This window comes from Armigeres subalbatus, unplaced genomic scaffold (assembly GCF_024139115.2).
Source record: "Armigeres subalbatus isolate Guangzhou_Male unplaced genomic scaffold, GZ_Asu_2 Contig274, whole genome shotgun sequence".
NCBI classification, from domain to species: domain Eukaryota; kingdom Metazoa; phylum Arthropoda; class Insecta; order Diptera; family Culicidae; genus Armigeres; species Armigeres subalbatus.
The window spans coordinates 893,534-965,622 of record NW_026943013.1 but is presented as its reverse complement, the minus strand read 5'-3'; positions in this window follow the sequence as shown (position 1 = coordinate 965,622).

The window sequence follows — 72,089 nt, the reverse complement described above, 5'->3', positions numbered from 1 at the left end:
TACAATTGTGATTGTCACCTATATGGATTCGCATTATGCGTTTTTCACAGTGCACTCTGTGTTTCGTCTTTGACGTTCGTCCATTGTTACGTCCTCTGTGTTTTTGTGACACCTCTCTTTAGTCCCTAGCTGAATGCGTCTACATAATTGGCTTTCCTATAAATGGTTCCATTCTCCTTTTCAACTTCACTTCCTCTTCCTTTCCCCTTTTCACTTCCTTTTCCGTCAGGTAAATGATGAGAAAGGCCAGTGAAGGCGATGGCACAAATCTCCCAAATTGAGGGGAACGTGCCTCCTGAGCCGACGTTCTGATACCTGATAATATTCGTAGTACATGATGGGCAAATTGTGAGTCGACTAAAGTGACGATCATCAACAAGTTTGCTTCAGCGTTGAGTATACCTCTCCTATGGAACCGTGAGGTTTAGTTGATTTAGGGTCGAGGACCTTGCATTACGTGGACTATTCGTAGAGGCCATACGCTGGACAAAGCGACGGAGAGTTGTCTGCTATTCAACACCTTGGTCTATGTAAAGCCTAGATCATTTAGAAATGGGGTACTTCATTGTAGAGATAGTGGCGTTTCTAGTGGTTGGATATGCAAGTTTTTCACAGCGGTTCATAATTAGTAAACCAGTCTATTCGGAATATTTTTTTTTTTTCACAGATTGTTACTAACGTAGTTTCAAAATATTCACCATGCAAGAAGAGAAACGATAAATAATTCTGCACAGTCCTCCAAAATCCATCTTCGTCAAAAGTCGGATTTTACCCTTCATTCAGTCCCATGATGGCCCATTTACGTTTTGGCTAGATTTAACCAGCTGCCATTGTAGCAAGGAAGTGCTACAATGGTACTACAATAGTGGAGTCCAGTTCATCCCAAAAAATCTGAATTCATCAAATTGTCCTCAGTTCCATACAATAGAGTTATTTTGGGTAATTATTTACCAGAAACTGAAGATGAAGGGAGCAGTCAGCACTGACATTGGCCGTATGAAGAAGTGGTGAAATCAACGAGCCAGAATCATGACTGTATAAAGTGTGCGCCGACTGACAAGCGGCATCAACAGGAAACTGCGAGAATTTCTTCGAAATAACGATGCATGATTCGTTTCAGTCATTCATATTAAATAAAATAATACAACTTTTTTTAGAAAGTTTTTCGATCAAACTAAAAGTTAAAAAATTACACGCATTTGAAAGTGTCCCATTTCTAAGTGATCTGGTCTTTAGTAGACTCTAGAGCTGTTTCTCAACAGGTGAAAAGGTTTGCAGTGACTATTTGTCTTTGCATTCTTTCCAATAACGTGACTAGGATTTAATTCATTATTGAAGGTAGCCTCACACCTCGGGTCCACGGATTTTTTCCCCATGTATTTTTACATGTGCAATGTTTTCGGCATTTGAGCACAGAAAATCGAAATCCCGGCCCCATTTAAAATGCACGGGGACCAAAATCCGCGTTACAATTTTCCCTAGGTGTAAGGTAGCCTTAACCATAACGCCAAATAAGAAAGGAATTATTACTCGCTGTGAAAGCCATATATTTTTGAGAATTTATGCATATTTATGCAAATTTAAAAGAAGAATGTAAGCCTAATTCACTTTCATTAGGCAATGGGGCGACACAAATAATAAAAAAAAATGCGACCCACCTCTCATATTTTTTGTGTACCGTCAACTGGGGGGAAGATGATCATTTTTAAGACAAAACATACATTAACAATGTGTGTTTACATTTTAAATCGAAACAAATATTTTCAAAACATGTACTGCTATACGTTGCAATAATCAACAACTTTAGTTTTCTGAAATGCATTCGCATTTATTAAAATAAATTAAATTATCACACATTTTTTGAGTAATCTGGTTTGGGGTGAAGTTGATCAAGACAGCTCTACTAAAATCATTATGACCTAGTAGTCAAAATGCACTAGGTTATTTGTATGGATGTTGAATTTACTACGTAAAGAAGTCTACGAAGTCAATATTCAAAACGAAAATAGCGTCATTTATGACTATCTCTCTCTTTCGTCCACAAAATACATTTTCATGATTATCATCGAAAAACTCGGATTTCTAGCTAGCGGTAACACTACTTGAACGGAGAATATTGTTGACTACCGTTTAATAAAAAAATTTGGCACTTTTGACTGACACATCAAATGATCATCTTCACCTCAATGATCATCTTCCCCCCAGTTGACGGTACCTAAAAATTACAATCTAAGGAGGCAAAAATATAATCTTTAGAAAATTTTAAAGATTTTTAAATCATTTTTACAAATCTGAAGAATTTTTGGTGGAATGTAGGAAACCAGTTTCCACTCTCAGTTCAGTAAGCCGCTGTAAGCATACACAAAGCTCACAATGCACCAAAGCATATTTCCATATTTCTCTGTGTTTAAATAAATGTACGAGCTTTTCGATGTTAGGAAGTGAGCTTAGTTCATTCAACATTGGGTCTTTTACCCTAATTAAAATAAATACAGTGGTTCACGACAATCGCCGGATATTTATGCTAAACTGATACATATGTTCACAGTGGTACTCAGTTAACACTTGAGTCGATTCAACTTACAAAAGTAAAAACAGGATAAGCCAAAAATGGATAATATAACTGTTAACTTGCTAATGCTAATATTTTAATAAAACAACAGTTCAAAGCAAATTAGGAATTAATGTTGACTCAAATGTTGAATAAGATCAAAAACGAGTCCGAAATCCCATGGAAACAACTATGCGAATAAGATTGAAATGTCCATTTAAATGCGTAGCGTTTTTGGTAGTCAAGCTTTGCTTGAAAAGCGGGTGACATCCATGTTTCAAAAAATCCTTTCTTTTATTGTATTGTGTCGTGCACTTTATATCTGAATGTCCAACTTTTAATCAAAACGATTGGAATCGTAATCAGTTTTGAGTAGTTGTGACTCATTCATGCGAAAAATGAGACAACATTTACCTATTTCTGAGATATAACAATAAGCGTGTGAAATGCCTATGTTGCTCCTACGGGTATGCAATACGTACAACGTACAGCTAAAGCATATTTCGATGCTAGTCATCATCGTTCAAAGCTAAAAGAAGAGAATGAGAGAATCCATAACATAGTGTAGGAACTCCCAAACGGGTAAATGATGGTAACAAATATGTGTACGTTAAGCATATGCGGTATTTCGAAAAATTTCGTTTCAGGTGGTTCGAAACGAAATTCCGCGGAATTGCGCGGAATTTGAGCATGGCGAAATCTGAATTCTTGATTTCGTTTCGTTTCGTAAAATTACTACAATTTCGCTAGAAAAAACTAGCTTCTAACGAAATTTAACGGAATTCCGCGGAATTTCGAAACAAATTTAAACTAATCCATACTTAACAATATAAAAAATTTTGGCTGCGCCGTTGAACAAAATCGTTGAGTTGTTTTCAAAACTTTAGTTAATACAATTTTTTCTATTAACGCTTTTACATAACCCCATGGGGTTCTTATTCGACAAATACGTAATTAGTTTCCTTCTATAAAACGTCTCCAAGTTTTCCATGATTTAAATTTTGTGATATTTTTTACTATTTGCACAATATAAATGCGGAATCGATCGTGTTGCTGCTGGTCATGGGACGGCAGCTAGTCCGGGAGAACGCGAAGTGAAAAAAATCAACCTCGCGTAGCAGAAATTTGTTTAACCAGTGTGCAATCGATCGTGTTGATGCTGATTACGCTAGCTAGTGTGGGAGAATGCGAAGTAATAAAACTAATGTCTGCATCGAATTATTTAGTGCGGAATCGATCGTGTTGTAGAAGATTATTAAACGAATCACATCTTGCGTTGGATTGATTTGAAACACAGTTTTCGTGTTCATGTTTTCAAAATAACTTCGTTTACAACAAATATTTGGTCGCTTACCAAGGGGTTTCACATGAATTACCTTCTCAACTAACCAACGATTTCTTTTCCGTAGCGCTCACGGAGATGCAGAGCATTCCTCGGTCTCTTAAAACAATGAGTGTTAAACTAATTTTCCTCTCCTAATCCTAAATTGAATATAAGCACGTGACCAGCATCGTTATTGGTCATGAATTGGAAACTCCGAAGCAGGTACAATAAGAATAACTTTTTTGCAATTCCTGATCATAAATACCTGGTTTACAGTTCGTCTTTGAGTGATAAAACGGCCTACTTTTCCATACCAACAAAGCGGGTGCTTTAATGAACATTATGCAACTCAAATGGGTTGCATAATATCCATTATAGCACTCATTTGGGTGCTATAATGAAAAACCAACATCGGAACAGTAGTTACATGACTACATTTTGCTGAATTAGCTTGGGATAGTGTTCAGATAATGTATTCTCTGCGTCGCGTAATAAATGAAATAGTTTGATGGACATAACATAAGAATTTTCCAAAGGTGAGTTCATCTATTGCTTCAAGGCTTGTAGAGCTATGCGATGTGGCACGATAACATAGAATCTGGTTGTTCTCTGCAGCAACATTATTTATTGGCAAGAATTATCATGTAGAGTAAATCAGACTTTACAATTTTGGTACAGATTTATCATCAAGGTCATTTTTCGTCATTGCAAAAAATAGCGTGTGCAACTCGTTGCAAAACTCGATTTTTCCAGCACTCGTAGTATTTATCCAACTCGGCAAGCCTCGTTGGATAAACGTACAACTCGTGCTGAAAAAATCATCTTTTTGCAACTAGTTGCACAAACTACTATTTTGTATCCCAAGAATATTATTTAATCGGTGAGCTGTGCATATTTGCTGTTTCTCGGCCAATCATGATTAGCAACTATGATGTGTACAGTTAATTAAGCTAATAAGCTCTTCTTTGACTATTTGCACAATATGTGAGGAACATTGCAGATTTGTGGGGATTTCTAGATCTTCGCATGAAATTTGCAATAAACCAAATCCAGAGCGGGTTGAAAGATCATTAAAATTGCTGAGAATTTTTTACTTATGATTGCTTTCAGCACATACTGACCATAACAGCTGTTCTCATATGCCAAGGACACACACAATAGCTCAGTTTGTCGAGCTGATTGTATATAAGACTATGCTGCCACTAACCGCAAGTCGAGCACATCTGTATATGGCCGCCCATATACAGATGTGCTCGACTTGCGATTAGCGGCAGTATGGGTCTGTGAAATTTAATCTGAAATACATATCTTTGTACATTTTAGAAAGGTGCAAAGGATTCTTCTAGTGAGCAAATGTATGCTATATATGTAGACGAAGAATAAAAAAAATATACGCCCATTTCAAATGTTGATCTATTAATATCAATTCACTACTAAATAAAAAAAAATCTAAGCATTCTTTTTTAAATTTTGACAAAGTCAATACCGTAAAACCACGCTGACAAGACAATATGAAGTATGCTTCAGCATACTTACATAATTCTTAGGTGTACTAAGGTTTTAAACAAAATTTGAATCCGTATATGAAAAATCCCACAATTTCTTTATTTTTATATGCTTACTGATATAAAACTGATATAAAATTGATCAGATTCGGGAGCACACGCTCCACGATGAATTCCTTTGAAAGCGGCACAAATGCTGGGGTATTGCCTTATCGCCAATGGTATATGCGGCGAGAATGTGACGATTTATCATAGATTGCCTCTTCAGTTATTATAACTCTTTTGGTCGCAAAACAGCAAAACAAAAACATTCGACTTCGAAAAAGTGAAATCAGAATTGCGTACATAATGTAAAACCAATTCAATGAAATTCCGCGGAAAAAAATCAAAATTTCGTTTCGTTTCGAAAAATTTCGAATTAAATGAACCTTGATTTCGTATCGTTTCGAAGTCTCGAAAGAAATCTATATTTCGTTTCGTTTCGATCCGAATCAACATAGACATTTTAAATTTCGTTTCGTTTCGTTTCGTTAGGAAAAAGTGTGTTATCGCATACCCTTAGTGTACGTCCATCACACCACAATAATAATAAAGCTTTTTTCAGGTTTTTTGGAACATATCTAAAGACAATAGCTTTGTCTAGCGTGCTAAAGTAAAAATGTACCAAAAAATGCAAAATTTGCCCATCTTCATATATTAGCAAAATAGAGCGTGAACAAAGAGAGCCTCGCGTTCGCACATACGACCCATTCTAAAAGCAATCTAGATTTTCGCACTTCTCAATTCAAGACAAAATTCTCAAAACGACTCATCTGCTTTTGTAAACAAAGATTCAAACGTCAATTTGACAAATCGGGACCAGTTTGCGATTTGGGCGTAACTTATTTTGTAAACAAACATTGTTTCCAAGATTCCGAAGAAGGCATTTGCTTTTCTCCAAAACTAATTCCCTTACCTTATAGAGGAAAGCTCATTCTGTCGGATACATATCGTGGTTTTCCCGGGAAATGTTTGTTTTAGCAGGAATTTATCTTCCAATGTTTGTTTAAAAAATAAGTTACGCTCATATCGCAAATCAGTCCCGAAATCTGATATCACTCCCAAGCATACCAACGCTATCAATAGGTAGGTGAAGGTTTCGGCAGATAAGTCGTTTTGAAAATTTTGTCTTGAATTAACTTTATGACCACGTACAGGCTTAAAAAGAACTGCTCAAAATTGAGTCGAATCCAACTCACTTTTATTAAAAATTCACCCTTATCTTTAGTAAAAAATGTTACTTCAATAACATGATGATTAAACTAAAATTAGAGATCTGTTTACTGTAACATATACTCAGATTGGAAGATAATCTTGTTTTCCACAAAATGATGAAGAATCATTAATTTTTTTTATTTTCTATTTTATGGAAGTAGTATCTTTTACTGAAAAATGGTGGGTTGACATCAAGGAAGGAGCGCCCAACAGAGCCCTGGTCCCCACAAGTCCCTATCTCACGCTTCCACGGGTCGTCCAATGACAAAAGACCGCCAGCTAAGGATTGTGTACTTAGCTGGTAGTGCAGCCTGGGCACTGTTGTCCTGCTGACATCAGCTAGAGTGAGAAGGTACGCCTCGAGCGTCTGTTCACCGGCTGCGGCTCAAACAGCGTCTGCCTGGTACCCAGCGGCTGATTAGCGAAATGCTGTATCGCGTCAGCTATACCTAAGGTGGCAGCCCCATCATCGCGATGTAGGTAACACGACCCCGGTAAGGTAGCTTACTGAAGCCTCTCAAATACCACGAAAAATGGAGATAGAAGAAAAAGAGAACGTTATTTTTGGCAACCGACCCGGCAACGAAATAAGGACTATGATTGGAAACTCGGTACCTGGAATGTCAGGACCCTAAATGAACCTGGACGAGTGAGCCTTCTGGCTCGTGAACTGCAGAAGGTTGGAGTGAACGTGGCTGCTATTCAAAAAGTCCGATGGCCTAGATCCGGAGAATGTGAATTCCGAGCCGTGGACCCCACAACCAACACTGCATTCAAGTATAACATCTATCACAGCGACGGCGGAAAAGCAGAGCATGGAGTTGGTTTCGTAGTGATGGGCAAGCAGATGAAGCGAGTGATGCGGTGGAAACCCATTAGCGAACGAATCTGTATTGAGGATACGGGGAAAATTCTTCAATTACAGTCTAATCAACGTTTACGCACCGACAAACGATAAATCCGACGACGTGAAGGACACGTTTTATGAATGTCTTGATAAAGCCTATGGAGAGTGCCCAAAGCATGACGTGAAAATTGTTATCGGAGACGCTAACGCTCAGGTCGGTAGAGAGGACTTTTTCCGTCCCATAATCGGTAGAGAGAGCCTTCACTCCGCTACCAATGACAACGGCCTACGGCTAGTAAATTTTGCTGCTGCCAGAGGGAGGGCCATCAGTAGCACCTACTTTGTACGAATACTTTGCACGAAAGAACATCCGAAAGCATACCTGGAGACACCCAAATGGTGAAACTTGCAACCAGATAGACCATGTTCTGGTGGATGGGCACCATTTCTCGGATGTTATCGATGTGCGGACATTCAGAGGTCCGAACATTGACTCTGATCACTACCTCGTTGTCAGTAGAATTCGATCACGGTTGTCAACTGTATCGAACGAAAGATCACAGCGAACGATGCGTTACAACATCCAGCAATTGTCGGCGGAAGGAGTATCGGCTGAGTACCGGCAGAAGCTCGACGAACGGATAAGTGCATTCAACGTTAGCGACAACACTAACGATCTATGGGAGTCGATCCATGGAGCGGTGAGCACAACAGTACGAGAAGTGATAGGCACTGCACAGAGGCGACCCAGGACGGGCTGGTTCGATGTGGAGTGTCAGAGAGTGATAGACGAGAAGAACGTTGCCAGAAGCCGGATGTTGGTGTCGGGTACCCGATCGAATAGAGATCGGTACAAGGAAGCAAGAGCAGCCGAAAAACGAACCCACCGCAGGAAGAAAAAAGAGTACGAAGCACAAGTTATTAGTGAGGTGCAGGAAAAAATGGAGCAGAACGATATGCGGAGGTTTTATGAGTCTGTCAATGGCGTGCGGAGAAAGACAGCGCCATCTCCCGTCATGTGCAACGACCAACAAGGGAATTTGCTGACAGATAAAACTGAAGTGGCTGCCAGGTGGAAGCAACACTTCGAGACTGTTGAATGGAGGAAGTGACGGTGCATCGGTGAACAGAATAAATATTAGCGACGATGGACAAGCTGTGGAGTCACCTACACTAGATGAGGTTAAAAAAGCTGTCAAAGAGCTGAAAAACAGTAAGGCTGCGGGGAAGGACCAGCTTCCGGCTGAACTTCTCAAACATGGCAGTGAGCAGCTTTATGAAGTTCTGCACCATATTATATCGAAAATATGGGAAGACGAGGAAATGCCTGCCTGCTGGTTGGACGGCCTCATTTGCCCTCTCTTTAAGAAAGGGCACAGACTGGAGTGCGCCAATAACCCTCCTTAATTCGGCGTACAAAATTATGTCCCTTATTCTGTTCAACAGATTGAGACCGCTTGAAAAGTCCTTCGTCGGTGAATACCAAGCAGGTTTTCGTGAGGGCCGATCAACGACGGATCAAATGTTTACCCTGAGACAAATCCTTGATAAATTCCGGAAGTACAACTTGCAGACACATCATCTGTTTATTTATTTCAAGGCAGCGTACGATTCAGTGAAACGGAATGAATTATGGCGAATTATGCTTGAACATGGTTTTCCGGCGAAACTGATACGGCTGATTCGTATGACGTTGGACGGATCGAAATCAAGTGTAAGGGTTGCGGATGAAATATCGAAGTCATTTGTTACCTTAGATGGATTAAAGCAGGGTGATGCACTCTCGAACCTACTGTTCAATATAGCGCTCGAGGGAGTGATTAGGAGAGCTGGTGTGCAAAGAAGCGGTACCATTATCACAAAATCGCATATGCTCCTGGGATTTGCGGACAATATCGATATTATCGGAATTGATCGCCGTGCCGTGGAAGAGGCTTTTGCGCCTTTTAAGAGGGAGACAGCGAGGATTGGACTCACGATCAATACCAGCAAAACGAAGTACATGGTCGCTGGCAATCAACGTGGGTTCATTAGTGGTGGTGGTAGCCAAATAGTGCTGGATGGTGAAAAATTTTAAGTGGTAGAAGAATTTGTGTATCTTGGAACATTAGTGACGTGCGATAATGATGTTACCCGCAAGGTGAAAAGGCGTATTGCAGGTGCAAATAGGGCTTATTACGGACTTCATAACCAGCTTAAGTCCCGTAGTCTGCAAACGAAAACAAAACTCGCGCTGTATACTACTCTGATTCCTCCGGTTCCTTTATACGGCCATAAGACATGTTATGGCCGTTAAAGGACGTTAAAGGAGGCTGATCGGAAAGCTCTCGGAGTGTTTGAGCGTAAGGTGCTGCGCATGAATCACGAATTGTACCAGGTGTATAAAGGGCTGGATATTATTAAGCTTATACAACACGGGAGACTACGGTGGGCTGGTCACGTTGTTCGTATGCCGGAAGAACGTCAATCGAAGATAATATTTAGTAGAGAACCCGGAAGAGGCCGCAGGCTTCGTGGAAGGCCGCGTACACGATGGCTTTTTGCAGTTGAAGAGGACCTGAGGGCGCTCAATGTTCAGGGCGACTGGAAGCGAGTGGCCCAGGATCCAGTCCAGTGGAGAAGGATACTCCATTCGGCGTAGGTTCATCGAAGAGCTGTAGCTGATGAAATCTCGCGTAACATATGATTACGGCTTATAAACCAAAACCATGATTTTTGATTTTCTGGCATGAACAAGCAATCGTTCATTATAAATTATTCTTATGCTAGTTAAAACTCCGTACTTGATATCTCTTAAGAAACACATTAATTGCTATTTTGAGTGAACGTCTCATGAACCATTTGCACCGTAGTGGTTTTTAAGTCCTCTGTTGGCGCCCTTAACTACCATGCGGAATGTTTGATTTGGTTTTTAGGCCGTTCACTTTATGTTGGTTATTTAGAAAAACTAGCTAGAAGTTATTTTAAAATGTATATTCTTACTAGGTTTTCGATATATCGCATAGCAGAAGTGCTCTGGCTAACAAATCTAAACAAATCCGACGGTGTTAGTGGCTTTGAGCAAACGGCTTAAAAACCAGACGTGTTGCCGGTGATGGGAGTAAACGGCGCGATTTTTGTTTTAGCTGAAAATTTGTAGATTTCGAATGGTTTTTCAATTAATCTTGATCTGCTGTTATAATATAACCATTTACGTATAGTATTGACATGATTTTGGCAATGAAATAAGTTTCTACTTCAATAAATGAATTAAATTAGTCATAGAAAATTTGAACCCCATTTTTCTCGGTTCAGCTTTGTTGGTTTTTCGGCCCTAATCATATGTTGCTCGAGAAATGGATTATTGGCAGTGGCTGATTTTCTACCCGCCGCTGCTACATCCAGGCGCTATAGTATATGCGCAAAATAGCCAGCAAGAGTTAATCGCCAGAAATGTGTATGGCGAAAGACATCTAACGCGGGTTTTCTCAAAATTAGAAACTTTCCATGAAAAACTATTTGGTACCGGTTATGAAGGATGGTGTCCGCTACTACGCTTACCAATTATTTTTTCGATGAAGATGCTTAATGTCACTCCTGATGGAATCCAAGTTTGAAAGTGTTCGCGTTTTCGGGGGCACACCACTCGATACGGAAGCAACGCACAACTGTCATTTTTATTATTTCACGCATGCTGCGACGCAGCAAAGCTAAATCAACAAAAATGACAGTTGTGAGCCGCCTCTGAATCGAGTGATGTGTTCCCGAAAAAGCGAGCACTTTGGAACTTGGATTCCGTCAGGAATGACCTTAATTTTGAGAAATTGAACCTCAGATGCCTTTCGCCATACTGATTTCAGAAAGTTAACTCCTAGTGTGCCGCTGTAAGCATGCTCAAAGCAGGCGATTCATTGAGTCGAATTTGACTCCATTTTGAGTAGTTAATTTTGAACGTGTAATGTAGCGTACAAACGCTCAAACACGTTGGTCCAACATTGACTACGCCCCCAAGAGAATGCTCCGGTTGCTGCTTTGCCTGCAAAATGCAGCGTACACACGGTCAAATAGTTTGACCAACATTGACTGCACCTCTCGTTTAGTCAAGCATCTACCATGTTCTACCAAACAGTAGCGCGAACACTCAATTTATTCGATCAACAATATCACACACGAACGACCGAAGCGCTAACTTAAACACCAATTATCAAAAATATATGGGGGTTTGTGCGACTTCACCAAGAACGCTCAAACATGTTCGGCGAGCCTTGACTCCGCCCCCGACAGCTCAAACCAAAATCAACCCGCTTTGATTTTTTCCAACCGAGCCACCAGCTGTCAAATGGTTATTTGAACAGCTTCACCCACGGTCAAACAAAGCAGCAACCGAAGCATTTTCTGGAAGGCGGACTCAATGTTGGACCAACATACTTGAGTGTGTGTACGCTACATAATAGAGCTTTGCATGACCCCATCCGGGTAGTCGCTGGAGCGAGGCAAGGATGTATTCTATCTCCGCTACTGTTCTTCATCGTAATGGACGAGATAATGATGGGCGATTGACCGTGTACCAAACCGTGAGCTAATGAAATAAAATTTGTTTTCGTGAATTCTGGGACCATTTCGAGCTGAACGCTCTTGGACAAATGATTCTGTACATCAAACAACAAAATTTTGAAGTAATACTGAAGTATGACTTCTACTGTCATCACAAAGTACTTTATCATGAATTTTAAGAAACTGTTTGGTAAAATATTACCAAATATTGATGAAAACTCAAGTGGTGCTCTTTTTATTTCGCTTAAATGTAAATGGTCCACCTTCAAATCAATGTAATATACTGAAAAGTTGCTAATCAGGGTTTACTTACATTCTGAACTGAAATTGTCATCATCTGTTCATAATTCAAGAAAATATTACTACAAAATATGGTGGTGCTAGTTCTATTTCGGTCAGTGTATATTTCACTGGTCAAAATTAATGATCTGATCACCAACTGGACACATAGTAGCAGTTGCGTTCAATTGATATGAAAACAAGATCGGTACTAGGGTATTTGGCTCAATCCTTAGCTTATTATACTGTGGTTGAGCACATTTCTCGTTGTAAATCTTCATATATTAGAGCTCCAACCAAAATTATGTCTCCAGACGGCTTGCTGGCTATTAGTTATAACGCCAAATAGTCATAAACAACGATAATTTTGCACAAACTCTTATTCAAGCCATCAAATGTCTCGAGCAAAATGAACACCCAATTATGAGCTCTCAGGTGGTTTTCCAGCCCATGAAAGTTTGGTGCCTTATTCATTATAAATCGTTTGTAAAAGCAGTAAGGAAGGCAATTATATGCTTTTTTAAATTAAAATCGTAAGCTGTGCTGATGCTCCGAATGTGATCCCAAACAAGTTTTGGTTAATCGTATCGCTGTGTTCATAAAATTTATAAATTTAATATAAAAATCTAATATTGTGGAATTGTTATCCGCTCATCTAATGTGTAGATGTGTGGACTGTAATGTGATTGTGCTTAAGTTGCTGCTAAAAAACCGAGTCAAAGTAATTTTCCAAGCAAGTTAATTGCGTTTATCAGTTAAAGAGCATGCATCTAGCGTTATGATACTAAAATTTGCTTAATACACCTAGAAAAACAGTGATAAATATCTCTTTACAAAACGATGTAACGAAACAACTGAATTTTGCGCCGGGCCGGATCCCGGTCGGGATATGTTTTTAATTGGTTGTATGTATTTTCAATGCAATTGTTCACATCGAACCGCCGTGCCGTGCCCGGAGCGACACCGGGGTTGTCAAAACAATTTCTTGCCGACGATATTTTGTCACCACGCTCACAGCTTGGTGGCTTGTGGCTACTTTTTGGAAATATTTGTGCGCGAAATTAGGCAGATAAAGATAATTTCGTTTATTGTTGCTGCGTAGTTTCATTTGCATCATTCTTATGAAACAAAAGCAATATAATGCGCAGGACAGTTTTACACTGAACAGAACTCGAAGAGTTCTATCCCATACGATTTTTATCTAATTTTCAGGCGGATAACCACCAACATCAACTAATGTTGACTTGAAAAATCTTATAGATTGGTGCCTGAAATAGCTATCGAAACCGATGTGTAAAATGATGCTAAACTTAAGTCGAGGAGAAAACTACAGCAGCTTTTTCGATAATGTATATAATATTGAAGATGTCTTATATGAAACACATATTTGAAGATGTCCTATGTAAGAGATAGCGGAATTTAAGACTTTCATTCATGATGTCTCTAAAATTAAAACTGTTTTTATACACCAGCTAGACATTGCTATTACAATGCCTTTTTTTTCCCTAAAATACGGTTTATATTTCAGAAGAAAACGATATATTAGGAATAATGACTTGTGTCAACTAAAATTCATGAAATAAAATCTAAGCAAAGCTCCAGAGGGTCGAAATATAGGGGCATACCATTTCGACTAAAGAATGGTTCACTGACGGCTGTCTGATACCGTAATCTGCATATTTTGTACAGTGGATGCATGCTTCTATTGGTCAACTGATTATATTTCATCAAACCAATAACAATATTTAATTCCAATCATGAGCGAAGTTAGGCCGATGACATACTCACGCGTGTGCGTGCGCGAACGCGTCCAAGACAAAAGAATTTCTCTTGCTGATATTCTGCTTTACGAGTGCTTGGACGCGTTACGCATCGCTCGACGCGTCAGTATGTCATCGCCCTTAGGAACATTTTTGTGCGAAATTAGGAACTATCCTATTTTCATGCGCGAAATAAGGAGCATACAACGGTTTCAGATTCATTTAAGTTCGCGAAATTAGGGTACTTTACGGTATAATAATAAAAATTACCTTGCCCGGTCCAGCTGAAGCAGTTGATGTCTTGAATTTCAGCAGTTATGCAGTGGCCACTTGTCCTACAGGATTACCTTTGATCGAGGCAACCCAGTGTGCCATTACATCGACATTTCCTTCGTACACTCCTTTTTCACCGCCATCAACCAGATTCATCGAGCAGCCTGAGAAGTTACGAACAGAACGACGAACGAACGTAGAAGCTGCTCCCCTTTGGCACAATTCGCGTTTCATACCACCGGTCCTTTCACTATAAAAAATAGTTCTTTCTCCCGCTGATAATTCCTGTCTCACAATTTTTTTAACTCCCGGCTCTAGTATGGCTTCAATGCGTCCTTCGATCATTTCAGCTGCTTGGTGCCGATCTGGAAACCGTGCATTGCCTGGATGGCGGCCTGCGCCGAGGCCACATTGTCGAACGACACGAAGCCGAAGCACTTGAACAGGTTGGTTTGCTTGTCGATGAACACTTTGGCGGACACCACGTTGCCGAATGGGACCTTCGATCTGCTTCTCAGCGGCCGCGGTCACTGCCTGTGCCATCGTAGGATTAGGATTAGATAACGCGTTGTGGTGAATTCTGCTGCTGCAGCCACGTCAGTGACGACGGCGAGATAGCTCCCGCCGCCAGGAACGGCATCTGCTGCTGGGCAGAGTTTGGATGGGGACCGAAGGCCGGCCCGGCCAGAGGCGTCACCGATTGCGTGATTAGCTGGTTGATATCAGCTATGTTCTACAAGTTCGTCTGCATCTGCTGCATCCGTTTGGCATCCTTGTCCTTTTGCCATCCATGGCTCTGATTTGGTGCAACGCATGTATGGGCCGATCGCCGCCTGTTTGGTGTTTGGTTTTGTAACGAAATCACACACAATCCGTTTTTCTTTTTAAAAAATCAACAGGACAAACAATAGTTCAGTGCGTGATCTCTCTTGTTTCGGACAGCAGAACGATCGCGCGGTCGGCCGAATTATTGTGATCTGCATTGCGCGGCCGGTAATAAAATTTATCAGTTCAGTGCGTGATCTCTCTTGTTTCGAAGCGGGCTTGGTAGTCATATGGCTACTGCTTCTGCCTCATTCGCAGGAGGTCGTGGGTTCAATCCCAGGTCCGTTCCATTCTCCTACTTTGTATCTTCCTCTATATTTCTCATGTTCTAGCAATCGCTAGAACTAGACCTGTGCGCCGCCGCGCCACGCCGCCGCCGCCGATACTTATCGACGTACGCCGACGCCGGTCAAGGTGTCGGCGGCGCGCCATACGCCGGTTGGCTTCACGCCGCCGAATTTCGTATTTCACGCCGATGATTGGCCAACACAAAAATCACAGTACCAACCAAGGCAACCTATCAGACATTAATTAAATAGCTGTTATACCTTTAGCAGATATATCTTGGATGATCTAACATTTAACACACCAATGCGGGTAAAAGTGACAGAGATAAAAGCAAACAATTTTATCTCTGTCACTTTTACCCGCATTGGTATGTTAAATGTTAGATCATCCAAGATATTATTGGCTACAGAATGCAATAATGGTAAATTTGCTTCTGAAATTGAACATTTCCTTCACTCAGCTTGTACTTAAATAGCCAGAATTGTTTTTAAAATAACGGTTTCGATTTATTTTAATAAACAATTTTTAAAGAAATTTCTTGGTTTTCCTGAAATAATTTCCGAAGGAAGTCCTGTAGGAAGTTCTGAAGGAATACCTGAAGAAAATTCTTAGAGCCTTGAGGAATTTTGGAATTCTTGGAGGAATGTCCAAAGACATTCGGTAATTCCTTTAAGAGTTCCTTTGGAAATTACTCTAGGAATTCGTACGGAGATATCTGAAAATTCGTCCTAGAATTTTAGAAGGAAAAGGCGGCGGAAATTCCGAAAGAACTACTAGATGAATTTCCGAGGGAATGGAATGTCTTACCTGGAAACAATCCAGTGGAATTGTTAAAATAATGTCCGAAGGAATTTTGTAGAATTTTTTAAAAGTAGGTATGTATGTAGCTATCCACCATTCTAACTTGAGTCTTACTCTGCATAAGGCTCCATCCAATATTACAGTTGAATTTAATTACCATTCTGCTTTTAATGCACTACTGTGTGAAGGGTAAAACGGAGGTTTCCGGCCCCTTATGCAGGGACACTTACGCGAAACCCGCGGGATAGAGAGAATCTCCTTTCAACAGTGTAATCCAACAGACTAATAAATAGATTCGCAACCTTTTTTGAGCTTTTCAAGAGATGGTTTATATGAGGAAGGGCGCGTCAAATCCATCCATTACAACTGTGGGGAAGTGTACCCATCTACATGGGCAAATTTTTAAAGTTAGTTCAAAACAGAATTTCTGAAGGAATTCGTGATGGAATTGTTAGAATTAATCTTAGGAGAGTTTTTTTTTGAGAATATATACTGTGATGTTGAATACATATATGTACTTTGTATAGGTTAAGGTCAATTCGGAAGCTCATCACATGCATCGAAAGCTCCGATTAGATACGAACCCTCTTTTTTCCCGCCATCTAGGTTTATAAAAGAGCATCTCCAGTATGTCGGCGCATTATTCAAAAAATTCCATCTTGCTCAACCGGTCACCGAAATTAATTAGAAGTTAAATTAGAAGTAGTAAATGTAATAAATGTATTGTTAGTTACCCAAAGAAGTGTCTGTTTTAGCAGCAATAAGTGTTAAGAACAAATAAACTGTTTGAGAACCCGTTAAGTGCTGTATAGTTTGTTTGAAAAGCCTTAAACCAAAGAACAGAACCAGTTTGTGGGTTGCAATTATTGCACGATTATCACACCGGTAAAGGCGTGCTGTGTGTCGGAGTTTGGTGCTAGAACGCTATTTCCGGGGGTCACAACAGTAACAAATAATTAAATTTTGTTACATAAAATGAATCGAAATATTAAAATCTGCATATGTGTTTGATAATGTAATGGGATTTGAGGCGGTTTATTGATTACGTATCAATACTTGTGAATTTTTAAAAATTTATTCAAATGATGTACATCTGAAACTGCATAAATTTTGGATACCCAAATATAAAAAATCGCGACTGTTTAAAAATTTTGATGATTTCGAATTTGACGCACACCGTATGATATTCCGAACAAACTGCTTAACAGAAAACAGAAAAAAATAGATTTTGAAATGATTTTTTGATCTCCGGCAAGAATCTGTGCTACAACTAATTCTAAAATAACATAATTTCGACGCAAATATTACGAGGTTGAGGTTTTTGCTTAAATAAATTAGAATTTCGATTGCCGTACAAAGCTTTTGGAATGTATAAAAAAGTTTTGTTATTGCTTATTCTTTCCCTTTCTTTCTTGAAACTTCTCTTTAAACTGTAAAAGTTACATCCAAGAAACAGTACATAACATAAACAATTTTAGTTTTAGTATATTTGGCTATGAAGAAAAAAAGTCTTTGGGAAAAAATTATAAATGCTTGATAAGATTTTTGAACATTTCCATTTTTTTCATGGATTCATTGAATTTGCTTGAAGTAATGCTAATATTTTTTGAAATCATAAGAGGGCAAACCCTTTAATTGAGGGTCAAACTCAAAGGGGTGTTATTGACAAAATCTTAGTTTTAAGAAAAATGACTGTTAAGTTTTTCAATATCGTATGAAGGTTTTAAAAATAACTAATTTTCTGTGAATTTTTATTTTTTTACAAATACCGTACAAAGTATATCAATATACTGACGCAAAGTTCTAAAACCAAAGCATTTTTTTAGGTGAACTCGAAGTTGACCAAAATATCATCCTTTTGCTTCGAACCCACTCAATTGTTTTCCCACTATTTCCCGTAAACTTTGTAAACCTATGTGGAATTTAACCCGCGTAAAAACTAGTCTAACAAAGCTTGTACGAAATATGCGCGCGTGTAGTTTTATTTTATCGGAATTGCTAAATTTTCCTCGGACACTTTCTTATTATCCTTACTAGTAAGTTGTCCATTTATGTTCGTAAAATTCATGATTTCATAATGTAGATTTACTGCTCCTCGACTTCATCCCATAGCTCCTATGTTCATCCCAAGAAAAACAAAGCAATAAAAATGAATTTAATTTGTTTCTTATTCTTGTGATTTTTTAAACAGTGAGCATACATGTTAGCAAAAAGTTGCAATGAAGATTGCGCTGTATTTGTTTGTTTCGCGATGGGAAATAGATGAATATATGTTCAGTGAAATGGAAAACGAAAAAGCTCCTTTATGAATATGGGATGGAAGTTTTATAAAGAAAGTTAGTTTCTAAAATTCTTTATAACGTTGCTATATTTTTTATAACAACAAAGATTCATACCGCAGACTTATAAACTTGGTGACTCGAAATAATTCTATGTCTGAGAAATAATTAAATAATTTTCTATCATAAAAAGTACCATTGCCACATAAAAGTCAATTTTTGTCACTGCAACTAAAACTGATAGTCACTATTTGGTCACTTTTTCTGGAACTGAAAGTCATTATTTGGTCCTTTTTTCGTCACCATTGTTCACTTAAGTCACTATTTTGAACGAAATTTGTCGCTACCGACCCTGCTCGATATTTTGGGAGTTTTTCTTGGCATGTAGTTTTGATTCAATAGTCAAAACTGAGTTGGTTTTACTACTGCCCTGGTTTTTGAAGAAATTCCTGGAGAAATATAGGAACTTCCATGTAAATTCCAATAGCTGTTTGGAAAATCAATTTAAAATTCCTGCGTAAATTACTTCCAGAATTCCTTCGAATATTCCTTCAGGAACTCATTTTAAAATTCTGTTCGAAGATCACTTCAGGTTCTTTTTCGGTTATTCCTTCAACAATTGAGTCGGCAATTTCTTCAGCAATTTCTTCGAAAATCTCTTTAGAAAAGCAACCGGGAATTTATTTGGACATTCATCCAGGGATTCCTTCAGAAACCCCTCCGGAAAGGCATTTGTAAGGCATTTGTAAGAAAGGCATTTCATAAGGAAGTCTTTAGAAAATTACTTCAGTAAACCATTCAAAATTACTGCAATAATAGTTCCGGAAAGAATTCGAATTTGGAGAAATTTCTAAAGGAATTTTCGAAGAAATTTCTAAGGGTATTTGAGAGTTAAACTTATTTTCAAATTAAAAAACACTTGAACAACGGTTTTAAAAAATGAAGGAATTTACAAACAAAATTTCCGAAGATTTCCCAATAGAAATTCTGAAGAGATTCCCGAAATAATTCTTAAAGTAATTTAAAATAACATTTTCGAAGGTCTACAGAAATTTATGGAAGAGTTGCTAGATGAATATCCGAAGGGATTCCTAAAAGAAATTTGAAAAAAAGTCCTGAAGAAATTTTTCAAATAAATTCTAGAGAGAAATTTCGAAAGAGCACCAAAAATATCTTCCTACAGTTTCTGAAGAAATGTTTTAAGGAATAACTGGAAGATTTTCTATTAGAAATTCCTGAAGGAATTTCTAAAAAATAATCCCTAATCAAATTCCGAAGGTTTTCTCCCAAATGGATTTTCGAATGTATTCCTAAAACCGTTTCCGTAGGTATTCTTATAGAACTTCTGGAAGGATTTTCCATGGATATCTAATTCTTAAAGGAATTTTCAAAGGAATCCCTATAAATAGTTTCGAATGAATTACTGAAGAAATTCCCAAAAGACTCCGTAAAGGAATTTCCGAAGAAATTCCTCAAGTAGAAGGAAATTCCTGAAGGAACTTTTTAAAAATTTCGGAAAGAATTCCCGAAGAAATACCCCAATAAATTTTCAAGGGAATTCTTGGTGGAAATTCTGAAGAAATTCATTAGGGAAATTTTAAATTAATTATTAGAATTCCTTTCTAGAATTTTCTGAGGAATATCTTGAGGAATTTCCACACGAATTTCTATATTTATATCCGAATTCCAAAGTACTTTCCAATGAACTCATGTGCTGTGATGCGGATATGTCCTAGTGGAGGATGTAATGTAAACTTTTGCTGTGGAGATACAAGCCATAGCTATCAGGATGGTCCCCCCATCAGTCTGAGGCTAGCGTACAAAAAACCCTAAATTTCATAAAAAGCATTATATGACTTGTTGCGTGTTTTTTTCTCAGCTCAAAACTCTTCACGCCGATTCACGCCGCCGCCGCCGTCGCCGAATATTGCTTACGGCGTGACGCCGCCGACGCCGCCGCCGCCGGGGTAAAAATGGCCCTACGCCGCCGCCGTTTACAAATACTTCGGCGCACAGGTCTAGCTAGAACTGGAAATGGACTTTCATACCGTTTCCATTTTTATTCCTATACCTTCAACTTGAGTATTCTAACAGTAATCTGCTAGAATTGGAAATGAACTATAGAGCTCGTTTCCTACATCCAATTAGAAATTCCATCAGTTACCTTCTCCTATCTATCACATTGGCAGCTCGTTAACCAAGACGGACCTCTGCCTCTCCAACCTAACCCAGAAATTCCAACAAATTCCGCATGAACTCGTGGCAAGTGCAGAGGTATATTCGGCTTGCAGCGGGCGAGTGATTGCATCATTATTTCCTCCCCTTCCCTACATTGACTTGCATTCTGACGTGGCAGGCGCCAGTATGACCTAACAAATGAGATCACCAGTACTTGTACATTGAAGATGTGTGCTAGTCCCAAGCAAACATCTGTTGGTTCCCTGTGCAAGAACAGCTGATCTGGTCATAATGGAGGTGCAACTACGAGCAGTCAATCAAGCTCAAGCTCAAGCTCAAGTAAAAAAATCAACAGAACAAACAAGTTGTTGCTGTGTGGTATTCGCGACGGAGCAAATGTCAAACTGTTATTTTCTGAGAGTCAGAGCGAGAAAGAAAAGTGATTCGAAATTGATCGAAATAAAATATTGTTTTGTTCTTTTCGCTCTCATGGCGTAGATAATAAACGTCAAATGGTTCCGACATGAATAGTTTTGTTGGTGTTAGTAAAAATTGCACACCTAGACAAATGATGATTTTGTAGTGATTTTTTATAACAGTGACTAAATGCTACAATTTCTTCTTAGTATACATACATATACAAAATGATCTGTATGTACTAAAAAATACAAATAAGTCGAGTCGAGTATGAGACACTGAAGACGACCTTACTGTTGAGGTCGAAATACATATCTGTCAAAGTTACAATAAAGTAGTGGAATTAAATAGTATAGTACAAACTCTATTCTTATGGCAAGCTAATAAATGTTTTAACATTTCTTCACATTTCCCTCTAGAATATTTATAAATTTATAGATTTAAAGAATATTTAGATTTAAAGTTGTTAACTCAATATGGGGACACATGATCCCTCATTAGTCACCCATACAAAACGTGGAAAAGAAAGTAAATTTGTTCTCTATTAAATTTATCATCTCATTATAATCTGAATAGACGCAATCGATTTTATTTGTGTTCATTTCAACCTTCTAAAGTAAGCTGCAGCTGAATACTTTCTTCAATATCAAATTAAAAATTCCAATTGAAAGATTTTCAATTAGTTTCATTTTGTGCTACACGAAAAATTGTGTACAATGATGGCACGGATATAATACCATTTATAAAACGTATTTGATAAACTAAAAAAAAACGGGCTGTCATTAATTAACTAGTTAAAAAACCGGGCCTTGACCTAGCGGCGATGGTGCCTTCTCGTGCAAATAAAAAAACATATTTTTTCCATATCTTCTGAGCCCATGGTCCGATCTGGCCAATTTTTAATAGGAAATAAAGGGACATGATTTTGCGTCGAATGTAATGTGTTGCGAGCAAATCGGTTGAGGATAAGTGCCTGAAAAATGAGTGACATTTTTGCGTCATTTTGCACACACACACATACACACACATACAGACATCACCTCAATTCATCGAACTGAGTCGATCGGTATATAACACTATGGGTCTTCGGGCCTTCTATAAAAAGTTTGTTTTTGGAGCGATCATATAGTCTTTACATACACTTTGTATACGAGAAAGGCAAAAAAAACAGTATTCCTGCAAACATTCATTGGTTAACCATTTGTCTCAAATTCCAAGCGTGACGATACTCACAACAAAGATTTTATTTAGTTCACCCTTGCTATTTTCAAATTGTACCGCACAACGTTCAGTCACAATCCTATTTAGCCAAAGTTCCAACATCAATATAAATTACCTCACAACTAACTGCTGATTAACGATACCCGCATTCTTAAGAAAAGAAAAATAGAGCCTTGATAAAAATGAATTGTATCGGCTTGGTGGACCCCAGGACAAAGAAAAATATGTTTATTTAAACGCCGCATCATATCAACATCACATTTCTAACGATCGAACATTTTTGTCACCATAATGAAACAGATTTTGCTGGTGAGATAAAATATCAAATTTCATGTTGGGCGCTGCGCGTCAAGCTGCGGGCGCCCCGTTTTCCCGTAGGTACTAAAATGTAAAATGTTTTCTCATGTTGACTCACACCCCGGTCGAGTGCAAGGAACTAGCTGAGGAGTGCTTTCATATTCCACCGGCCGACCGGTTCTGGGGTGACAGTATAATTAAAGTTATAATAATATTGTTCCAATCAGTGACACCTTCTTCCCTTACGACAGAGCAGCGACGGGTGGTGATTTTGATTTGCGCTCGAAGGAGGGATCCCTGCCCTAAGTTCCTTCCGATTCGTTGAAATGGTTCAAATTCGACAGCTTCGTTTAGTACCATAGGGGACAAATGTGCGCAATCATAAAACCAAGTTGCATATGATTCAAGCATTTAATTCCACATCGGAGAATGTGAACATCATTAGTTACACTCCCATCCGACAAACGAACCAAATTCCGCTTGTTGTTGTCCTTTTACGATATGAGGGTCGAGCGAGCGGTCGGTTGGTGCTAGACATGCAGATAACTATCACCTTTTTCATTAACACGGGAGAAAACAAGAAGCTCATCGCCACACCTCGATGGCTGGGAGCTGATAGGAAACGAACCCCTTGTTTTCGACACTCGACCAATGAATCATTAAAAGGATCTAAATGAAACAACGATATTTCATCGGCTAAGAAAACGAAAGATCGAACCGAAGTGATAATCTGTCCACTCCGGGCTAAATGTAGAACTCGGTCAAAAATTTGATAAATTCACCTAGCGGGATTCCTCATGTACGCACTATTAGTGTTAATCTCTCGAACTCAGAAGCTTCCAATCCCCACAAATGAAATAACACACTGCCTCACGGTTTAACGAACCGTAGCTAATAAATGATCGCGGTGAAAGAACCGAACGTCTATTGTCGAATACCCGCCCGGTTTGCCCGGCGCACTGCCGTTCAACCGAACGAAAATATTTATCCACATTGATCATCTTCAATTGGAAGCCCAATTAACACCTTTTGAAAAATGGTCTGAAACAAAGTTTGGCTGCGTACGAAACGCAATCTATCGGAACGGTCCGAACTGATCATCATCATCGTTTTCCATTTGTCTACATCCCTTCTTCCTTTCAGCTTCAGAGTCAGCTATGGTGTGGCGAGGAAAAAAATGACCGCAAACTCACCTGTCAATCGTTTTACGTCCAAACATTTATAACCCGCGTGAATTGCCGAAAAAGCAGAACCAAATCTCCATTCGACGGGGAGACTTCCATCACGTTTCATACGTCGGCACAGCCACTAACTGTCGTCATCAACACGAGAATCTGAAGAAAAATGGGTTCCTTGCCGCGTGCGTCGAATTTTTGAGAGCCCCCGTATGTGGATGCGGTCGGATCGATAGCTGGATGGATGGGGTGAGTGTTCTTAATGCGTTTCTGTGGTCCTGAACTATCGAGCGACACGGGCGGCTCCAAATACCGTTCGACGCCATCTAGCCTACCAAGAAGCCAAGAAGTTACCAAAGCGGTAACTAAACTCAATGAGCACTGATGAGCCACTATTTCGCGAGGTGTGTTGCCAATTAATATTATTCACTTATGTGGTGGTAGAATCAAATTCAATGTGCAGCATCATATTTGCTAAATCCTTTTTTGGTATCAATCACAGTTTCTACACAGGTTATATAAAGCAAAACGAAATTGAATAGTAAAGAATGAATTCAATTTGTATTTGCATGGCATTTATAAGACAAACCAAAAAATAAGTCCAGTCGAGTAGAGGATGTTACGAAACATAAGAAAACAAATATAGTTCAAGCTGTAGTTCAAGCTTCCCAGTGGAAATTTGAAGATATTTTCTTTGGCTATTCAAAACTAGAATTTTCCGTTGAAATTTGAAAGATTTATTCGTGAAAATTTAGACTAAAGCCTGTCCAAATTGATGAAATTACGAAAAATCAATTGAACATTATCTAAGTGTTCGGAAATTAAAGTGATCAGGCTTGATTGCCATTGGATTTCAATCGAGATATCGAATGCATTTTCTCTCGCTATTCTGAAGAATTTGGAAACCAAATTCAAAAGTGGTATTACAACGAATTACAGAGTAACTTTCAAAGAATTGTATATAAAAATTCAAAAGTAATTGAAAAGAACGTTTCGTGGAAGTGCGGAAGCGTTTCTGGTGGTGATTCTGAATGATTTTAAGAAAAATTTCTCAATGAAATTTAAAAGTATTTCCCGAAAAAATCGAAAAAAAAACTTCACATGAAAATGCATAAGATGTAAATTCATTAACATTTCCGTGAAAATCTGAATGAAATTTCTGTGAAACATTTTGAGAAGTTTCTGGGGAAAATAAATGTTTTTTCTCGATGAATTTTGAGAGATTTTTTTAAGGTAATGTATGGGCAGTTCATAAGTCAGAGGATTTCGTTGAACCCTCAGAAATTGAAAAGAATTTTCAGAAGAAGTATATAAAAAATGTCCAAATTAATCAATAAGAACCTCTAAATGAACATTTATAATATTTCAAACAAGAAAAAGTATAAGAATTCCAGACGAAGTTTGCCAAAACCCTTGAGGATATTCATGAAAAAAAGCAGGATTTCCCAGGAAAGCCATAAGAATTTAACAAATACAAAATAATTCTCCGCAGAAATTTAGATGGTTTTTACTAACGACATTCCGTTGAAATGTAGAGAAAACGTATCGTGGTAATTAAAAAGATTTTCATTCCAAAAAAACAATAGAATTTTTCTTAGATATTGAGAAAAAAATCTATGATAAAAATCAGTAGATTTTTTGAAAGAATTCTTGAAAAACAAAGTTTTAAGTATTTAATAAGAGTTTCCTGATGAATTGTTGGAAAAATTGCCGATGAAATTCGACAAAATCCGAGGAAGTTAAAAAGAATTGCCCGAAGAAACGTTAAGGACTGACCCGTAAGAATTCGGAGCAAACTTGCCAGGTTTTGCCTGATGTTATATACCATTCGACTCAGCTCGTCGAACTGAACAAATGTCTGTCTGTCCGTGTGTATGTGTGTGTGTGCACACGAAAACCGAAAAACATTAGCCACTTTTTCATATAGTAATTCTTAACCGATTTTCTCGCAACAAGTTGCATTCGACAAGGGACAAAGCCTTGTTGATCACTATTGAATTTTAACGATCGACCATTGCGTTTAAAAGTTATTAAGAAAATGGAATCGAACTATATAAGCGCCATATAAGGTTGGTGTCTTGGCTAAATGCGAGAAAGGCAGTATCACCACTCGGTGAATTAAGTTGGGTTTTTATTTATAAATTTCTCGTGGACGTCCTAAGAACTTCACGATGTTATTTATTAACATTTCACAAAACCATTAAAATAATTTGCCAAGAATATATTAAAAAGTGTCTCCTAGAAATTCAAAATAATTCTCTGAGAATATTTGGAGCAATTCCTGAGATATTTCTGTAAACTTTCCAGGTAAAATTAAGAAAGATAATCTATGTAAATTGAAAAGAATGTTTCATTTCAAAAGAACTTTCTTCAGAATCCTTGCCGAAATTCAAAATATTTTCCTGTCATTATTTAATGATATCTCCTGTGAAAAATCAGAAGAAACTCCCCGAAACTCAGAAGCATTTTGTAATGAAACTCTAAGCTAGAAGAATTTCCCATGGAAAATCAGAAAATAATCCCGTGACTTTCATACCGTTTCCATCTCCTATCCCTATACCTACAACTTGATTAGCTCTAGCAGGTTAGAATTCGAAATAGGCAAAAAAAAGCTCCAATTAGAAAATACACCACCTTTTCATTACTATCACATTGGTAACCCGTTAACCAAGGCGAACCTCGGCCATAAAACCTAACCCCCAGATTCCAATAAAAGTCTGCAGGCGAGTGGCGAGTACAGAGGTGTTCTCGGCTTGCAGTTGGTGGGTAACTGCATTATCATTTTTTTCCATCCCCGATGACCGTGAGGACGTGGCCAGCGCTGTTATCGACCATCCAAAAATACTAGAGCTCTCGGGCTGTGTACATTTAGGTTGAAGGGCAAATTCCATGCTTTCATCCATCGGTTCCCTGTGCAATTTCGATTGTTCTGGTCGATCACGGAGTAGCAACTAAGAAATGCACAGTCATCATGCTCATGCTCATTTGCGTTCTATAATTATTATAATTATTATATTTATTATAGAATCCAATGATCAAAACTATCCTAATTGTAAAACATTTAAGGCTGCTCGCTTTAGCGGGTGGCTACTCGTTTTAGCACACAGGTCAGATTCCAGTCGACTTCCTTTATTTCCTTGTTGAGACTATGCTGCTACGAGCCCCTGGGTCTGCCTCTGCTACGCTGTCCTGCTGGATTCCAGTCCAGCGTTTGCTTGCAGATTTCGTCTCTCAAATTTCAGTCGATATCGGTTTTTGATGGCATCGTCGCTGGAGCTCAGCATTCGAGATCCAATTGTGAGGCCACCGGGTCAGAATTATAAATCGTAGACATCGTAATTTCGCAAAAGCAGCCCTAGCCTTCTTGATCCGTGCTCCTATGTCGATCTTGATTTCACCTTCCGACGCCCAACGCTAACTAGCTGCCAAGATATTTAAAGTTTTTGACCTTTGGTAGTTTGTGTTTACATCCAACGAGTGGGTCTTGTTGACGTTGATGAAGAGACCAGCCCTTGAGGAGCGTTCGGCCAGGTCGTTCAGCTTACTCTGCATATCCGAGCGCCGTTGTGCTGGCAGAGCAATATCATCAGCCAAATAGGAGTCGTTTAGATGTTTATCCGGAACTCCCTTGCCCGCCACAGACTTTCGTCGTTCAGACGATCGAATGCGTTTTCATTGTCAATGAATACCAGGTAGAGGGAATCATGGAATCCGTTAACGCGATAATATGGTTCACACATGATCCTCCTGGGCGGAATCCTGCCTGCAGCCGTCAGAGAGTCGAATCTATTGTATACTGTATCCGATTTAGGATAACTTTGTACAGAACGAGGACGATGCACAGTAAAATGATGCCTCGCCAATTGTCACACATAGCCAGTTCCTCCTTTTTTAGGAATTGCGGTTTCCCAGATATTGTAGATAAGTTTATGCAACTTTTGTGCAGATAGCATGGGGTCAGCTTTGAGCATCTCTGGTATAATGCGATCGACCCCGGGAGCTTTATTGGATTTCATGCTTCGGATGACTGTTTCAATCTCCTGCAATGATGGAGCTTCGGAGTTGACGCGGGTAATGCGTCGCACCCTTGATGTCCTGCATCATAATTTTCCCATGAACGAGCACACCAGCCAGCAGCCCCAAAGGATCGAAGAGACTCATAATTCACTTTAGTACTTGACGCTTCGTTGGCCTTGCACCGGTATTGATAAGTGTTGCGATTTCCTCTCGGAATGTCACAGAAAACCTCAAAACATCCTCTTCCGTATGCCATAGCATTCCTAAAACGCGTTCGGTATCAGTTTTCAAGGCGAGATCTTTGATGTCCTGTTTTGGCGATTCGCCAAGGTACTCTAGAACGTGTTTTTTGTTCGAGGCCCAATTTCGCAGTTCAAATCCTCCTTTTGAATGGATCCACCTTTCCACCACTTCACCTGCTACCGCTTTTGCCTCGTCGATCGACTCAAAACTATCCAGGTAGTCGTCAACATAGTGACACTTACGAATCGCCTCCGATGCCCGTGGATACCGATCGGCGAATTCATCCGCATTGCGGTTCTTCACAAATTGAGCGGATAACGGGGATCTTGTGGCTCCAAAGGTGAGGACGTCCATCATGAAAACACTGGGTTCATCTTTGGGATTATCACGGAAAAGAAAACTTTGAGCCGGACGGTCTCGTTCGATAACTCTTGCTTGGTGAAACATCTCTTCGATGTCACCGCTTAACGCTACCGGATACTGTCGGAAGCGAAACTGCACGGGAGGAAGTGGAATGAGTAGGTCAGGTCCAGGTGGAAGCACAGAATTCGAACATATCCTATTGAATTTTGCTTATGCGTCTCATATGAAACCATATCCGTCTAGGAACAGCTTTCGACAGCTCGATTTTAATCGCTCTATGAGAATACCCTCTCTTCTGGTATCCCCTAATTTGACGGTGGATATTTTCTTTGAGGAGCGGGTCTCGTGCCATTCGCCTCTCAAGACAATCTCAGGCTTCCGTAGACGCACCATCCTAGGCGAGTTTTCGCAGCTACGATGCCGGGAAAGGGATACCTCTTTGATCTTCTGCGGAACAGCCAGTTGCAGATTTCGTAGGCCGACTAACAGCTTTGGTGTGACTTCCTCATACCGTGCGAGACCGAAATCCGTACAGCACCGAAATCCGTCCACCTCATGAGATATCAATAAATTAAAGGAGTTCAGATACTTGACAGTAAGCTTTCAGGGCATATAATTGGAAAGAAGGCTTTGAAATTAAAACCACAAAAATCAAAAATAAATCCACCCACCAAACGCGAAGTTTATGCCACCATTTTGTTTTCGGGTAGAACATAATTGCACCAAAAGTAACTGTAACGGAATACAAATCGAAGGGATTGCTTCTTAAGGTGCATATCGAACTGTTTACAGTGGTAGTTTAGTCAATTAGACTGTTTCAATTTAAATATTTAGTTAAGAAATAGCTGTTCGGATTTTGATCCTTTGATTCGAAATCCGTCCACGGTGGACGGATTTCGAGTCAGGAGTAGTTGATTTAATTCATTATTTTATCATGTTTTTCTTAGTTTTTAATGAGTAAATGTGAAACACTTCAAAAGTAGAAGCCTTCATGCGCCTGTGTCAATGACAAACATTTTATTTACATTCGATTCCAATTTTCTAATGACTTTTTTCATATACTAAGATGCTCAAGTGTACAGATTTCGATGCCCGACGGTAACTCCGAACAGGCAGGCCCTCCAGATAGTGGTGATCTTCTTTTAGCTCGCAAAGCGCAGTGTTTGAGACGGTAAATTCAGGCACGTTCCTAAGTTGAAATCGTTTATCCCGACCCATTTCGGAGACTTCCAGTGGAATGATTTGCGATTCATCCTCTGTTCTTGTCATATTAGCGGTACATCGAAGGCATAGTGGTACTGTCGGTCCTTCAATTTCCAGTTCTCGAACCAGACTTTGTTCTATCAATGTCGAAGAAGAACCTTCATCCAAGAATGCAAACACGGTGACAGACTTGGACTTTCCGTGCAGCGTTACCGGAACGATTCGGAATATGATTGATTGTCCGCAGTGGTGGTAAACATGGTTTTCAGTTGACGAAACAAGCGGTTTTAGCGCTACTTCAGGCTTACCATGGAGTAATGGATGATGGCGGAATTCCCAACCGTTGATTCCATATCGGCTTGAAGCTCTACAAATACGGCGACCGCGTCTGCGGCACACTTTCAACATTTGTACGTTTCTCCAACGTTCGTCGACCGAGAGTTGCTGAAATTTCGTACAGTTTTTCAAGCGGTGACCAACTTTTGTACAAAATAGGCATGGCTTCTCATCTTCAACCTTCACCTTCTCTGGGTACGTCGTTTTATTTTCGAAGTGCGCGTGTACGAAGCTTTTTTTGTTGTGGGATTTCTCACCTCTAGCGTGCTGGCTAGGGGTGTAAATCACTACCTTGCTAACGGATTCTACCACCGTCTCCACAAAGTCGCTGAAGGTACGAAAACTGGCTTCAGGCTTAAACATCAAATGTTGTGCCCATTGTAGCTTGACGTTGGCTAGTAGCTTTCCTACCAGCTCTTGAAGAAGCACCGGGTTCGACAGGTGTGCTTGTTGACCGGCCGCGATGAGATGTTGAGCCAGATTTCTTATTGAAATCCCAAAATCGATCAGTGAGTCCAACTTCTCTGGTTTAGGGGCTGGCGTATCACGTACATTTTGGATCAACATGTTGATGATGATTTGCGGCGACCGTACAGGGTCCGAGGAGTCTCCATAACGTTCGGTACTGACTCGGGCGATAGAAGATAGTACCAAACTGCCTCCATCGCATTGTCCTTCAGACACCACTGTAACCGGGCAAGGTTTTCAATATTGATGAGCCCGCATGCCGTCGTGGAATTGTGGAAACTACTACAGTCGACTCTCCACATCTCGATGTTCTATATCTCGATATCTCTCCCTATGTCGATGGTTTCCTCAGTCCCTTCAATCTACATACATTTGGGCTTCCTACATCTCGATAACCTCCCTATCTCGATATCTCTCTATCTCAATGGGTTCTGATCATATTTTGTTCAGTATTCACTCTCCTTATGTCGATATGGTCAGATTTTTGGGCTACTAGACCATCTTTGGACAATAACAAACACATCAACAACAGGAAACGACATTTGTTTTGTTGTCGTTTTTCATAGCAATGAGCTTTTCTGGATCTAGTACCCATTTCAATTTTCCTTCCATTCCTCGATCTCTCCCTATCTCGATGGTCCCTTCAATATCGAGATGTGGAGAGGCGACTGTATATAAAATAGGCCATCCCTCTGGATCGCCAGAAAACTCCGGCAGATCTCGGGGCATTACCTAGCTGCCAATTGTTCCGGTGAGGGTCGATGTATGGTGGCATATGGTGGCACTTTCGTTACTGGGCTTCCAGGTCCATAATTTGTTTTGCTGATATAGGCTGTTGTTCAAACGTTGCCATCTGGGTTCGGAGAGACTGCAATATGGAATTGTCAGCAATCGATTTGTTAATGTCGCCAGCTACGACGGTCATATGAAGTGAATGATCAGGGCCATCACTTTTTTTGTTCCCGGAACATTGATGCAGCTACTATGAGGTAGCTGGTGGTGCAGGTGTGAAGATCCAATTGGCTGTACAGTGGAAGCTAATCCGGTAGTGACGTGCTCTTCAACCCAAGCTTCAACCTGTTTTTCACGAGCCTCAATCTCGGCTTCTCACGCTGCGGTTGTCGCCTTCGTCTCCAACCAATGACTCCTCCAATTCGTACAATTCTCGCGAATGCTTCTTCTGCATCTCCAGCTGTCTTTTTTCCTAATCCCAACGCCTTCTTCTCAAGCTCCTGCTGCTCGGCCAAGCGTTTGCGTTGCAAATCTGCTCGCTGGCTGGAAGTCGTTGACCTAACTGAAGCTGGAATCGGTGGTGAACGGCATCGCGGACAGATCCAATCTCGGCTTGAGATGGACTCACTCACGCAAGCACAGGTAAAATTCCACCAATTGTCACATTAATTTGTCGCAAGCCACCAGATGGTCATCTATTTCCGTATTGCCGCAAGCGACACAGATCTCAGACGGATCAGTCGAGGAGGCATTGGAACCCTTAATGGACATGTTGTTTAATCTTGAAGTTTTGTTACGTAGGAACAAATCCGAGTACTGTTCTTGAAAGCAATTTTATTCACAGCTTTAATTGCTGATTCAGTGTTATCGGTTTGAATGCAAGCTAAAAAAAATTAATGAGTTCTGGCTTGGGTACTTCTGAACCTTGAACGTATACGTAGTCCAGCTGGAGTTGTGATATTCTGCACGACAGTCTTGTCAACATGCAACTTTTTAGCCACATAATTTGTTGTAATTTTGAAAACTTCTGCGCATGAAATCAACTAACAGAGTGTAAAATTCTACCCAACGGATCAAAAGTTAGATGAATTTGAGTGTGTGCGGATAACGGTACACTCTTTACTGTGCGATGCGAACTATTTCTGAAAGCAGATTTGTTGGCAAAGTTACATCGGAACTTCATCGATTACTTTCTAGAATCTGAAGGAAGTAACAAAAAAGGAAGTGTAATTTAACAAGGATGATTATTCTGGTTTAAAGGTTTATTATACTTTTAATCACTTTTTAGACAAAATGTGCTGATTTGTTAACAGAATGGCAGTTCAACAATACAAGTGACCACTACTGGTTACAGTAGACTTGTAGATATATGGGAAAATGGGTTATATACGGCAGCAACACGCTCCATTCCACTAATTGCGAATGTTTTTAGCCATTATTCTGGCTTCTTGTGAAATTAACGGATCTTGATTCTTTTTGAAGTATACATTGGAGAATCTTAACTGATTCAATACGGATTTTTTTTCGTCGTATTTCAACATAAATTTTGGACATACTGCTTCAAAAACGGACGCAAACCATAAAAAAAGTAGAAATATGTGGGAAAATATTTTTTTTGAGATCTTTTAGGGCTTCCAAACCCTTCTTGAGTACAGAACTTGATGATCTACATAAACAACGAAGCGTTTTACGGAGACTCAATCCTAATATAAAGTTTGAAATGGTACTTGAGACATAATTAAACTATTTTTACAAAATCTCACTGTTACCAGAACATCAACGGTACTTCAAACTATTCTTGAGTTCAGATCTTGGAGGTCTTCGAGACCAACCGAGTGATTGATTGGGTCCTGAGCTTGTGTGTTGGTTGTAGAAACCCCATGGGACATCATTACATCAGTATTTAAAAAAATCAACATTCTCAGAATAGCTATGGTACTCCAAACCATTCTTGAGTTCAGATCTTGGAGGTCTACAACAACAATCGAGTGATTCATAGGGTCCTGAGCTTGTGTGATACTTGGAGCAACCCCACGGGACATCATTACACCAGTATACACAAATCACAACATTCTCAGAGTTCCCGCGGTACTCCAAATCATTCTTGAGTTCAGATATTGGAGGTCAACAAGACCAACAGAGTGATTCATAGGTTCCCGAGCTTGTGTGTTAGTTGGAGAAGCCCTACGGGACATCATTACATCAGTACATAAGAAATTCAACATTCCCAGAATAGCTACGGTACTCCAAACCATTCTTGAGTTCAGATATTGGAGGTCTACAACACCAACAGAGTGATTGTGTGATAGTTGGAACAACCCCGCGGGACATCATTAAACCAGTATACACAAATCACAACGTTCTCAGAGTTTCTGCGCTACTCCAAATCATTCTTGAGTTCAGATATTGGAGGTCTACAATACCCACAGAGTGATTCATAGGTTTCCGAGCTTGTGTGTTAGTTGATGAAGTCCTATTTGACTTCATTACACCAGTATATACAAATCATAACATTCCCAGAATATCTACGATACCATAAATGAGCTATTCCAACTCATAAAAATAGTTGAGACATCGAAGATTTTCATGTTGATCTTTTTGAATATCAGGATCTGTACTCAAGGACAGTTTGGAGTTTCGTAGATATTGAACGAATTTTGTAGTGTGTCTGTAATGGTGTTTTGAAGTCCCGTGGAGCTATTCCAACTCATAAAAATAGTAGGGACATCCAAGATCTTTTTGTTAATCCATTTGAATATTAGGATCAGAGCTCAAAGACAGTTTGGAGTGTCGTAGAAGCTCAACAAATTCTGTAATGTGTCTAAAATGGTGTTACGAGATACAGTGGGGCTATTCCAACTCATAAAACTAGTAAGGACATCAATGAACTTCATGTTGATCGATTTGAATATTAAGATCTGTACTCAAGGTTAGTTTGGAGTGTCGTAGATGTTGATCGAATTCTGTGGGGTGTCTGTAATGGTGTTACAATGTACCTTGGAGCTATTCCAATTCATAAAACTAGGAAGGACATCGAAGATCTTCATGTTGATCGATTTGAATATTAAGATCGATACTCAAGGATAGTTTTGAGTGTCGTAGATATTAATCTAATTCTGTGGTGTGTCTGTAATGGTGTTACGAGGTACCTTGGAGCTATTCCAGTTCATAAAACTAGTAAGGAGATCGAAAATCTTCATGTTGATCGATTTGAATATTTAGATCGGTACTCAAGGATAGTTTGGAGTGTCGTAGATATTGATCGAATTCTGTGGGGTGTCTGTAATGGTGTTTTGAAGTCCCGTGGAGCTATTCCAACTCATAAAAATAGTGGGGACATCCAAGATCTTTTTGTGAATCCATTTGAATATTAGGATCAGAGCTCAAAGACAGTTTGGAGTGTCGTAGAAACTCAATAAATTCTGTAAATGGTGTTACGAGATACCTTGGAGCTATTCCAATTAAAAAAACTAGTAAGGGCATCAAAGATCTTCATGTTGATCGATTTGAACATTATGATCTGTACTCAAGGATAGTTTGGAGTGTTGTAGATATTGATCGAATTCCGTGGTGTGTCTGTAATGGTGTTACGAGGTACCTTGGAGCTATTCCAATTCATAAAACTAGTGAGGACATCGAAGATCTTCATGTTGATCGATTTGAATATTAAGATCTATACTCAAGGATGGTTTGGAGTGCCATAGATATTGATCGAATTATGTAGTCGATGTCGAACGAATTCTGTAGTTTGTATGTGATGGTGTAATTAAGTCCCGTGGAGCTATTCCAACTCATAAAAAAGTTCAGACATCGAGGATCTTTATGTTGATCGATTTGAACATTAAGATCGTACTCAAGGATGGTTTGGAGTGTCGTAGATATTGATCGAATTCTGTGGTGTGTCTGCAATTATGTTACGAGGTACCTTGGAGCTATTCCAACTCATAAAACTAGTAAGAACATCAAAGATCTTCATGTTGATCAATTTGAATATTAAGATCTATACTCAAGGACAGTTTGGAGAGTCGTAGATGTCGAGTGAAGTCTGTAATGGTGTTACGAGGTACTGTGGAGCTATTCTAACTCATAAAAATAGTGAGGGCATCGTAGTTATTCTTGTTGATCGATTTGAGTATTAAGATCTGAATTCAAGGACGATTTGGAGTTTCGTAGATATTGAAAAACATCTGTTATACCGCTGGGCAGGCGCAGAATTTTATCATTAAGCATTTCAATTTCAGTTATTTAACAAGAATATGGTAATATATGGTGTTGATTCCTAAGAACATCAAAATTGCAACTCAAGGACAGTTTGGATGCTCTAGATCGTCGTAGTGGCCGTAACCTGACCAGTGCAATATTTTTCCTGGATGGAGCAGTTAATTTTGAACATTTTTGCTGAAGAAAGCAAGGCTCTATCTCTTAAAACTGATTTTTGGCAGCTGATTTTCGTCTTGGGTCATATATGACCCATCCGTATTGAATCGGTTAAAGTTGTGTACCATAAGCTTCTATTGAAAGCCATTCTTTCATTCAACCATACCGTTCACGTAATACCGTTGAAAAACCCTCAAGTCATGCGATTTTGTCGAGTAATTTTGTGCAATTCGATACGTGTTCCAAGCAAGTTTGCTTGTTTCAATCCGAGTACGTCGTTCTATTTGGGAACATTGCAACCGCTTCGCAATTTAGCGATTCTGGCAAAATATACAACCACACGCCAATCAGCGATCGCTTCAAATCTCATCGTTGAAATATTGGTATGATTTTTCAGCCATACCTCCTTTCGGCTACCTCTACTCAGTTTCGCAATTCCCTCCATGCTGCCAACAACCGTGGCTGATCGTGAAATCGATTTGCCAACTTTTCTGAGCCACTGTCGATGATTAATGACTCACAGGTGGAAATAATTAATCAATACGTAAAGTAGTCCCATTTAGGTCCCCATGAGATCCCCCTTTCGAGATTTTATCCGAGCTTAAAATTCTGCACGACTGACGAACGCGCGGGGGTCCATTGGTTTCGGGCCATTGCTGCCTGCCGTCGTTGCCGTCCCATCGTCCGTGGCATGTTGCGCCGAATCACAACACCATCGGCAGCTTAGCTGGAGCTCTGATTAAGGCCCCGTTTACGGGGCTCATTAGTAGCGAAATATGTCGGTTGTTGATTCGCTAAAACCGCATCTACCTGGAAATTCAATCAACAGTTGCCAGCCCGCACCATCGACCGGGAGTGTGGTTTTTCTTCGAATGGTCCCAATGAATACATTCCTCAGTTTTCGGCGTAAGTAGCAATAGTTGAAAACCCGTATAAAGGAAGTTTTGCATGAGTCTTTTTATGCAATATTCCTTAACCGATTTTCGTATGTCAAGTTTTCAAATGAATAATGTAAGATTCTTACGAAGAGTTAAAAAAAATACCCGCTGACGCTGGTTGGGTTTTAATTCAATTTAATCCAATACCATTTGAAGTAGTTACCGTAAATACATTCCGAGAAACATTCTGTACATAAAATTGAGATCCTATTCTCCAGCCACCTTCTGTACGACGTAAGAGCGATGATCTTACCAATCTCGTGAGAACGTATCCAACTGTCATGCCTAGCATCCAATAACCTATTGAACCCTTTCTTGGTAACAATTGATATCAGTGTCACAGTGTCGTTCCCCCGGCGGAGGTGAATCCCAACCGAAAAAAAAGGAATCTGAACTCCCAACAATGAACCACATCCATTCAGCCGCAATGTCCCCGTTTCGTGGGCTCAGCTTCTATCATGTGCTCGCAGCTTCTCCTCCATTGAAATGCAAATCGTTCGATTAACCGAACAAAGAGCGCATTCACCTACTTCCACTTATATTTCCAATTTCGAGGCGTAGATACATAAATAGCATTATTGCTAGCTACCGATTCGAGCAATATCCTTTTCACCCCATGCCTGGGCGCAATCTCGCAATCGCAGTTGAACTACGGGTTTCGAAGTTGGTGCTCGAGCAAGGGTACGGCGATTGGTGTCCTTTCGTGTGTCGCTGAAAAAATAGAATCTATGTTTCCAACCTCACAAGCGCAGCAGTTTGGTGGCATCGCCTGTTGTCATTTATCACAACTATTTACGATTATCATTTAAATTAGTTCCATTCAGCTCGTTGTCAGAGCCATTCTGGGGAAGGCATAACTACTCCTATTCCGAGGTACAATGCATGCTGCGAGAAGAAGCATCACCACCACCGTCATCATCATGATCATCGCCATGCTGGTGGAGGTAATGTCCTTTTATGCTGTTTACATTTTTTACACTATTTTCCCCAGAAGCGAAACGTTGAGTGGCATCATTTGAGGTTGAGATTGCTTGCCCGAGGAGGAGTCAGTGCGACAGTCACCGACTGGTTATATGTGGCACGAAAGCCAATAAATTATTCAAGGCTAGACCCGGGAAGCGCAAGATTCTTGTACGGGAATAAATACAATTTATACCACATTTTTTTGTCAACTTCCCAAAGGATCCGTCCCCGGCTGGAGTGGAGTGGAACTAACTAAGAAGCGTAGAAGGAGTCATGCTCACGGTGCACAGTGATTCCACTCCATACAAAAGTTGGCAAAAACCTCCAACAGGTTCCTAAATGATCATTTTTTGATTTATTTACATAACTTTGGGTCTAATAAACTTTGCTGGATCATTTGTTAGGTCCTGGCATGCTTTTAGGAGTGGAGAAAAAGAGGGGAGGGTACGTACACCTGTGTTTCGAATACTAGCAGCGGAGGGCGATTTTCATACAAAATGGTCAACTTTCACAAGCTGTAACTTTGTTCCCCGATGACCGATTAAGCTGAAATTTTGGCAGTGAACTACAAATATGTTGAAATTGTTATATACTACGTTTGAATATTTTAAACCCACTAGTCAAAAAATTACACTCTAGTTTAAATTGTTCAAATTAACAGCAGTATTCATAAGAAAATTATTAAAAGCTTTTTAGTGGAATATCTGCACTTTTCAGGAGACGAGCTACTACTATCCTATTTAATTCCACCACTTGTTTGTAACTTTTCAGATACGTAGTTTAACCTCAACAGTAAAGCCGTCTTTAGTGTCTCATACTAACAAATAAAATATTTGATGTTTAGCTTAGCTATTAGGTATACTGTCGTTATACGCATATAGCCATCATGAGACAGCCAACATGAGACAAATATGCGTATGACGGCAATATAGATAAAGGGTATAAAGCATAAGATAATGATTTTTAGAATTAGATAACTTATGGATGTTTATTATGAATTAATAAAAAAAATTTATGTTTGGCTATATTTTTCGTCCATTTCTCATTCGCATGATCATCAAAATTTCATAAAATGAACAGATTTAAAGTTTCCATCCAATTATTCTTAGATTAGCCTTAAGGCGGGATTATGCCACTAGGCAAACAAGAAACCATTAAAGTGATTTGTTCGCTTGTGTTGGATGCTTGATTGTCTTCAAGTTTATAAAAGCATTATTTTATATATTAAATATCATATGGTTTAAAAACACTTTAATTTCTTCTCTACCAAAACAATCTTCAATTTTTCATAAATAATATATACAAAATGAAAGTGATTGGAAATATATAAATTTGAAATTTGTTTGACATTTGAACTAAACCGAAAATATTCACTCAAGCATTCTCCAGTATTACTTAAACTCTTAGAATTTGCTTTCAAGCCGAGATCGGTTCATTTGCCATAAAGGCTGTTTGACATCACGTTCATTTGGCATTTGGTGTAATTTTGGTGTACTCACCTCTATTAGTCGATCTTGAAGGGACCATCGACTCATGGAAATATAGAGATGAGGAATAGAAAATCTTTGTAAAGCTGTTTGAAGAGGCCATCACAGTAACAGTAAAATAAGTTTTAGGGTCTGTCTCAATTGGATAATTAAACTGAAATTAAACTTATAAGTGACATTTCCATAATTATCGAATAACCCTGCTCGCAGAGCAAGATTACTTTTGACAGATATCAAATCATTTTCCATCGATGCTGGGTAGCACCAGCCATTCTTATAACGGGGTGATTATTAAATTTTCGAACTGTCACTTTTAAGTTTAATTCTCCAAATGAGACAGACCCTTAATGTGGTATAATTGGCTTCCATGAGTCGATATAGAGTCATAGAACATCGACTCTTGGAGGTTTGACTGATTTTGACTTAGAGTGGTGCCGAAATTAAAACAGAATGGTGGATATAACAACAGCCAGAATTCCAAATCATGCAGACGTATTTATTTCATAGAAAGCATGAATTCGCCGGTTTGAGGCAAAGATAATTGTTAGCCCTTTATTGGGGTCATAGTTTACTCAGGAAGGGGTCTCCAGTAGCATTGCGTGCCAATCCAGAGATGGCGAGTTCGATTCTCGGTCCGGTCTAAGATGTTTTCGGGTTGGAAATATTCTCGACTCCCTGGGTATAGTGTATCCATTGTACTTGCTACACAATATACATAATCATGCAAAGGCGGGCATAGAAAAGCCTTCAATTAATAACTGAGGAAATGCTAATAGAATACTACGTTGAAAAGCAGGCCAAGTTCCTGTTGGAATGTAGAGCCAATGAATAAGAAGAAGTCTACTCATGAAAAAGGGAATGATTAAGGTGTATTCTTAAAAAAAAAATGCATATGTCCGGATCATCCGCAATGCTGGATGATATTGCTGTTTCAGAAGTAGACGTATGCCCAGGATAAAGCAATGAAGGATATGATTCATCCTCTTAATACTTCTTTTTTTCCCTTTTTCTCATTTATCTAAGTTATCACTTTTCTTCACTTCTCAGTTTCACCCACTTCTCACTTTCCTTCATTTCGTAGTATTCCTCACTCTTCACTTTTCCTAACTTCTCATTGTTCTTCCTTTCTCATGATAAAAATTATCGTAAATCACTATTGTTTAGAATTAGTCTGAATACTAATATTTGTTTAAATTTTCTCATTATTTGTGAAATTATTCTTTAAATTTGAAATACTTAGAATAATTCGTTTATACAAAACTAACTAGCACTGGCGGAGTTAAGCTGGGGCGCGTGCCCTACCAAATCCAATGTGTTCCATAAAATGTATTTATATACGCCAAAGTTGTACTGAGAAAAAAAAAGAGTTCCCTTAAATTTTTCTAATTACTGACCCACCAGATTGAATATTTTCCCTGAAATTTAATTGTATTCGCCAAAATTATTAGGTATTTTTATATGAATTCTCGCAAGGTTTTCTCCCAGAAAAATATCGAAAGGATTTTACAAACGAATTACTTAGGAAATTTCTAATGGAATATCCGAAGAAATTTCTAAAAGAATTCTTAGAGGAATTCTCAAGGAATTGCTCAAATGAGTTTTCAAAGGAATATCTGAAGAAAATGGATTTTCCAAAGATATTCCCAAAACAATATCCGCAGGTGTTCCTGAAGGAATTCCTTCAGAAAATTTCCTTAGGTGTTTCGGAAGGAATTTCCAAGGGTTTTCAAGAATTCGTGAAGGAATTTCCGAACGGAATTTCCTAAATAAATTCGGAGGGAATTTCCGACATTCTTAAATTTCTGCAAGAATTTCTTTGGACATTCCTCCAAGATTTTTTTCCAGGCATTTCTTCAGAAAATCCTCAAGAAATTACTTAGAAGATATATTCATAAATTCCTTTGGATATTCTTCTAGATATTCTTTTGAAAATTCAAAAAAGGAATTATAAGAAATTCACAAATTCTTTTAAGAATTTCTTCAGAAATACTTTTAGAAAATCCTTCGGAATTCCTTCAGGAATACCTACGGAAATTTAATTAAAAATACTTTCGGAATTTTTTTAGAAGAAATTCTACCAAATTTTCTTTGGAAATACTGCTGGAATTGCTCTAGCAAAAGTTTCTCTTCCAAAAGTTTCTCAAGAAAGCCCTTCGGAAAATCTGAGAAGAAATTCCTTGAATTTCCTCAAAATTTCCCGGAAGCAACTTCATCAAGGAAGTCTTTCGAAAGTTCTTTTCCGGCCATTCGTCCGGATTTCTTTAGCAACTTTTCCAAAAAATCTTTTAGACCTTCGGAGATTCCTTCTGGATAATCTTTTAATCATTCATTTGGGAATCTCTTCAGAAAATCATTAAGAAACTCTTCCAGAAATCTTTTGGTTATTTCATGAGGAAATTCCTTCGAAAATTTCTTTACAAATTTCATTCAAAATTCCTGCTGGAAATCCTTTGGGATTTCTGTCAGTAACTTCTCCGAAAATTTCTTTAGGATTTCCTATCTCATTTTTTATTAATTTTCCGGAAAAAAATTTTCAACTAAATTTTCCGGAGTAATTTCTGCAAGTATTTCGGAAGAAATTAAAACTTTAAACAGAAAAAAAAAAACCAAAAATATCGGGATTGCAGTCCTTTCAACATCATATGTCATCGCTTCAAAATTTTTGATCCAGATGAAATTTTATGAATTTACCTAAAAGTTCGTTCGTTAAATCCTCCAGACATTTTTTCGTAAAAAAATACCCAGGAATTGATTCCGTTAGTCATCCAGCATACCTTCAAAAATTCCTTCAGAAATTCTATCATAAGTTTTTCTAAGTAATTCATCGGAAATTCGTCCAGTGACTCATTACAAAATTCCTCAAAGAATTTCTTCGAAAATCCTTCGCAAGCAACTCTAGAAATACCATCAGAAATTCCTTTGAAAATACCATCTGAGTTTTTTTTTTAAACTCTTCCGAATTTTCTTTCAGAAGGTCTTTTAGCAATACTTTCAGAAATTCCTTCAGGTCTCCTTTTTATTGGCATTATATCCCTCACTGAAATATTGTTGCTTCGCAGCTTAATGTTCATTGAGTACTTCTAAAGTTATTAGGTTTTGTAGGCCAAATGCTCAGATGAAGCTCAAAAAACTTCAACAATTAGCGACCATCTCAATTACACGTGCAATGAGCAGTACACCATCAAGTGCACTAAATGCTTTACTGTACATGCTTCCTCTGCATCAAATTGTACAATTAGAAGCTGAAAAGAGTGCTTTAAGGAACAGAAGATCCAAAAACCTCTTAGGGGGTGACCTTAAGGGTCATCTTAGCATTCTAAAAAACTTCAGTATAAACACCCTAGTACTAAACAATGAAGACTGAATGGAGAAAAAGTACAATTTCAGATAGACATATTGATTCCCATGGGAAGTTGGCCATCCCTATTCCCAGCGGAAGTTCACGCAATTCTAGAGTGTTCTGTAATATGTTTGCGTAGAAATAACAGACACTCACATATATGCATAATGTCCGACAGCCAAGCAGTTTTGAATGCTCTCAAGTCGGCAACATGCACTTCAAAACAAGTTTGGGAATGCATTCAGTCCCTCCAAAAACTGTCTTGTTGCAACCAAGTCAATCTATATTGGATTCCAGGACACTGTGGAATATATGGTAACGAAAAAGCCGATATGCTGGCGAGACTCGGATCATCAAGTCGATTTACAGGACCGGAACCTTTTTGCAGCTTGCCAACCTCTTCTCTTAGTATGGACCTGAAGGTATGGGAATCTATGAAAATAAAACCTAAAACCAATTTTAGGAACACAACCAATGCCAGGCAATCGAAACGCTTTATCACTCAAAATGTTTCCATGACTCGCAACATTTTAGAATTATCTAAAAGAGACCTAAGCACTTTTACGGGTCTCATTATAGGTCATTGTCCGAGCCGATATCATTTGAAGCTTATAGGGAAACTTCAAATGATCTATATCGCTTCTGTGACATAGAAAAAGAAGATTCGGAGCATCTGTTATGTTGTTGTTCGGCAATTTTTTGATCAAGCTAAAAGTTCTTCACCAAGGGACTTATAGAACCACTTGAGGTCGGTAGAACAAATCCCAATTCGGTGGAGCATTTCATTCGAAAAGCTGAGCCGTGTTGGGAAGAAGATGTTAGTCAAACGATGGCACTCATAATGACATAGCAAGAAAAAAGGGGAACACATTACCCCCATTCCAAACACTGCGGGGAAAGTGGATAATGTGCTGTCCTTGCCTTCCAGGTTGTATTTCGATACCTATAAATCTCGATATGTTCCTCCTTTGTTGGACGAATGAACGAATATACATGAGGTGTCGGGCCTTTTGTTCGAATGTCTTTTGGCCGAATGATTGAAAAACATATCTTAGATTGTGTAGGGTCATGGGTTCGAGTCCCATCGAAGGGAAATTGGTTACCTCCAATACATTTTCCAAATAAATACACCCAATATTTTTTTTACACGGTTGGTATTCTTTAATTTCCCGGTTAACCTGATTTTTCACAGCTTTTTCAATACCACTTGAATTTTCTTTGATTTTTTGTGAATTTTTTCATGGGATTAACTCATAGTTTCATTAATGCTGAAGGTCGTAATCAACTAAAACCCACCCGTGTAAAAAAAGAATCGGGTGTATCTCCCACATAACGTACATATTCACATATGAGTTTTCATAACATTGTAAAATATCTTAGATTGTGAGTAAAGACAAGTGAGTAATGGAAAGTATGTTGTGAGAATTACATAAAGTGTAAAGCGAGAAGTGAGGAATGAGACATTTTCACATAATTGGAAGTGAGAAGTGAAGTGACATGTAAGAAGTGAAAAGTGAAAAATGAAGAGTGAGAAGTGCGAAGTGAGGAGGGAAAAAGAAGAATTGAAAATTGTTATATTTTTCCTTATTATTCTTTTTTCTTATTCCTTCTACCTCTTTCTCTGTTTCTTATTCCTTCTTCTCCTTTTTCCTCCTTCCTTTTTTCTTTCTCCATCTTTCTTTTTTCTTTTTCCAACTTCTTTTTTTTCCTTCTTCTATTTTTCATTTTCCTTCTTCTTTTATCCTTCTTCTTTTTTCTTTCTTCCTTCTTTTCTTCCTTCCTTTTTTCCTCCCTTCTTTTTTTCATTTTCCTACCGCTTCCTTGTTCTTTACTTCCATCATATACTTCCTTCATCTTTCTTTCTTATTTCTTCTTCCTCTACCCTTCCTAAATTTTCTCCTTCCTTCACCTTTCTTTTCCTTCTTTCATCTTTTTTCATATTTTTTCCTTATTTCTTAATCTTTTTACTTCTCCCTTCAGCCATTATCTTACTTCCTTCTTCCTATTTCTTCTATCTTCTTCCTCTTTCTTCTATTTCATTCCTTCTTCCTTCTTCATTCTCCCTTCTTTCTTCTTTCTTCACTTCTAGACATTACGCTTCTCACTTTCCAATTATAATCTCACTTCTCACCCCTTCTGCTATTTTTCTCACTACACTCTCTTACTTCTCATTTCTAAACTATCACAACTCACGTCTCACCACTTGCGTCCCACTTTCCATATCTCTTTCTCCATTACTTACTTCAAACAAATCATTTATCACTTCTCATTACTCATTTTTCTAAAAAATGTACTAACATCATGACTTCTCATGTTCTCATGTTCACTATTCACTTCTCGCTTCACTTAATAAAGAATCTAATTTCAACTATTCGGTCAAACTGTATTCGGCAAAGTTACCCTTTGGGCATTCCTTGGAAAGCCATTCCGTAAATTAATAGAATTTTTGAATAAAATTTCCTCAGAGCAATAACAGTTTTGAATTAAATTATCATATAAAAATCAAATAAAAATAGCACCACCAAGTTTTATGTTTATATAGAAATAATTGAAATTATAAACAAATAATCGTAATTTCAGTGAAGAATCTAACATTATGTTTCACAACTTTTCAGTGCATTACATTGATATTAATGTGGACCACTTGCATTCAACCCTTAAGGGCGCTAAGCTTTTTTTTTAGAAATTGTCGAAAATATTTTAACTTAAATAACCATTAAATTCATTCACATCACAGAAGGCTCGGCAAGCTCTCTTTTATAAGGCGATATAATAACCTCAATTTTGTTGAGATGCACATTACCTGCCCAAACAAATTGATGAATGTACTTCTTTCAGTCGATAAGCTTACTCTTGATGGTTTTGGTGGATGACACTATTTTTGTGACCGTGCGACCGACGGACTGGAGGTCAAAATTAGCCGAAACCTTTGTGAAAAAGTAATGATAACTATGAGAATTTCTAAATTTCGGGTAAATCTTTTATTGGTGTGAGTAGTGACTAAAACTAACTAAAAACAAGGTTTTTAGAGAAAAATCTAGCGAGTTTTGAGAGATTCGCCTGTTCTCCAGGCCCTCATTCGTTAGAAAACCTTTAGTTTATATTTGCTCGTTGGTGTTATAAAAAGGTAAACGATTTGAAAACATAAATATGATAAAATTTCGTTTTCTTTTTCGTATTTTGAGCCGAACACTTTTGAAAAAAATATTCTGTCAAAAAAATTTTTGAAGTAATTTTAGAGAATGACCCGTACTGTCATCTCAAAATACATTGTCATGTATTTTTAAGATGTTTATGCTAAAATATTACCAAATATTGATGGAATACTAAAGTGGGGCAATTTTTATTTCACACATTTTTTCGTGATTTTCTTTATCGTGTAAATGGTCAACATTAGTATCAATAATGTAATGCAATGGAAAGTTGTGAAACAGTTGACCTTACACCATGAACTGAAATTACCGTCATCTGTTCATAATAACAGAAAATATAATTTAAAAACTTGGTGGTGTTTTTTTATGTCGATCAGTGTACTCATCACAATTGAAGGTCAAGGTAATATGGGTTTTCAATTTACCCCATTGCACCAGGGTAAGTGGAAAAACTACTCCTTAAAAGTCGAATCCACTTTTACAAATTTCAAGGGATTAATTGAAATAATACATAGTAGGGTTATTAAAAAATCATCTTTTTGCAATTCCTGATCATAAAACCTGGTTTACAGTTGTCATTTGAGTGATAAAACGGCCTACTTTTCCATACCAACAGAATGGGTGCTTTAATGACCATTATGCAACTCAAATGGGTTGCATAATATTCATTATAGCACTCATTTGGGTGCAATAATGAAAAACCTACATTGGGACAGTAGTTACATGACTACATTTAGCTGAATTAGTTTGGGTGAGTGTTTAAATAGTGTACTCTAAGCGTCTCGTAATAAAAGAAATGGTTTGTTGGACATAACATCACAATTTTCCAAAGGCAATTGCATCCATCGCTTCATAGCTTCTCAAGCTATGCAATTTGGCACGATAAGATGGAATCTTATTGTTCTCTGCCGCAACATAATTTATTGGCATGAATGATCAAGTGGAGTAAATTCGATTGTACAATTTTGGTAAAGATTTACCATATTAAACCCATTTTTCGTCATTGCAAAAAATAGCGTGTGCAACTCGTTGCAAAACTCGATTTTTTCAGCACTCGTAGTATTTATCCAACTCGGCAAGCCTCGTTGGATAAACGTACAACTCGTGCTGAAAAAATCATCTTTTTGCAACTAGTTGCACAAACTACTATTTTGCAACTAGTTGCACAAACTAATATTTTTAGCACGTTTTATAGAATAAATGCTTATTTGTATATTCCTATGAAAAACTTATTCAGGCACATCACGCAGAACCTGTTTACATTCACCTTATTGAAGTATTGGTGGCCTTACTTGTTGTTCACATTCTAATAAAAGTGATTGTATCGAGATCGGTTTAACATAACTGCTCGAAAACAGGCTATTTTCACTACATACCTTTTAGTGCACCCACACATACACAAATACACATTTACACGATCAGACCGATTCAACTACTCGAGCTGAGTCGAATTGTATTTGAGTTTGTATACCACAACACTTCTAACGGAAAATAGGTTCTGGTTTCAAATGAGAACCTTTCAGTAAAACTTAGTTATAGACACGGCTAAACATCGAATCCAATGACCGGGCGCAGATTTGCGCAAGTCGTCAATTTGATATCCTAAAACTAGGCAAAAAATGCTACAAAATGATATATTGAACGACCATTTTAGCCCTTTCCTTCCTAGTTAAAAATCAAATTGAATTTTATTATTAATTTCCATACATTTTCTATGGGACAAGAAAAAACACATCAAAACAGCTCAACTTAGAAAGATCCTGGTAATCTCATTTTTCATCCAATATTTTTGAAATTTTTTCTGATGATTCTCGAAGTATTATAGAAGTCGGGAAATATGAAATAATTGTGATATCAGGAAAAATTTTTTTTTGGGTTTTTGCCATCGCGAAATCACTGTGCGGTGGTCGGTCGCCGACGAAAACTAGTGCCAGTGCGGTGCCGAGCGCTTCAGGCTCACTGGCTTTGGGTGTTGTAAAACTGGAGGGTCGGTTACCCTGCCTTGTGCTGCCGTCGTTGGTGCAGCAAGCTATCGAGTTCTATATTTTATGTGCAACCGAGCGAGGGAGCATTGCCCGCACAGGATACATTTATATTCAATAGACAACCACATTTATTGAGGTTCATAAATCAATGATTGCGGGTTGGAAGTACGATTTACTTTAGCTGGTGTTTTCAGTAGGTATGACTTGGGTGGAAAATTTAAGGTTTTTTTCGAATATTTTTAAGGGCAAAATAGAAGAATGTACTCTGTATCTAAAATAGGTTTTAAGATGCATAAACAAAACGAAGGTGAAAAGAGACCCACACACAAGCACGCGAGACACATATGCAGTTAATGTTGTACGTACAAGGCATGGTCTTAATTGTTTTGTTAACAAGCGAGTTCTCACTATATGTCAGCTTGTGCAGCTATTTAATACACCTGCTACCTTAACTAGCGGAACGATTTTTAAACCTGGTTGGCCACTTGTGTGATTCAAATTTTGCCTTTTACGCGCAATTATGCTTAAACGATGACATTTGATATTTAAATAATCATCCTAAATTTTTAACTCATTTGGTTGTAATTTGACTGAGCACATGCAGTTTGAAGTTTGTATGAAAATCACTATGAAAACAGTAACTTTTGTGAAAAACCGAAACGCAATGTTGCCCAAAGCACTAAAAATTTATGAAAAAATTGCCAACATAGGAAATTTAGCAAGGAAACAGTTCGAAACGATTTGATGATGGCATATAAAGTTATTACGGAAATAATTGTGGGACAAATATAGTTTACAACTAAAAGAATGGCATCAATATCAATAATGAGCATCAATACCAGAGTCAGCCTTATTGTGTCTAATGTCCTGCTCCAACAATTACGTCTGGCGCAACTGTCCACCATCCATTAGGCGATGGACTTGGTTCGCTGAGACGCCCTTAAAATGGGAAACACAATTGTATTGCTAGGATCTGGGCACAGGATTTTAGTTATTATAGATCCAGTCATTTATGACTTCTACGTCGACGATTTCATTTGGAGCGCTAGTGATTTGTAATCCTCAATTAAAGTGAGGCAACATGTGATATCGATGCTGAGGACTACAGGGTTCCAAAACCAGAAAAGGGCATCCATTTTTTCAGAACGTCGTGAACTTCAGGACGACGTGGATTCAATCCACAATTCAATACAATACAATACAATCTATAGAATCTCAACTCAGGTCCTTGTGTGGGAACCGTAACCGACGCACTACAAATCAAGTTCCAGCTACCCCCGCTGTTGTTGTAGGTCCCAACATTGTAGTTGCCTATACTGCCAATGACCGCATATCAGTCCCATCTATTTCCTATTCATATAGGAAGCTGCTTTCCTGGCAGCCATGCGTCGTATGGTTGCTAGAAGAGGAAGAATCGGGAAGCTGCACTCGAACAACGTAACAAGTGTGCTGAAGTTCTAAAATAACGATGGGGATCAAATTTGCAGTTGGTGTGCGGAGAACGGTGCACAAAAAAGCACCTCGTAGAAACAGTAGGCAATAGTAAAATTGCATACGAACAAATGCTTCTGGCTCACGTCGAGATGTACCTGAACTCAGACGCCGAAGTCGAGCAAGCAGTCCAATCTGGAGGACCTAACTGCAAGACATTTTCTCGTCGCAGTAAATCTACAAGCGATACTCGTGGCCGATCAGCGTGGGTTTTTAACAACTGCCTGAAAACTTATAACGTGTTCTTGATGAAGCTTCAGAATATCTCCAGAATATTCGACAACTGCAGTCACGGGTAACCGAAAGCTGCAATCTCCCAGTCACCCTTGAGGTGGGTCCCATAGTCATCTTGAAGAAAAACAACTTACCTCCTGCTAACTGGCAGCTCGGGTGAATCGTAAAGCTGCCTTTGGGTAAGGATGAGGCCGTTCGAATCGCAGCTATACATACTGCTCCGGGGAAGGATATCGTTCGTACCATAACCAAATCACTATACACAAATGTCCAGATACAAACATCTGAAACCGTCGTTCTAGGTAGCGCAACCCGCAGGGTAGAACTTGCTTAACGCCCACCTGCACTTAAAGCTCAAGACTCCATCACAATGTTTTGAAAATTAATGACTGTTTCACTTGTTTGTAATAGTGATGCATTTGGTAAGGAAAAGTGCAGCAGCGACAAATAAAATGTTGTTTACAACTGTGGTGGGTGGAAATGGGGTGGTAAAAATATGCCAGCTGATGCAAAATGTTGCCAGCCTTGCGAATTGCTTATTTTATATCATAAGACATGTTCATGGTGTATCAAATATATGGGTATTTATCGGTTTAAAAATTTTTATACACCACTTGGAATGTAATAGAAGCTTACATAACATGTTTAAATATTTATTTTTGGTTTTATTGTTCAATCCGACAAACAGCAATGATTTTTTCCAATAAATAAATCTGGCAACGGTGAAAAGATGATTATTTTCTTGGGTATGCACATCTTTGTTTGCGTCTTGGCTGGCATATACGTAACGTTGTATTGTTCGGATTGAATGAAGTTGCATCGCGTAGATTTTGTACTCACCATTTCTCGCTTAACTTTTCAAAAGGTCCTAAGTAACATTTTTTTTATGAATTAATTTGAATGGCGCAATCAACAGAACAACATGAAAGCTTTTGATTGCAATACTCAAATTAATTCATGAAAAAAAATGTTACTTAGGTCCTTTTGAAAAGTTAAGCGAGATTTCACTTTTTGCGCTAGTGAATTTGAGTCTTCCGCATTTTATTGCATTCATAATACGGTCGTCAAATTTGTCTCTCACTTCGATTTTTAGAAAGCAAGACCGCATCGTGCTTTCGTGCTGTGCGGTTCTTTCTCTCTTTGCGGAAGGAAGTTTTTAATACTACCCGAAGCTATTTTAATTTCAACGGTGCTTCTTAGCGCTATTTGTACCCACTGATCCCGTTACGATCTTTGCAAGGACCCGTGCCTTCGTTTTACGTTGGACCCGTTTGCGAAAGTAAAATTCCGACAAGCGGTGGTAATCCTGCAGGGACACCGTTCTGGGAAAAAACCTCTTAGAAGGTCACGTCTCCACGATCAGCAATGAGTATTAACAAAAACAAGAGGAAGGGGGAGTCCCTGAATTCTCCACTTCCTTCAAAGAAACAAGGTTTCAAGACCGTCCTGCCCAAGCGCGGAAAAAATAGAAGGAAGCTGGAGAATTCAGATATTCCTTCTAACTCTAATATCGGAAATAATTCTTCTCCAATCGAACTGAGCAATCAGTTCGATTTGATTAATGATGAAATTGAGCAAATCGAATCTACCTCTAGCCCAGGTGATTCGATTCATGCGAAAAAGCAAAGGATTCCGCCAATTGTGGTATCTGTTGCCGAGTTTTCTGGCTTCCGGAATGAGATTTTGAGTAACCTTCAGGGGATCAAGGTTTCATTTCAGATTGCTAGGAAGGGTGACTGCCGCGTTTTGCCAGGATCCTTTGACGATCGCAAACGTCTTCTTCACTATTTAACTGAGAAGCGCCATAAATTCTTCACATACGACGACAAAACTGAGCGAATGTTCAAAGTCGTCTTGAAAGGTCTCCCCAGTGATGATAAATCACTGGATGAGATTAAAATTGAAATTTCTCAATTACTTGGATTTTCACCAGTCCAAGTAATTAAGATGAAAAAGAAATCTCACTCTGGTACTCCCCAGAGGGGCATTTCACAAGAATTTTATTTAGTTTATTTTAACAAAAGTGAACTAAATAATATGAAAAGTTTGGAAAAGGCCTGCATTATGTCCCATGTCCGTATTACATGGGAACATTTCCGCAGGCCTGGGGGTGGGTGGGGTACCCAGTGCCGTAAGTGCCAAAAGTGGGGTCATGGAACCAAACATTGTCACATGGATGCTAAATGCATGATTTGTGGTGGAACCTCTCACGCCAAGGACGCATGTCCTGTGAGAGAAGATTCCAATAAATTTAAGTGCGCAAACTGTGGGGGCAATCATAAATTCAATTTCTGGGAATGCCCTTCACGCAAAAAAGTTTTGAATTCCCGTGCAAAATTGATGACGGGAAATTCCAATCGGATCCCAGATTCGACGGGTAGAAATTTTTCAAACGCTCAAATTTCGAAACCGGTTTCCGGTCGAGCAATTCATACCCACCACAATTCACAAACAAATTTTGCCGCTCGTCAACGGGTAGCAAGCACTTCAGTAAATTCCAATTTTTCCAATGTACCTACGTATGCAAACATCGCTGCTGGTAGACCAAATTTCTCTTCTCAAAATGAGGTTTATACCCACGTCCCAACGGAAAATAACGGTCATGTTGCCAATTCAGGTAGCATGACTGCTTCCGATTTTGATTTTTTAACTGAACAATTGCATCACATGATTGATGCAATGTTCAAAGCAAATAAAATTCCTGAAGCTGTTCAGGTTGGTATAAAGTACACACAAAAAATTGTTATCGGACTCCGTTTCAATGGATCCAAATAATTGTGTGATAGTTCTAAATTGGAATGCCTGCTCTCTAAAGGGTAAGGAAGATGAATTATTCAACTTCCTTTCAGTTCATAATGTGCATATTGCCATTATAACTGAAACGTATTTAAAACCAGGACTCTCCATTAAAAGAGATCCAAACTATTTTATCTACAGAAATGATCGTCTTGACAGCGCCTGTGGTGGGGTCGCCATTGTCATTAATAGACGTATCAAACATAAATTATTTTCTTCGTTTGAAACCAAAGTTTTTGAAACCTTGGGAGTTTCTGTTGAAACAAATTTTGGACAATTTTCCTTCATTGCAGCCTACTTGCCTTTTCAATGCAATGGGCAGCAAAATAATTTATTGAAAGCTGATCTTCAAATTCTGACTCGCAACAAATCAAAATTCTTCGTAATTGGTGACTTCAATGCCAAACATCGTTCATGGAATAATGCTCAAAGCAATTCCAATGGTAAAATTTTATTTGAAGATTGTTCTGCGGGATATTATACTATTCAATATCCCAATGGACCAACTTGTTTTTCTTCCAGTCGAAATCCTTCTACAATTGATTTAGTTTTAACGGATTCAAGTCAGCTGTGTGGCCAATTGGTAACTCATGCTGACTTTGACTCTGATCACCTTCCTGTGACATTTGAAATCTCACAAGAAGCCATTTATAATCCAATCAGCTCTACTTTTAATTATCATAGAGCTGATTGGGATTCTCTCAAAACGTATATCGATAGGAATTTTGATGTTGATATTCCTCTCGATACCAAAAGTGATATTGATAATGCTCTCGTATCTTTGACAAATTTAATTGTCGAAGCCAGAGGCATTGCAATTCCGAAATGTGAAGTTAAATTCAACTCCATTATTATTGACGACGATCTTCAGCTACTGATCCGTCTTAAAAATGTGAGAAGAAGGCAATACCAAAGAACTCGAGATCCCGCGTTGAAAGTTATTTGGCGAGGTTTGCAAAATGAAATTAAAAAACGTTTCGCTATTCTGAGAAATACCAACTTTGAGAATAATGTCTCCAAGTTGGATCCCAGTTCGAAACCCTTTTGGAAATTAACGAAAATTCTTAAAAAACCTCAAAAGCCAATTCCAGCGCTTAAAGAGGGAAATAAAATTTTATTAACAAATGGCGAAAAGGCTCAAAAACTTGCTCAGCAGTTCGAGAGTGCCCATAATTTTAGTCTAGGTCTCACTAGTCCAATTGAGGATCAGGTTACACGAAGCTTCGAAGACATTCTCAACCAAGATAATTTTTGGAACGTTGGGAACTAATTTGGATGAAGTGAGATCTATTACTAGAAAATTTAAAAATATGAAGGCCCCGGGTGATGATGGTATTTTCTACATACTTATCAAAAAACTTCCTGAGAGCTCTTTATCCTTTTGGTTAATTTATTTAACAAATGATTTCAATTGGCATACTTCCCAGATAAATGGAAAAACGCCAAAGTTGGTCCAATTTTGGAGCCGGATAGAAACCCAGCAGAGGCTTCTAGTAATCGCACAATCAGTTTGCTTTCTTCAATAAGCAAACTGTTTGAAAAGATTATTTTAAATAGAATGATGGTTCATATTAATGACAATTCTATTTTTGCTGATGAGCAATCTGGTTTTCGCCATGGGCATTCAACCACTCATCAGTTATTAAGAGTTACGAACTTAATTCGGCTCAACAAATCTGAAGGATATTCGACTGGAGTTGCTCTTCTTGATATAGAGAAAGCATTTGACAGTGTTTGGCATGAAGGTTTGATTGTAAAATTGATGAATTTTAATTTTCCTCTGTACATCATTAAACTGATCCAAAATTATTTATCAGATCGCTCGCTGCAGGTAAACTATCAGAATACTAAATCTGATAGATTACCTGTAAGGGCTGGTGTCCCCCACGGCAGCATACTGGGGCCCATATTGTATAACATTTTTACTTCTGACTTACCTGATTTACCACCAGGGTGTCAAAAATCTTTGTTTGCAGATGACACGGGCCTTTCAGCCAAAGGGCGAAGCCTTCGTGTCATTTGTAGTAGATTGCAAAAAGTTTGGATATTTTTTTCCACTTACTTGCAAAATGGAAAATTTCCCTGAATGCTTCCAAAACTCAGCTTATAATTTTCCCACATAAGCCGAGAGCTTCTTATTTGAAACCTTCTAGCAGACATATTGTCACTATGAATGGGGTTCCAATTAATTGGTCTAGCGAAGCTAAATATTTAGGACTTCTGCTAGATCAAAAATTAACTTTTAAAAATCACATTGAAGGCCTTCAAGCCAAATGTAACAAATATATTAAGTGTCTATATCCACTTATAAACAGAAAATCAAAACTTTGTCTTAAGAACAAACTTTTGATTTACAAACAAATTTTAGACCTGCCATGTTGTATGCTGCTGTGCCAATATGGGCTAGTTGCTGCAATACCAGAAAGAAGGCACTCCAGAGGATTCAAAATAAAATTTTGAAAATGATTCTGAAGTTGCCTCCGTGGTATAGTACCAATGAACTTCATAGAATTTCTAATATTGAGACATTGCAACAAATGTCCAACAAAATAATTTCTAATTTTAGACAAAAATCGTTGCAATCTTCTATTGCAACGATTAACTCCTTGTACCCTTAGTTTTAAATAGGTTAAGTTTAGTTTAAGTTGAAAACATTGTAATTCCTACATGGTTCAATTCAACCAGAGGAAAAAATTCTAACTGCCAGAGGCAATTGAAATGTATTAATAATAACTAAAAGCGTAACATAGCAAATAAGGATGATAGTGTTAAGAAAACACGGAACACCTAGTCTAAAAGATGAATGCATGTATTAGATAATTACCAAATAAAATTAGTCAAAAAAAAAAAAAAAAAAGAAAGCAAGTTTTCGACAGTTTTTGGGCGTGAAGTGAATTAATTGGTAGTCAAGATTGAAGAAAAATGTGAAACACAGTTAGTGAATATGTTTTAGAAGTGATCAAATCAAGGAAACAATGGGAAAAGATCAAATGAAAAATCAAGTGAGTGTGTGCACGGAAACAAATGCATACCCACAGGCATGAATAAAAAATCATGAAATCATGAATCAGGTCAGTTCATGAAACCATGATTATAATTCATGATTTCACATTATTCATGGTACTAGGCAATCCTCATCAGTCGACAGTATGCATAACCGGTTATACTTCGAACACTCCATTCCCAAGAAGTAAGAACGGCTGATAGGTAGCACGCTGGACTCTCGCACAGTGTACTCGAGTTCAAATCCCCTGTTGAACTTTTTTTTTATTCTGTCGATCTTAACAACCAAATTGTAACGCATTGGTTGCGTTTCGCGAAAATAAATCATGAAATCATGATTTATATTCATGGTGTATTTTCATAGCATGAAAACACGACGGATTCATGGAATCATGAATTATTTTCTATGTGTGATTCGAACGTTCGAACGTTAGTATGCGTTCGATGAACATACGAATATCGGCCAAGGAAAAACGCAGTTTTCAGCGTTTTCCAGCAATTCCTCAGTAATTGCTAGTTTTGATAGGTGAAAAATTAATATGGAAATGCAATGAATACATTATGATGGAGGGTAAGTCCGTAAATAGCCCCAAAATATTGATTTAGTTAAAAACTTTATTAGTATTAGTGCGGATTCGAATAAAATCATCGTCATTATAGGATTGACGGTTCATAGAGCCTTAATACAGATAATTGCAGTTCCATCCCTTTTAAGCCAAGTCGTTAAATCTACCTGATCTTCTTTTCGGTCCCCAAGCAAATGCGAAGATCTACAGCGGAGCAATATTGGTCCATCATATCACTAATTATTTAAATATATCAGACGAAATAAGTTGATATGGTTTTGTACCGTAATCCCCCACTGAGATATCCCCTCGCTGAACTCGTTAACAGTAAGAGAGTGCTATGGCATTGTAGCCATTATCCATGAGGAAGGGCCGTTTGGCCGAATGCCACTAGGCCGAAGGTAGTTTGGCCGATTATATCGTTTGGCCGAACACACCATTTTGCCGAAAGTCATTTGGCCGAAAGGGTTATTTGACCGAATGGTTCATTTGGCCGAAAAGGTCGTTTGTCCAAAGGGGTTGTTTTGCCGAAAGGGTCATTAGGCCGAAAGAGTCATTAGGCCAAAAGGGTCATTTAGCCGGATATGACATTTGGCCGAACAGGACATTTGATCGAATAGGTCATTTGAAAAGTGGGAAATTAGGAGTGAGAAGAGAGACGTCACTACTCACTTTTCACAGTCATTTTTCATTTCTCACTGTGAAAAATGAGAAGCGCTAAGTGACACTTCGCGCTCCTCACTTTCTACAGTTGGAAGAGAAAAATTAAGAGTGAAAAGTGAGACGTCCCATTATTCTCTTCACTGTGAAAAGTGAGTAGTGCGAAGTGGGTAGTGTAACGTCTCACTACTCATTTCGCGCTTCTCTTTTTTTACAGCGATAAGTCTAGTCCAACATTTGAAAAGGGCGTAACAACCAAATTTTTTTCCTTCTGATTTTTTGTCTACATATAAAGCTTTTTATGTAGGCGAAGAATCATAAGGCATAATTTTTGGCTGTTACGCCCTTTTCAAATGTCGGTCTAGAAGTGAAAAATGAGGAGTAAGAAGTGAGACGTCGCCAGTACGTCTCACTACTCACTTCGCGCTTTTTACTTTTTCAGTGAGTAGTGAGAAATGAGAAGTGAGTAGTAAAACGTCTTACTTCACACTCCTCATTCCTCACTTCTCACTATAAAAAGTGAGTAGTGCGAGTGGGTAGTGTAGTGAGACGACTCACTACTCACTTCAAACTTCTCACTTTTTACAGCAAGAAGTGAGAAATGGGGAATGAGAAGTGAAACGTCTCACTTCTCACTCCTCATTGCTAACTTCTTACTGTGAAAAGCTAGTAGTGCAAAGTGGGTAGTGAGAAGTCTCACTACTCACCTCACGCTTCTTACTTTTTAGAATTCTGTCTCTCTTCTCACTCCTAATTTCTCACTTTTCAAATGACCTATTCGGTCAAATGTCCTATTCGGCCAAATGTCCAATTCGGCCAAATGACCCTTTCGACCAAATTACCCTTTCGGCCAAACGACCTATTCGGCCAAACGACCCTTTCGGCCAAATCTAGACCAACATATGGAAAAGGCGTAACAGCCAAAATTTATTACTTTTGAATCGTAATTCCTTTGGAATAGAAGGAATGAATTTGGCTTTTACGCCCTTTTCAAATGTTGGTCTAGATAATGATCCTTTCGGTCAAATGACTTGTTCGCGCTAAATGACCCTCAGCCAAATGACCCTTTCGGCCAAATGACTTTTGATCAGATGGGTTTCGGCCTAGTGGCATTCGGCCAAATGGCTTTCGGCCGAATGGGTATCAGCCAAACGACCCTTCCCCCTTTTCTCCAACGATTTTAACATACAGTAAACAAAGATACAAACAATGTAGCATTCAAAAACAGTTATAACTCAACTAACAATAAAAACTTAAAACGGACGATAATTGTTACGAAAATGGTTTAATAACACTCTTCTAATTCTACTTAGGAACATGATGGACGACATGCCGTTGAAATCGAACAATGTGTAGAACTCGTTAAAGCGTGCTGAGATAAACAGTATTACATCTATCATTGATCTTCTAGCTAGAGTATGTTCCTTGACCGGAGGGTCCGCTCCGGGGCGGAGAAGTTAAGTTGATTCAGTTGATTCAGAGATTTCAGAGCAGTCGGTCTCTTCGGTTAAAATGTTTGTGACGAACACCGCCTGAGCGATAGATCGCCTTTGGTTGAGGGTCTATAGTCCAAGCAGCTAACAGCGTTCTTCATAAGGAGAAAGGTTTGTTAGATCGTTCAACGGAAGATTACGCAAAGCGTACCGGACAAATCTTCTTTGAACGGCCTCTAACCTATTGATCCAGGAAAAATATTACGGACATCAGATCGCCGATTTGAGTTCTAATATTGGATCAGGACATTTGTCGGAAATTTTAAAAATACAACCAAGTTGTCTGTTGGCTCTATCTACGACGTCTACATAATCTTGTTTGAAGGACAAACTAGAATCCGGGATTCTTACCCTGGTCACGTACACTGCTGGCAAACTGCAGACTTATATCATGCATCGTGTATTGGTAGAATATGTGGTTCTTTTCGTAGTAGAAGGTAATAACACGTTACAATTATGTAAATCAGTGTTAGGAAATTTGTAGAACAACATTTCTCGAACTTTTGCACCAGATTATGGACTAGAAGACAATCTTGGATACAGCGTATGATCATGATTATTTTGACGTCGTCAGAATAAAAATAACGGAATTCTGGTGGAAAGTCAAACTAACATCGTTCATGAATATGGAAAATGTTAAGGGTCCAAGGTTGCTGCCTTGTGGTACGTGAGGCCGAAGGAGTCGTGGAAGGCCGTGTACACGATGGCTTTTTGCAGTTGATGAGGAACTGACGGCGCTCAACGTTCAGGGCGACTGGAAGCGGTTGGCCCAGGATCGAGTCCAGAGGAAAAGGACATTGCCAATTGTTTCAAATTTTGGACACTTTATTCAATATTCTGGAATTCGCACCGTTATAAAAAAACAACAACGCCGGGACTGTGTGAGCGATCCTGAACCATCCGAGTTCCGGAAAGATAAACACATATCAGCACCAAAAACGTAATAAATATGATATAGATATGACTTCAAAACAAAGACCTACCATTTACATCCTAATGGAGTTGGAAATATTTATCATCAAGACTCTCCAAATCCTCTGCCTTTTATGTTTTAACCCTTAATTACTTCTCACGCAATCAAAATATGCTTTTATCATTTAAGTTAGTACATGGACGATAGATTACAAATATATTTAGCTGGTAAGGGTATTAAATCGCATATTTCGACATTGTTGTTTCAAAAGGGCAAACGTAAACATTGACTTCTTCTGCTGATTTCAGGAAGATAAGAGACATCTGGGGGTATTCTCCACCAGTTCCAAGTGGTTGTTAGCTGGGAGCGGTCCTACTTGTGGAGAAATTTGCAGGAAAAGGCATTGTTTACGTTTGTGACATTGGCCCTTATGAAACAACCGTGTCGATTTGTCTTAAAATCCCTCTGCACAACTTAATAAAAACAAAATTTTAGCGCGCCTTTCTATGCTTTTAAAATTTCATACGGAGGGATTTTAAAATAAATAGCCTTAGTAGCTAGGTACATTTGTTAGTGCTAATAAGTAAGATAAAAAGTTATTTTTTTTTTGTCTAAGGAGTAATCTAAAGAGAAAAAATCAGAAGGGTTATGTACAAGACACAACCGCCCAACGTAAACTACGTAAGGCAGTTTTGTTCATTGAGGATTGTAGTGCCATCATGCATGAATATTTTTAGAAAATTCATTTGATTACTTATGTCACTGGTTTCGAACAAAACTAGCGTATCTTAAGATATGAAAATTGTTGGATACGACAATTGTTTAAAAAATTTACTATGAAAACCCAAATTAAGTCCTCAGAGGTAATGATGCCTTTCTTGGATCCGAATTGCCTACATTTGGGTTTTGAAGCATTTGATGAAATATTTCAATAGAAGAAGCCCTAGGGAAGCATTCTCTTTTCCGTTTGCAACATTTATTATTCAGAAACATTCCAATCATAGGCATATCTTGTTTTTCGTGCATCACTAGAAATCATAAAATGTCAATCATGTACCAAAACCCAATTAATTTGGTTGTGGTGCGCGCGAGTAGTAAACGTTGCGGACGGGAAAAGATAGTGTGTGTGTGTGTTATTACATTCTAACTCCTACTGTCTGGCAGTGTCACCAGTGTTGAATCTCAAAATCTCAAATCTCATCGGCGATTCAAACCATGCGTGAGTCAAATCCCATCACAATTATGGCCGAGAGATTTGCTCATGATTTAAATTGCAATTTGCATCATTGCATGATATTTACGTGTTCTTCATTGTTGAATGCATTGAATTAACTATTTTTCGTCTAAAACAATGGCTAATAATTATATATAAACAAAACATACGTCTCGATTCTGTTTGGCGCTTTTCAGAACGAAATCATTTCTTGGTGAGTGAGCGAAGCGATGCGATTCTGGCCGAGAAACTCAAGCGTGATGCTTCCCCTACAGAATCGCATGCGAGTTAGTTCGTGCATGAAACCTCGATGATTCAGATTTGAGTATGATTCTACCAACACTGAGTGTCATTATGGATAAAATATTCGTGCAAACATTTTATTAATATCATTGCAAGACTTATGAATCAGGGAGCAAGAAGGTGATAGCTCTATTGTATCTCATATAGCCTGTTTCAAGAACGTATGCGTTCCGAAGCTTTTGTCGTGTACAATAAGTACTGCATTATTTCACCCACGTATTATAAAAATATCTTAAGTGCATTCACACTTCCTGAACCAAAGTTAAATCCTTCTGATTCAGGCGCGCATTTAATTGGACAAAATATTATTAGGCCGATATAAATATATTTTTTTTAATATGTCTCATCCCGCCCCCCACCCTCCCCCCTTCGAATTGTTCAAAAATTACAAATTAAGGGGCAATAAAAAAACAATTTCCGGTAAATTTTGAGAACTTTCAAAACATTCTTTAACAAATCCGTGGAGATTTTTTTTCCATTTTTATATTTATTTTTTACTAGCAGACCCGTCGAACTTTGCTTCGTCTAAAATTGATTTATTCTCTGATTAATTCTCGAGTTATGCATAAATTTTTGGTTCATTTGTATGGGAGCCCCCCTTTCCAGAAGGGGGAGGCGTTGCAAACTACCACAGAAACATATCTTCTCTTCCAAAACCTCCACACGCCAGATTTGTTTCCATTTCCTTGATCTCGAGTTATGATGAAATTGGTGTTTCATTTGTATAGGAGCCAGGTTTCAAAGAGGAGAGGGGTCTCTAACCATCTTAAGAACCTTCCCCGGCCCCAAAAACCTCTGCATTCAAATTTTCATGCCGCTCGATTCAGTAGAAGGGCATTGGCATTGATAACAATTGATCGTCTCATGCCTGCACAAACATGCCCCTATCTGGATCACTTTTTATACACCATGCACTACATTACGCATTTTTGTTACATTTGTTTCGACCGCGGTCACTGGTCCGGCTCCATTGTTCTACTTTTTGTGCGAAACACCGCACAAAAAGGAGAGTCCAAAAGCCAACCGCACTGAACGGCGACGGCCGAAACGAGACTCTTGCGGACAAGAAAAGAGGGTGCTGCCAAAATGATCCAATACCCTATTTTAACATTCATAACCCAAATTTTCAATATAATTGACAAATTGGTAGAGAATTTCCGAATCGATTGATATATAAATCTCAAAAATCCATCGGAAGATAAGGGCGCTATTAAAGTTCAAAATCTTACATGATTTCGTGACGGTCTCGAATTTGGAAATTTTCATTTGTCACCCTGTATCCGAGTCTTCCCCTTAGACGTAGTTTACGTCAAAAAATGCAGGGGATCACTGCTCTAATGGAATAACTCAAGGTTTATATTTTACTCATGTTTTTGGAATAAATTGTTTAGTTAGGGTTTATAAGTTTTTGCACCATAGATATTGAACGACGTGTTTTCTAGATGGCCCTTACAAACTTACTAAAAAAGAAACCATGTGCAATGGTCAAAGCATATTTAAAAAAATAAAAATCCTCTAGACAAATGATCGTTGTGTGGTGTGTCACTTTTTGGTTTGACAACCGTATTTATTTTACAGGACGGTTTTTGTATGTTTTGATCTTCCGAAAGATTTTTAAAGTGGCTTCGCAAGATTTGAACAACTTCTCCCAACAATAACCAAATACTTTATTTGTTCCACACAGCAATGCCATAAATGTGCAAAACTATCTGTACTGATAAAAATGTCAACATTCCATCACAATTTCAAAATATTTGAATTTTAAGTTGTCAATATGAAGATATTTGATCCCTCCTTAGTAAACTATTCAAAACCATGACAAAACAAATCAAAAAATTTAAATATTAAGTTCTATTTTTTGTTGAATTAACAGATTTGATGAAGAGTTTTCTCAAAAAAAAAAAATATTTATTGCGTAGATATCATATAAAGGGGTCAAATGTCCCCAAATTTCATGATTGCGTGCGCTGTCGAATTCCATAACAACAATCGTTCATGAATATGCACAGAAAGTCGGTACATCTGCGTATTTAGGAGGAAAAATATTTTCAAAAAATCAGAGAACGCATTTTTATTTTTATCAAGCAAGTTCTTATTTAGCAAGTTCTAAAAGAGGGATCAATTCCCCCGAATATTTTCAAATTCACTTCTTGACATCTTGATTGGGTATCAGAAACAACAACAATTTACAGATTGTCACACATCAGTAAAGTTAAAGTATATATTTCTTAGAAAGTTTGTGCGAAAACCGCGTTAGGTTATTTATTTTTGGATGTGATCAAGTCTCCCCAATCTCCCCTGCTAACCTGACCTCATAAAAAATATTCAATTAAATCTAATGAATACATCATTAGTAACATATGGTGTTTCAGGCAGTTTGAATGGAAACTCGTGTTAACCAATATCATTATCGCATTTTTTGTCAATTTTGCTTCCACGCACTCCTGATATATTTTCCTAAGAAGCCAAGAAAGGATCATTAATAAATAAGTATCGAAAAAGCAACACCCCATTATTCCGCAGAGTCAAAAAAAAGCACAAACGTAGCACAGACGACGTCGACTATTTCTACCCTAACGGTGCAAATTATACACCTCCACAAGATCCTCTCAAAAATTTATAACAACCTTCTAATCTAATATATTTTCTTCATCACCTAATGATTTTCGCTTCCTTTGTTTCCTCTGACCATTTCAACCAGGGCATCCTTTTTTTTGGCATGCTTCCTTTGGCCAGGATTTCGTACCGCCAAGCCGAGGGCGCCCTTTGATCACCCTGCAGAACCAGCAACGCCCAAACAGACCCTCCGTCTCTAACCCACCCTTGCCCTGTTTCAGTTGCCTCCACCGACTTCGGTCACCGTTTCTTGTGGTCCCGTTGGCACCGAACAAGCGCCGAAATAAAAGTGAAAATAAGACACGCATATATCAAAATCTGCCCCTTAGCTTATCCTTGCCTGGATGTCAGTTGCTTTCCGGCCTTTTGCCTCGCCTTCCTGCCGTCCGGCGTCATTCAAAACAACAGCAGCGAGCCGCACGTCTTGTTGGTCACTTATTTTTTTACGGGGCCGGACACGAGCTTTCCACACCGCAATTATTACTTTTGTTGCTTGCATTATTTATGGCCGGCCGTTCGTTACCTTCCTTCGCTGCTTTTCGTTTCCTCTAGCAAGCGGGCGACGAGACGCGACGCGGTTCCTCTAGATCGGTTTTCGCGTGCACGCCGCGCCGCCGCAGCCCAAAATCGGAAGAGGTCCAGGCTCTTTTTTGTGCGGTTGGCGTACCTACTTATTTTGCCTACGCCGAAGGCAAAAATTAGTTCCAGCTTGTTGTAATATGGCGCGGCTGTTGGCACATCTTTAATCAGGTGAAAAAAGTCTCAAGTGGAATTTGATTTACTTTTTTGTTGCTTTTGGTGCTGAGAAGAGTAATGGATGGCTGTCTAGTTGTTCACACTGTACAATGCTGCTTTTATGTACTTTGGCCTTAACCGATTTTAGGACAAGCTGTTAGAACTACGAAGACTACAGAGAAAAGAAGTTTTACTTGCTACATAGAAACCATATCGATTAATGTACTTTTGAAGAATTTGAAAAATACAAGTACACCTTACAACACATTTTGGAATTTAGCTTCTAATACAAGTCATTTGCAAATAAGTCAATTTCGGACTAAACGATAGTGGCATGCCTGCGTAGAAAAACCTTATGATATCTTGTATGAAACTTCCACAGAACAAACAATTGTAAAACAATTTCAAAGTTGCATGCAGCGGCCTATAGCTACATTGAGCGATTGAGCAATTAAACTACTGGTTTAAAAAAGTTAAGTGCCTTATATTAGCATAACCACAGATAACAGATATTGAGGCTGGCATCCCATACGTGTGTAAACATCCGCAACCGTTAATTCAAATGTATTTTAAATTGGGACCGCGTTTGGCAATCAATTCAAGCTCTATCTGGAATAAGGGCGAATGTCGCAAGAGAGGATTCTCTTCGCCGACTTCCCCTCTTTTTAATAAAAGTGACAAGCAGTGGTTTTCTTTGTGGTTTATTACGTCAGCACGATAGAAAACAATGCGAACTTGCATTCTGAGGTGATAAACTGCAAAGAAATCCTCTGCTTGTCACTTTTATTTGAAAGAGGGGAAGTCGACGAAGAGAATTCTCTCTTGCGACATTCGCCCTTTTACCAGATAGAGCTTGAATTGGAGATGGCGCAAGGATCATTGTTATTGAAAACGCAGCCCGAATGCGGCTGTCAAATGCATTGGCTGCGTTCGACGGCTGTAATTCAGCTGCATCCTTAGGTACTGCCGCAATCACTTGAGTAGATGGCAGTAGTGAGCCAACGTATATCAATTCAAAAGTTTACACAGGATTTTCAATAAAATTTGTTCTAGCTTCAATATCTGTTATCTGTGGCATAACATTTAACTCCTTACTCCTGCTATCCAGATTCCAAAAATACACTCGTCACCTAACCATTATTAGATGGAAACTAATTGAACGGAAAGTTTAAGCATTCCAATCTGAATAAGTCTTGTACTCAATTCGCGTGAGCAATGTTCAGTGAATAAACTTCTGAAATTCGAAAGGCACTCGTTCAAATTTCCTTCGCTTTTTGTTTTGCATACTCACTGGAAAGCTTAGATGTCCAATGACTGTGACGACTAAGAATGAGAAATATGGTCGCATGTTTGGTGGGAATGAAGTGATTATTACATTTCACTTCCGTAACAAAGTCAACGTTCTATTTGCCCTCCAGGTCCTGATAGCCACCCGTCAGCCAAGCAGCCGACCCGTTCTAATATTTCAAAAGTAAAATATACAACAATGAACTTTATGCTGCCTCGGCATGCGAAATTCGAGAGCCTCGGCCGTTTTTGCAATTGCTCGGAATTTCCGCTAGATAGAGATTGGTCAAACACTCGGATGGCAACAATTGCAGCACGCTCGTCGGCGCTGTTTGCCAAAAGACCTAAGCAACTGAAACCAACTCCGGCTACCTAATCCGAAATATTTATTTGTGGAAGTGAGCGCTTTGAGCGTTGCGGCCCGGCGTTGGCTTATGGACAGTGAAGCAACAGTTAATAATAGGGGCTTCTTCTGTATGCCATCATTCATCAGTTCTGTTTGGAAGAAATGTCCATGTTTTATTTTTTTAGCTTGTATAGTGTCCTGTTACTCAATCTCGTCTAGGTTATCATGCAAAAGATGCTTCGAATCAATGGATCCTATAGTTATAAAAGAATTAAAACGTGTGTACAAAGTCTACTGGGACAACTCTATTCCCACTATAGTCACTTGCAAACCTTCATCATCTACTTCCTATCAAGCACAGTCCCGGCTGAGCTCAAACGAACACAAAAATCCGTTTCCTCCCTATTCTAAAACCTGCCAAATACATTGCACTAGTCGCTGGCTAGTGCTGGACAGAAATATGAGTTGTGAAACTTTATGCTCGTTACTTCCGGCTTTTCGCACAGGGAAAATGTAAATACATTAAATTCGTCACACTTTCCCCTTGTTGACGGGCAGACGAATGAGCCACCGAGCAAACCAGTGGCCCAGTAGGTAGGGCAGTTGTTAGATGGACCAACAGCCAACCGGCGGTACTGACGACTGAGCCAATCGTGCAGGGATGGTGCACAGTGGCCAAAACACGGTCAAAACTACGATTTTTACGTCTTCCTGGATGTCTTGATGTTTGAATAAGCTTTTGTCTGGGCGCTTTTCCGGCGGTATCTTAAACGGATAGACTGGCGTAATATGCAAAACTCTAAAACGGCCCACTTACTGTGAATCCTGCATTTTGGATGACAGATGGCATGTTTCTTGTGATTGTCAACTGGATTGTCGGTTCGACCTATGAATGTCGTCACTAAATGATTTAGGGATGGTTAACGGTTTCCTACGAATGGAGTAGCATGTGGGATGGCATACGCCGGATTAACCTACGTATAGCTTCTTATTCTTATATTTTTTGGTTTTCCATACCCATTTAAAAACATTCCAGATCGGACCGAGAATCTAACTCGCTATCTCCAGACCCGCAATCTAACGCCTATGCTTGCAAGGCCAACGTTTAGTAGGTTTGCCCTAGGAATGATATGTAAGGTATCTTGCATAATTTATCTAAAGTCCACTTATTGCAAGTTTTTGTTGAGAAAAGTGAATTACCGATAATTAGCACTAACTACGCACGAGCCATTCGCCTAAAATAAGCACTGAATTAAGGTATATCAGACTGCAAATGTACCGCATATGACAAGCGGTTTAGTCTCCTGGTTTCAAAAATTTGCATTGATTTATGAATAACAATATTTATTGTTGTTACAATCACAGGATATACGCGATAGTTGATTCAACTCTCAAACATATTTGTTTCAACTATGCTTTCCAGCTGCCACTGTAAAAAAAATACATCAGAAAACAACAATATTCATGGTTGTCTTTACATTCATTTTACATGCCGTGAAACTACTTTATCGGCAATATAATGACAACAACAAAAGAGGAAAAAGTGACAGAAGCAGAATCAAACTAGGGTAGAATACGGCATTGGCAGGGTGCGACAGTTGTTGGCACCCTCAACAATATTTGCATTTTCTAGCAAACATACACTATTTATGAACATAATTTTGATTCAATTTTTTCAAGTTGTTTGTGTAAAAGTAGCAAGATTTGATGAGTTAATCATCGAAACAAATTTGCACCTTCGAAATCCTTGCCATTATTGCATTGCCAAAGAAAGCAGCGCACGAATAGCAAACTGTTACTTACTTTTTTGGATCGCCTGTTTATCCTCCTTAGGGAAGATCCATTAATTACGTAACGCAAAAATGGCCATTTTCAATTCCCCTCCCCTCTATGTCACACTTCAGAAAGCCCCCCTACCCCTCCAGGCGTTACGTAATTTATGGATGTTCCCTTATTGCGTTTGACACGACAAATTAAGTACGTACACTACTTTTTACACTTTATCACCACTTGATTATTGCCACAAAGAGCAAATTTATCCAATATTTGCACTATGTTTCACTAAATAAAATCGGGACTGTTCGTTTTCTTTGACAGCAGCACACTTCGGAATAGAGCGAGAGAATGTGTTTGTGAGCATATCAAACACACGCTAAAAAGATACCACGCACAATTCTATGTGATTTGAATTTAGCAAAAATAGGAACAAAATATCCAGCGATGGCATTTATTTAAAAAAAAGTGTTAAAATACAAATGTTTCTATTCGGATTTTTACGCAGACCATGGATTATATTAAAAGTGATAGCAACACCGTAGTGTTTTAACCCTTATGTGGCTGACAGGACCGCTTTCCTTTTGCAACTTCAATACTTTCCAAGCTCATTAAAAAAATTATAATCATTCCCGATCCTACATAGCGCATTTCAACCATAAATAATTGCCTACTTTTAGGGTATTATCTATTATTCAACTGTGAAACGTAGTGTAAGAATGGGGTGGATCCAGCGGCTGGATAGGACAGTGCTGTCCATTATTCAACATATGAAGACTCACGAGGTGGAATATATTGTTAATATACTATACTACCAGAACCGACGAGCTTCGTTTTACCTAAAATTGATTAAATATATATTTTTTACATTATTTAAAAGACGTTAAGTATTCGAAATTTGCAAATTTTGGATTCCATTTTTTAGATTCATTTTCGATTAAAGCAGAAATGTGTACTTCATTTGTATGAGAGTCCCTCTTCCAGAAGAGGAGCTCTAATATCATCATAAGAATCTTCATCGTTCCCTAAAACCTCTACATACAAATGTTCATGCCGTTTCCTAGTCTATAAGGGCAGCAGACAAATATTCATTTTTATGTGTGTGGATTTGGTTTCACGTAGTTTAAGTCGAGCGGTCGTGTCTTGTACACAACCACCATGATTTTTTTTATGAAACAAACATATCATGTAAGGACCGCCAAGAGCAAGTTGTATATTTGAAACTGGTTGATAGACTTTTGCTTACGCGTGTAGACTCTAAGGCATTACAAAAGACAAAAGATGTAAATCTTGGCAGCGGACAAAAAGCATATAAGTTCCCTTCTCCTAAATGGCAAACATTATTCAAATTGGTTGAAAATGGTAAAAGTAATGAAAATGTCAATATCTGGGCACACGGGTACCCTATCTGCCATTCACGTCTGATTTTTGATGGCTTCATAAGGGTTAAATTTGTTTTACAATGTGTTTAAATGCTTTTGCCTATCTGTCTACATGACATAAAATTGATGCCAAGGCTAAAAATTCATGTTTTGTGTTAAGCCAGTTTTGATAAACAATAAAGTTTGTTAAAAAATTGAGTGAAGCGAGATGAGCGTGCGGCCGATTAATATGAATGAATTTTACTACTGGAGGATATAAACAACCAGCATTTGGCACCAATACATTACCAGTTTTCACTTCCATGTCTAGTTGCTAAAGGGAGCAAATCCATTGCTGATAATAGAAATTGCTATGCCAATAGACGAAACGTTGACCTGTTACTTTATAATAAATTTACTGAGTTCGTGGTAAAAGCTGTTATATTTAGTGAACACCAATCATCAAAGAAAGAGCATACAAATGTATACCAGTTAAGCTGTACCTGTGTTTTAGTGTAATTATTAATTATTTTTATCATTCAATTTGGCGAATGTCTTAGACTGCCAAGAATAGGTATTTCCCCTAGTTACAATCTTGCAAGATTCTTCTTCGTAAACCTCTTCAAAATGCCAGCAAAAGTGGAATTCCTCGCTCAAACGGAAACCGGACTCGAAGGGTTGACCTTGGCGTTCGTCGCTTGTTTACAGTGCTTCTTTTTCCAAAGATCTAAAAGCATCTCCAGTAACCATAGCTGATCGGTTTGGCACCAAACCCCAATCAAGCCGTAACACTGGTGTTCACAATATCAGCAACACGAATCGGAACATAAGACAAGATCAGCAACGCCTATCAACGCTAAATGAATAACAAGAACCAATTGGACACAGACTACAAAGCTTGAATAAACAAAAAAAGAAGGGGCAGTGGCGACCCGGAGGCGCCGGGACAACCCCAACCGAAAGTCGCTGGAATCGGCATGGGGACTCCTACCGGCATTTCCTGGAAGCAACTCGCTACCCTACCTTACTCAGGATTAGACTTGCTGCTCTTTCTCCAAAATACTGGGACCTGAGGCCTTTCAATTATTTTAATTGGCTGTTTATATCACCGTTCATCAATCCAATTCAAAGCCGATGAAGATCTACTCCTATTTGAGGAATGAAGCTACAATCTGCGATAATGAGGGGAGGGAAGGAGTGGCCCTGCGACGCTGGAACACCCTCAACCTCAGTCTGTTGTCGCCAGAATGGGTTTCCCTTCCGGCTTCCCCGGGGTTGGTCCTCTCTCCCCACCTTGGACAACTACATCCAGCAACTGAAAAGCAAGTAAAGACCGCAAACTTTCACCGAACAAACGAATCGACTTCGGCCTCCGATGCTCCTCGCTACGCATCAAATCCATGGAACATCACATCATGACGGGAATGGCGGCAGCCTCAGAAACATTGACACGGCCCCTACCGAAAGCTGGATCAAATCGGCATGGGTGTCCCTGTTGGTGCGCCTGAGTGAGGTGCGTCTTCCTACGGCAAAGCTGACTTCGATCAATGAAAAGGGACATCACTTTGAAGCAAGCCAATCCAACAAGAAGAACCGGATCAACCATAACAAAACATCCTTGATCAGACAACAGGGGTGTATGGGAATATGGGAATGACGGCGGCCTCGGGTGCACTATCACGGCCCCAACCAAAAGTTGGAACGAATCCGCATGGGTGTCCCTGTCGGTGCGCCTGAGTGTGCGTCTTCCCATGGTGAAGCTGCCATCGTTCAACGGAAAAGGACCAACATCTTAAAAGCATACAACGAAAACAACAAAATGCACAGCCAGCAGCATACATTTCGTCGTTAATTGATGGATAAGACAACAAGGGTGACGTCTGCCTTGAGGAACACGATTCGACCCCAACCGAAAGCTGAAAGTGATCGGAATGGGGACCCTGGTCGGCATTCCCTGCGGGCAACCTGCTATCCCCCAGAACAATGGTTCTAACAGAAAACCTCACCGATCGCTTGGCCTTCGACTCTTCCTCGGAACTCTCTCTTCGACCAGGCCCAGTCGGAATTTTTTCGTTAGTCATCGAACCAAAAACGGAAGAACAAGATGAAATAGCTGCTCTACAAATCGTCCCAATTGCTACCAATCTTACCTCATTCCACCTCCCTCTGGCGTTGGGACCAAACGGGATTGCCTTCTTCGGCCCTGCCGGCTGCCGATGCCCAATGCCCTAACCAATTTGCATTGATGAAGACGCTTTTTGAAGGAGGTTAAGTTAGCAAGCACATGCAGCAACAGCCCAACCGAAATGATCCAGTCAGTCAGTAGCAGAAGAACCCACCATTGCATTGTTCCACCCACCGAGAAAGCCTTCCCTGTCCCATCAATCGCGGATGAAGTCAAGGGGTCTTATACAAAAGCCAGTAAGATCCTCTCTGATCCACTCGAAGGAATTTTCACTGACTCCCCGGGCAGAAGCCATGAACAGAATAACAAAACATGATATGGTTTTGATTGATATAAGAGATAAAAGAACAGGCAACAATATCAAAAATTTGCACCGAAATATCATTTGAACATCAAGATATGCTATGGATAAGAACAAACTAATGGCACATGATATTGACCACTTCTACAAATAGCATAACTTGATCTTCTTATGATATTTTAGTGTAAAATTTTGATTTTGTCGTCTGATCTTTTATCTCTTATATCAATCATGTCAATATCTCATTTTGCTATCTTATCAACATTTGATATTAATGAGCTATTTTCGTCTACTCGGGTCCTGCGACCCACCTTCAGACAGCGATCCTGAACGAACCCCCCGGCCCCACACCCAAACTGGAAAAGTCCCCAAAACAGTACCAATATCACTCTTTTCAAAGGAAAATACAGCCAAACCAACACCGGAAAACCAGCGCACTAGCACCATAATTCAACCACAACTCACCCCATCAAAACGGTCCCTCTCGAATATCTCCCCGTCTAATACGGCCCAAGCACAACAGCTAAAGGAATCGAAGCAGAAGACCAGCCGATAATTCTCCATCTTTAAACCCCAATCAACAAATCATGTTTCCCACCTGACGAAATTCAGAAGAAACGAAGCGTCCAAAAACTACACAGCCGCAACTGTATCGTAGCTACACTCTCCGTGAATTAGCACTATCCAACGCGGCATTATATGATGCTATACTCATCAACAGTCTAGGAAGTCCTGCCAAAGCCAAAGCAGACGATAATATCAATATTTTGCACTAAAATATCATGAGAAGGTCAAGTTATGCTATTTGTAAGAAGTGATCAATATCATGTGCCATTAGTTTGTTCTTATCCATATCATATATTGATATTTAAATGAAATTTCGGTGCAAATGTTTGATATTGTTGCCTGTTCTTTTATCTCTTATATCAATGAAGTCCATATCATGTTTTGTTATTCTGTTCATGGCTTCTGCCCGGGAACGGTGTTAATCAAGTGATGTATATCGATTTTTAGAATGAGCTTGCCGTCGGATTTAATATCCTGGGACCTCCAACTCGGACGACGAAGGACTGCTGAAATGTAGAACTTATGAAAACAAAAATATTTTGGAAGAAACTATAAGAAATCCATTGTATTACAGGTATGTACGGACAAGCTGAAGGTTAAAAATAAGGCGAAGAGGCAGAGCCGAATAATGCAACAATACCACCAAATCCTCCGCAATTGTTTTCATCCAACCCGAGATACAACCTAGACGCAACATATCAGCACCAGGATCACCTCTGCTCTCCAGCACAATGGTGCAGCAGTGCATGACAACCGATTTTTTTTAGGTCTTTATTTGAGTGATTTTTTAAATTTGAATTAAGTTCATCACTAATGACAACCGATGGAGATGGAC